Source organism: Lepeophtheirus salmonis, chromosome 11 (assembly GCF_016086655.4).
Source record: "Lepeophtheirus salmonis chromosome 11, UVic_Lsal_1.4, whole genome shotgun sequence".
In the NCBI taxonomy this organism is placed as follows: domain Eukaryota; kingdom Metazoa; phylum Arthropoda; class Copepoda; order Siphonostomatoida; family Caligidae; genus Lepeophtheirus; species Lepeophtheirus salmonis.
In genome coordinates, this window is record NC_052141.2 from 15,143,970 (window position 1) to 15,216,058 (window position 72,089).

At 30.5% G+C, this 72,089-nt stretch overlaps 2 non-coding genes across 2 annotated transcripts; one reads left to right on the forward strand and one right to left on the reverse strand.

The window, feature by feature from the left end:
• Positions 1-11,693: 11,693 nt before the first annotated feature.
• TRNAQ-UUG (transfer RNA glutamine (anticodon UUG)) lies at positions 11,694-11,765 on the reverse strand. Its single transcript has one exon. It is a non-coding gene; the product is annotated as a tRNA-Gln (tRNA).
• Positions 11,766-54,944: 43,179 nt separating this feature from the next.
• Positions 54,945-55,016, forward strand: TRNAQ-UUG (transfer RNA glutamine (anticodon UUG)). Its single transcript has one exon. It is a non-coding gene; the product is annotated as a tRNA-Gln (tRNA).
• Positions 55,017-72,089: the final 17,073 nt, after the last annotated feature.

Here is a 72,089-nt window from a genome sequence, read left to right on the forward strand (position 1 = left end):
TAATAGTAAATAAAATCGTCAACTATTGCATGGCAAAATGGGACCAACAAATAAAAGGACTTAAATCTTACTGCCTATAAATTCCTCTATTGCATAGTTTTAATATAAAGGATTTTTCGTTAGCCACGCTTCAATCTCTTTTTTTTCCGTTGAGGAAAAAACGACGTCATATTTATTTTCTTCCTTCAACGTTAAGAATCTTCATAAGTATACATTTCATCATGTAGAGATTAAAAATTATCCAAATTTATTATTAAATTATTATTTTCATTGCAAAATCATCTTCACTGATGAAGCTCATTTTCGGCTCAAAGGCTTTGTAAATAAGCAAAATATGCGTTACTGGTGAATCAGCAATCTACAAGTGTTACACGAAGCATCGTGCTATAACAAAACAAATTACTGTTTGATGTGGAATTCATAGTGGAGCCTTATTTATTCAGCAAGACCCTGCACGACCCTAAATTGTGTTTAAAGCATTATTACGATCTTATTTAACATGGCGTAGATAAAAATGAAATATTGTGGTGGAATGAAACAAATATTTTTCTCTTAATTAACCTAGTTTTTTGTCCGTAATCGATCAAAAATATAGTAATAATTGAACAAATCTACCCATTTTTAAGGATTTTAGGTACATATGGTGTCATTGATTTAATTCAAATATTAGTTTTGTTATTTGCATCAAATAGTATTTAATACTCTACAAGAAGAAAAAGTCATAGAATTTTAATTAGAAAGAACAATTTGTAGAAGGATATTTCGAAACAAAAAATATTATTGAACAAAAAATGAAAAAACAATTAAATTTGAGGACATAATGGAATTGCAATTTATTAATATATATTTATGTTCGAAAAATTCCATTAATAGCTTCACTTTAATAAAAAAAAATATAACAAGGCGTCCACAAAATTTAAAAAATCCAGAGCTATTCTCGAAAAATTAAATTTTTTAGACGAAAATTTCAAAATTTGTAGCTATTCAAAAAAGATTAAAATGGTTGGAAAAAAAATTCAAAAATTAGCTATTAATTTAAAAAATTTTAAAATATCATTTTTTTGGGGAAAAATTTCCAAATTATTTCATAATCATTTTAGAAAAATCATTTTTTTTTTAAATTTCAAAAATTCAAAGTTATTCTCAAAAAACTGAATTTTTAAACTCAGTGATATTCTCAAAAAATTTCAAAAATCTATAGCTTTTGAGAAAAAATTTGAAAAATTTAATTAAATTTTAAATATTAAATTTTTTGCAAAAAAAAATAAAAATCAAATTTTACATTTTCTAGTAAGAATACAAAATTACTTAATTTGGAGAGGTTTTAGCCCCTCCAGTCCTTCCCCTGCAGACGCCCCTGTATATAGTTAAACAAATTAGTTGATATTTTTAAACATTAAATGAACTAATTGTCGTTCTTATGCAAACCCTTGCTATTGTGCTCCTTGTCTATTCTAAGACAAAACCGATTAGGATTTTGTAGGATCTTGTGATCACACATAAGCTCATGTGTCCAAAATTGGAGCAAGATTAATTTGGCAGGATTCTGGATATGGGAAAAGTGGCCTTCTGTATCACCTGTGGTTTTCCTCTTGTCTATACTGTCTGAGGCAAAGTTGAGAGAAAGACTTGTGTGACACTTCAGAAAAAATGACAGATCTCAAAGCAACAGTTAAGAGGGAGTGTGCTAATATAATCGAAGACTTTCAATTTTGTCGTGCAAGACGTACAATGGCCCTCTTGGCTGCAGAGGGGGCATTTTGAGGGATACATTTTGTATCTTTAGTTAATTTCTTGGAAAATAATTATTTAAATCACTTCCCAAGTGTATTAAAATCCGCATGCCAAAGTTCATAGGGATAAATGGTTCGAATTTGGTTTCACACACTGGATATTTGTAGAGTCAGTACGAACAATACAAATTTCCCGTTAAAACTAAGAAGAGCTTTATTAATTATGTTGAAGTAGGGAAGATCAAGGGCAGTTGTAACACTTTTTACTATTGGTCGAATTGCTCAGAGTCATGTATGTCACACATAATCTTAACTCATAGATTCCCCCCTTAGAATCCTACGAAAATAATAATTGTTTAGAGAATATCAATACAATTTGACAATCCCCCTGCCTCAGTTAGAATATTTTATATACTTCTTCATCTTCAATAATATCTGCTGATAAGTGCTTAAAATCATTTTCTTTATGTGTTGTAACCTTATCTTTGTATTGTTGATGGGCAGCTAACGTGGGATTGTCCTTTTAAAAGTCGTTACTTCATTAATCACATCTGTGCTTTGGATATTAGTTACGAAACGTCTTAAATCTACGGTTCTAAGGGCATTAAATATTTTATAATATGTGCTGATTAAGGAGATGGTCTATAGTTTTTAACTTATGCTAGAATCTATTTTTCTTTAGCACCAAAGTGCCGTTTTTTATAAAATCGGTAACAAATCCTATTGAACATATTTCCAAAGACCTATTCAAGAATTGACGCCAGTTGAGTATCAAATGCCTTATAAATTGGAAATGTAAGATTTCGAGTTATTGTGCAAGGCTTTACATTAACACTTATCCAACTGTCTAGGATAGGCAAACTGTTCTGTTAGATAGGTTAATCCAATATATTTGTGGATGAAAATAATTGATGTGAAGCCCTGTTGTCGTTCTGTTGGATATAACTGAGTACTTCTTCTTTTCAAATCGGTAAGTCCAGATCCACTCAATCATTTTCTTCATTATTACAAATATTTGATCATCGGTTTATCGATAAAGTCCCCTTTATCAATCCCCAGGAGATGACCAATTACAAATATTAGTTGGTTGTAAGCTTTTGTATAGCAATACCGATATACCGATCTATTAGTATATTTAAATAATACTATATTCACGAGTCATAATTCGCTTTACAAAGTAATACTACTACTTATGACAATCTGAACCTTAACACACAAGACTAAATAGATAAGCTAGATATATAAAGTAACGGTTCCTTGAAATATCTATGCCCACGAATTTCATTCAATCTTTCTAAACACCTGTTTCAACATTCCTCAAAATAATTATGATATAATAAAAACTAAGACGATGTTACGTGTCTACATTCATAAGCTACCCACCTCTTCATCAACATATTAGATGTAGTAAAAACTAAATCCATTATTTTCCAATAGATTGCTTTATTTGCATAAGTGTGATCAGTTTACGCTATATCAGTGCTTCCCAACCTTTCATATATAGCTACTCATTTTAAAAACAATGAATAAAGAAAAGACCACAATCCTTAAAATGTCTAAAGTATAAATTATTATTTTTTGAACAAAAACTACTATATATTTCAATTACTGAAATTACAGACTATTTATTCGTTAAGCAACTTTATATTTCGTAAATTTGTCATCAGAAAAGATCATCCGCCCCCATGATATTTGTGGTCGTATAGGACACTCAGATTAAACTCCATAAACGGAATTGTTTATCCTTTTGAGTCATGAATGGGCTCTTCTCAACCATCTTTGACTTCCATACAGCAGCCGTGATCTTCATTGACAAAGTATTCTTACTATTTTTACAAAAGTCAAGCTACTAAGTGAAAAGAAAAATCACCTAGATGTTGCCAAGTTTGGCTAAATCTAGCTGGAAATCGTATAATTCAACATTACTAGTAGGAGGTACTGCAAAGCAAAACACTAAAAAAATATATACATCCTCAGTATTGGTCAGACCTTGAGTTGAGAGACTTTGGCAACTCTTACATTTAGTGGCATAGTAGGAATTTATTTATCTCTCTTAATAGGAGAGTTACCGTATTTTATAGGCTTAATGGATGGGAAACAATGTACCATGTAGATAGCCTCAGAAAGAAGAGATTTCGTACAAAAAAAAAATTGACTTTTTGACACTGTATTTTTTGAAAAATTGTCAAAGATAACCAACAGCAAAGAGAAAATAAGCCGTGGTTCACGACTTTTCTTCAGACCAGGTAACTCATGCCAGGCCACTGAAAATGTGAATAGCGTGAATAAAATAATGAAAATCGTCTAGTTCAGTCGTTATGCAAGAAATATTTTGATTGCTGAGGAGATTAAAAAAATAGATATTTTAAAAAAATCCATTAAATATAATGAATGTCTTTTTTCTACACTTATTATTATGTAGTAGTGGCTGATAAATTTTATAAAAATTTCTTATTTTTTTAACGCATGAATGTTATCAAATGAACTTATCAGCTACTGATGATAATTAATGAGCAGAAAAAAAGTTTTTAAGTACATCAGGGTGATTCAAAAACCATTTTAGGGTCATCTATCACATAGAAAAACAACACAATTCATCATAATTAAGTATAAACGACTTCTTGTAATTACTACCATGGTTGACTTTTATACGATCATACCATCGCCCTTTCTTGATTGTTTCCAATCATGGAATAATTTTGTGCATTGTCATGTTTTCTACAAACTTTATTTTTGTCACAAGGGTAAATATTTCAACTTCTAGTAATCCCGAATTTATTCAAAACAGTTCAATTAGCACTACAATAAAGTGTCACTCAGAAATAAGGTAATAAAAAGTGAAGATATATACTTTGTAGACTAGTGCAAATCAATAGACTCTCAAAAACATATGCATTCTAGGAAGTAGATCATTTCCGGCAAGGAAATGCAAAAATATTTTTAACAATTGCTCCATTTTGAAATTAATTAGTCACTTTTATATAAGGTGTTGTAATGAGAAATACATTTTTTTCAATGGATTTTATTTAAAACTATTTTTTATTTGGCAATCAAAACAATGCTTACATGATAACATATTGATACAATTTTCTGATTCATTTACCAATTTGTCTTGGATATAACGTTGAAAGACTAAACATTGAACAGAAAAAACAATATGACGAATGTAAAAATACAATTTTAATGAGGCTATATGGAAACATAAAAAAAAAAAAAAAAAGAATACAAAATCATTTCTCCTATTTCTTCGAGTTGACTCCCAGAAAGGCCTTGATCCCTTTGGAAGATTTTTTTTGTACTTTTTGGTTGTACTAATCGACATAGATCACCACTTTCCCCTATATTTAATGATGTTTAATTGTTCTCGAAACAAAAAAGACATGGTTTATTTCCAAATAATTAATTGATGTGTCGATTTCAGAATTTGTCTTTCCTTTCTGGTATAAATTTATGATAATGCCTTCCATTTTTCATTTAAATTTTTGACCATGAAATGACAACTTTTCAATTTTTTTTATAGATAGATATTTAAAAGGTCACATAAAAACCATACACATTTTAATTTCATATACAGCGCAATATTAGTTTTATACAGGACTTAAGTTATAAGCCTGTAGGTAGTACAAAAAAATAATATCATAAATGATTATAATCTATATTTTTTTCTCAATGATCATTATTGACATATCATCAAGTTAGCTTTATCTAAAAAGCATTCATACTCTGAAAAAACAGATGTGCTTTACATTACATATTTATGTATAGTAAAAGCCTTGATTTGTAACCTTGAAAAGTAGAGTCCCCACACAATGTACACAACAACATGTGGCCCTCAAAACCTTAATATAAACGACGATAATAAATCAACATTAACCACATAACAATTATCCTATAAACATCCTTTTGAATCCTTTAATGAGACAAGTTATCATGATTGTTATATACCTATTAGACCAAATGGAATTAAAGGAGCAAATATGCCTTGAAGCAAAATCATTTAGAAAATAATTTATGAACGTTTTTGTTTTATTATTAGTTTGGTCAAATAACTCTGCGTGGAAAATGTTTTTTCCACGTTTTATAGTATTAAAGTAAGCAGAAATCTCATAAAAAACAAAAAAAGATTTATGAGGGAATAGACCTTTATGAATTATTTATGGCTTTAGAAGGGATTGTTTGAGTTTCTTCAGTTGATATTTTGCATCATCATAAGCACTGCATCGTTTGTTTCAAATTAAAAGTATTTTACACTATTTGAGCGAATTTCTGAGCAACATAAAAATATTATTAACCAAAAACAAAGAAAAATCCCAATTAATTTTTTTATCTTCAGCTCTTTTTTTCAAAGACTTGTATGAGTCCATTATAGGCTTATGATTCAAATTCCTGGGTTGAATTAAAATACTATAGAACTTTATCTATATTTTAAAACTTTTATTTAATTAAAAAAACTTATATGGACACCATCAAATACAAGGTGGGGATTTTATATCCGGAAAAAATTTAAAGATGATGTACTAATATTTTCCCAAAATTAATTCAGCAAGGAACAAATTGTTTGCTCATACATATGATATATATCACTCAAATTAACCACCTTAGTCTCAACTGCAGATTCTGACCTGGCTCTGAATCTCACAAAGGCCTTGATGATACACTCCCAAAACATTTTGGTCTCATAAATATTGTTTTTTCCCGGAATAAATATGGTTCAAATTACCCTATTTGAACAAACCGCACCAATTTATACTTCTAATATCACACTGGATCTGTTAATATTAAATTGAGCTCAAACATAATTATCTATGGAGTTATTTGCATTCTTCAGGGTATTTCCCCCGTATGGAGACTGTTCGTATTCGGAAGACATCTCACGCATTTTGTATTTCTTATACAGTTTTATTGAGATTAAAACTTGTTTCTAGAGTTCTGTAGTTTGTAATAATTAAAAAAAGTGCGAGGAAAAGTTGGAAGCGAAAATTTGTTATACTTGAATTAAGACACTTTTTGATATCAGCTGCCTTTTAAATGATATGGGGGGGGGGGAAATGAATTACTGCTATAAAGAGGAGAAACTTCTACATTTAAAAGATCATTAGTGCAGAGAAAATATTATAATGATATGCATCTTTAAAACAATTTATATCAAAGATAGACGATCATTAAAGGTCAAAATCCAGTGGGGAATGGGCTAGTTTAAAAAAAAAAAAATCAACATGATAACCCTAACAATTAGAAGAAGAAAAGTTTGGAGGAGAGAACGAATAAGACTCATTGGATCAGATACAATCAGCTGTGACAAGTGAGGAAGGAAAAAAGGACATAACTCAAGTACATTTGCTAGAATTACTCCGATATCGATCCCCAATTCTACTTTGAGTCCAACAAGGACTTGTCATAATATCTCCACAACAAATCCTCAAGGATTTGATCCGTCTTTTATGAGCACATACGAACGTTCAAATAGGTCTTGAATATAACAGAATTTATTTAGGAAGGGATATTCACTACTCAGGAATTAAATAATAATAAAAACTGAAAAGTAAAAGAAAATTCCTTTTTTATGAGCTACCAATTAGATATTAACGGGCCCGCTAAAAAACACATTGGATTTACATGATTGGAAATAATGCATATTTCCTTCGGAGAGGTTAAGGGCCGATCAAATAATGAATAAAAAAGAAGAAGAGTATACGCAATAATCGGGTTTTTTTTCCTTTTCTAATTTTTAAAAGTAGTTTTTTCATTCCAACCCCCTCAAATCTACTGATTACGCTCTAACCAGTGGTCCTTTTTGGTAAGTAAAAACATAATAAGCTTTAAAACAGGATAAATATAGTTAGAAGTGTTAAAAATAATGTCTAAATCGGACGGGAATTTTTAGTAAAATTCGGCATGGATATTTTTTTGGAATGGTCATATCTGTATTAAACAAAATGACAAACTATTTTTATAACTAAAATATACTTTAAAATTTGTATAAATAATTTGATTCATAATACACTTTATTTACTTATTAAAACATTAGTTAAAATGGTTAAAACTTCTAGAGGGTGTTAGGTAAATAGAACCTTTTTGAAATCCGATATTAAGAACCAACAAAGCCCATAAAAAGTTATTTTACATGAATTTACATGGTATCTCCAGGTATTTGGTTTTGGGTGATAAGGGCTAGTTCAAAAATTTGAAGATATTTTTAGGTTTTTTTTTTTTAGCAAAACAGTTTTTAATGAATTACATTTCGTTTGTTTTAAGAAGGTTAATTAATTTGAAGGAAACGTCATCATCAGTTCCATATTTGGATAATGTAGTGAATTTGCAATCCCCAATTCCAAATAATAATTGAGTATAATACCGTTTTAAATGCATAAGTATCCAAATACAACTATTTGTAATAACACCTGTACCTAGGTAGATTTATCAAAAAGGTATTTGATCAAAGAATACAAAAAATAAATATATGGGGCTGCCACGTTCATGTAACTTTCGTCATACAATAATTAACATGTATTAGTGGGTTGAAAATATATTTAAGTTGGCGATAAAACGAGCAAGTTCACACATACCTATAGTCCACGAATGTTATAATAAAGGAACTTTAATGAATGAAGGAATTTGTAAAAAAGTATATATTTATATATGAACAAACATATTTACAGTGTGTTTAAACAATGGGGAATATTTACCTGTTCACAAAAATTGCACATATATTAAACCCTCTAATATATATAAGACCAGTTTATACTTCATTTAAAAAAACTTAAATAGCCATTCAAATGATGTCACAATACTATGAATTAGACTTCTGGCGGGGCCTTGTGATTAGGATTAATTTGATTTTGAATTATTAATAGATTTAAAATTCAATTGAATGCTACCAATTACTAAAATCTGTCCAGCTGAAAAATAATTTTATAGGAAAAGCTGTCCAATTCTTAGAATTGCATATTTTCTTGGTCCGTGGGGCTGGACCACAAAGATTATAGGATAAAATTATTTTTTTTCATTTTTGAAACAAATTTATAAAAGTTGACTGTTAGCCAGATCCAGGCTTGCGACTGAGTAATCTTCCTGACACAACAAGTTCCCTCACCTCTTACACATGGGCCGTACCCACGTCTTCAGCCTTGTCTTGACTGTATGACCATTGGTCAAGAGAGCTGTAACAGGCTTACTTTTTTTTCTACTTTTCCTCAAATTCATACTCGATTTAAAAGAACATATATAGATCTTTCAACTGAGATCAGATAACGTGGGATCAGACCCATGATTGGCCCTTGAAATCAGGATGAATTTGACTTGGTAATTGTTACAGATTCGAATTTCAATTGACCATATATAAAATATCTAACTGGCAGAAACTTTTGTCGAGAGGAAAGCTGTTCGATAATACTGCTTGCACCATTATTTGCCTTTGAGGTTTAACCTCGATGACACTAGGACCCGAAAAGTTAAGTATCCTTAATACGTTTAAACCACAATTTATGTCAGATGAACAGAGAGTTACGACTGAGTTCTTCTCCTAACTCCACAAATTTAATACCCTTGTACACAAAGGTCTTACCCACGTTTACACCCATACAAATATCCTTGACTTTGTGGCTATTGGCCAAGATAGCTCCAACACGTTCAATAAGTACCTTAATAGTTATATTTAACGCAACCTTTCATTGATTGTATTTGAAATGATTGAAAGAAAAAAGACCTTAGAATTGTGCACTTACTTTAGTAGTACCTGACAGCTTCTTAAGAAATGTCTAATTTTTTGTGAGCAAGTTTTTAAATTTATACTCAATGCAACCTTATCATAAATTGTCTATTATCCTGATCTCAAGGACCAACCAGAGGTATGATCCCAATTAATGTCACATCAATTGAAAGATCTATTTTATTTCTTGTAAATGAAATATGAGATGGCCTAATAGGTCTTACGGTTGTTTAGAACTCTCTGATTTTAGTAGTGAGGTACATTATACATTTTTTCTAAACACACTGTATATAAAAATATATTTAAATGATAACTTGCTGACAGGCAGTATAATATATCAAAAAGAAATCTTCATTTTCTTAATATTCAAAGGGTGAAATTATCTTATTCAATTTGGTATGTATGTACTTTCATAGTATCTAAATTCATCACGTAAACATATATCATTAAAATACCATTCTTTCAAAATTTCATATTTTACCGCCTAGTTCCCTCTTTTTTTTATTTGAAAAAGTAGGTATTTGATAGATAATTGAAGGATACTTATTTATATACGTTGTACAGTTAGATGAGGTTATTGTATAGAGTACCACTTATTATGTCAGTTTTTTTCTTCTTCCCTAATATAAAACTACCTGATTTCAATAGAAATATATATATATATTTTTTTTAAAGAATTTATACCAGTGATGACGTAAAGAAACGAAAAGAGTCTTTTGTTCCTCAAGAATAAAAAATTGAAAGGGGTGTTAACATCAAATTCGATTTTAGCTATGCTTTTCTAATGCAAGAGCATACTCATCACTCTCAAAAAGTATTTTTTAAATTTCCATACTCTGAAAAAGAACTTTTTCTTATAAATAGTCATATAATCAAATTTTACTATAATTTTGTTTCCGTTTTTACTAACATTTTATCAAGTATGAATACTGTCATTGATAAATTATTTATTTATTCCATTTATCAATATGTAATTAATAAGGAAGGGTCTACGCCCCTACTGGGGCCATTGGGAGTACCCCCTTACATCTTTGCAATTAATATAGTAACCACAATCTTTTTGGAAATAGCTTATAGTTATAAATAAATTTCATTTTAGCTTCTACATCAGCGGGCGAAAAACATAGATTTTTCACCTATATACAACAAAAAATCAAACTAACAGATCACTCTTGTAACACTCTGGGACACCCTAGTACAAACGCTAAAATAAAAATTAGGAAGAAGATGATGACCTATTTGTTACCTTTGGACATATTTATTTTTTTAAATTGACCTTCTAGAAGGTCAAATAAGTAAATCAAGAGCACTCCTTCACCGACATAGAATCTTTTTAATATTTCATACTTTTGAAAAATTAAACTCCGATTTTACAGAACTTCACTAACTTACATATGCTTGTAAATACTTATTACATTTTGAAAAGTTATTTCTTTGTTTCTACAAAATAAAAGCTTTCATTGATAGGGAGGATTAGTACTAAAAATTATCCACACCGTTTTATAATTACTCATGGAAATGAGTTTATTTTATATCTATACTAACAGAGCTGAATAGAAGGGAGTGGAAACAAAGAATGAAGGTAGAAGAAAGGATAAAGAGAGAGGGATGTGAAAAAAGACGGTGGTAGAAGAGAGAAGGGAAAAAGGAGTAAGATTTAAAAAGAAGGAGTATAAGGAAGTTTTAATTTATTGAAAAACAGGCGGTTTATGACCTTGGAGACACAAAAAACATCAAAAGAACATGCTTGGTTATTTTATTTGTCTACTTGTTACATTGATCTGTCTAACCGTTTTGAGCTTCATATGTTATAACACAGAAACAAATTTATTAAAAAAGATAAGAAGGGAGTTTCCAAAACTATTTGGGGGCTCACCCCCCCCCCTCCCCAAGGGACTAGCGACGCTACTGCTCAAAAACAATAAAATTTTCATAATATTCCTGCAAATAAAATCAGGAAAATAAAAATCATTGCTCATCAATGGCGTATGACGGAGCTCATTTGTTTCCTGTAAGGAAGGCCTTATTTTTCTAAGAAGAATATCAAATTCAACCACAAGGTGGGCAATAACAGTATGAAGAGTGCAAAAAAATATTATTATAACAGGAATATATAGTAGTTATTTGTTGATTTCCCTAAAAGATATATTTTTAAATTTTCTCAAGAGATGTAGTCTCCCTTCCATATTTTGAATGAACAAAATTTTATCAATTACAAAACCACGCCTAAACCAACATTAACCAAAAACTTTAGGTCCCACCGAGATTTGAACTCGGATCGCAGGATTCAAAGTCCTGAGTGCTAACCATTACACCATGGGGCCTTTGTTATTGTGAGTAATATATAAAGATAATATTATTTAAATAAGTTCTGAATAGAAGGTCAAATCAGAAATTTGAGCGCACACATTCATGTAAATATACAGATGTAAAAAAAAGGAAACTACGATTTGACAAAATCGGAGTAACTTTTATATATGTTTGTTTTTTAAATCTCTTTTTTAGTTTCTACAAAACGTCCTTCTACAGAACTAGAAACATTTCAAAAGTCTTTTCCAAAGGAATATAACTTTAGAAATAAATCTGGTAAAACATAAAATTAAGAACTTTTGTTCACAGATTATGATGGGTGTAGAACCAAATATTATAATTTTTTTATGCTAAAAAAAAAGAAACCAAAAAGAAACTTGGTCACCCTGACAATTTGAAGAATATTTGGCAAGGTAGCAGCTTAGCTGTCAAATAAAGTCTTGAGATTAGCTGCAAAAACCTATGAAATGACGGAAATGAGGACAAATCCAATTCTGTATACAGCAATTATATAGGAAATATACTGATCTTCAATTATTTTTCGAGTCCTACAAGGACCCACACTTAAACTCTCCAACAAATCATCATTGTTACTCTTCGTTTTTCAGGACCAAGTGGCTACTTAATATTTATTTGTTCTTTCTTCAAGAATAAAAATATAATGTTAACATCTTTGGGCATTAAAGAACACTGTTCAGGTTGCACTTACAAAAATAGTGCGATATTTTATTGTCATATTCTTTGAACTTATAAGAACGGAACTCATGCTTTCCAAAAAGAACTTTCTTTTTCAAAATACCAGAAAAAATAAACATAACCACAGTTCTCTAACTCAATCAGTGCCTCACAAATTAAAACAATACAAAGTAAGAACAAATAAAGCTTCAGTTACCAATTTTTAAATGAGTATAATGTTATAATTGACAAAGACTCATCAAAAATCAAAGGTTTCACTTAGATATGAGTTCGGATGGGGGACTCAAAGTCCTGAGTGCTAACCTTTATACCATGGAACCTGTTTCTCGATTGAAAGTCTCAATATAAATAAATATATTTTTTTCATTAATTACTTTTTAGAAGGTCAAATTAGAAATGGAGCAGATTCATTCCTTTAAATTTACAGGAACATGTCAAAAACTTGATTGAAATTAATATAAACTAATATAAATTATAGTAAACTTGATAATAAAGAAATGATAACGAAAATAGAAAATAATAATAAATAATGCAAATATGTGTAAAATTATAATTTTTTAAATCATGAACTAATTAATAATTGAAATGGTTGTACTAAATATAAAATTATCGATTAAAAACGTGACCTTTTAATTTTTTAATTACTCAGTAATTAATAATGACACTGGTAAGACTAAACAACCCTCCGAACAATACTGTAACTTTCTTTAAAAGTAAAATTGCAATGATTTTTTAGGCAATAAACATTTTACACCAATGCCCGTTTAGGGTGCCTAAGAAACCAATGTCCAGGTATCAACAACAAACTCAATTTGATATTTGCTAAACAAGCCAATAGTTTCTAAATTTTCACAAATAAAACTCCTAAATATCAAACTTTGTCCTATTTATATTCATTTTTTTGCTATATAAAAATAGTTTAATTTACTATGAAGAAGTATAAACTTTATATTGCAAAGAAAGTAATAGTATTGTCTGCACTGTTGTTTTGGCTTACCAGTGTCATTATTAATAACTGAGTACTTCGGAGAACATAGGGCATAAGTATAGATTCGGTAGAAGCTATACTTTTAGGCGGTGACTCGGACAAAAATACCAATAGGACAGCAGTCAATATATTCATGTAAGACAGGGAAAAAAGAACAACTGGATGAGTTAGGCAATATATTGGCCCAACTAATTACTTAAACTTCAATGCAAAAAGTTAATTGGAGTTAATTGATTTATCATCGATTCCAAATAGTTTTTTTTAACGGAACCTCCTTTAACTTTTGATATTAAAACAGAAGAATTTCAGAAGTGCATTGAAGGATAACTTTAACATTTACCAGACATTCCGTGCTATTCCCAAAATGTGGAAACAGGTGTCGCATCAACTACTAAAGAAGCGAAAATAACAACAGTTGAAAGAACAGGACATCATAGATTATTAACAATTTATAATTCAAGATCAAAAATATCTTAGAACTTTCAAAAGTCAGATTTTATAGCTTTAGATAGTGATATCTAATTATCAATATTACTCTTGCCATCCTTTTACGATATTTTTATACACATCAAAAATAATATTCTCTTATATTTTTTTGTTTATTATTTAAAGCTTAGAATAAGAATATAACTTATATTACAAAGGTTCTTATATGTGTATTGTACATAGTCTAGTTTACTTTTATTTTTTGAAAATAAGTAAACAAAGGACGAAGAATTGCAACCCGCTTTATATTACTCTAGACCTTATTTCTTTGATAAGGTCCACAAGTGTAGTGAAAAACTTCGTTTTTTAATTAACAAAGTGATTTTTTTATAAAATAAAAAATGTTTATTACACTTTTATTACCTCACAAAAAAAAATTATTGTGGATGTAACATCCTTTTTGGAGAAGTTTTAGAACTAACCGGAAGTAGCCCTTCGAATTTTTGCTGCAGGAAAAAAATATTGCTGGACATTTTTACCCATACTAAGCCTCAACTCATGGTGGAAACAGATTTTGGATTAGTATAAATTAGGTCTCGATTACTTGATATTGTAGGCAGTTCAAATGGTGGTTTTCTTGACACTCATACCTCACTGAGGATATCGCACACGTGTTGCCTTTATTCTTATTAGCTAAACATTTTTACACTTAGAGGCATGGGGTAAATACCTTTGTTTCAGGTGTTGTTTCAAACGCCCTGTAATTAAAAATAAAGTGTAATAAATTATAATTCTATCGAATTTTGAGTTTTGGTCCCCCACTATGTAGAATATTGTGTAACCTTATGGTTTGAACAAATATGTATACAAATTAGAGTGATGATGGTTCCAAGAAAAGAAAGGAAGACAGAAAAATACAACACAATACATCAACTATTTAATCAATCACCTTAACGATTGAAATAACGACAAGAAATATTTTCATCCTTCAAGTATTTGTTGTTTTTCTTCAAAGATTTTGATTTTTGTTTGGAACAAGTCAATCTTCCTTGAATGAACGTGAAATACATCAATGTCGAGGCTTTCAAGTATACATAAATGATATTATCTTTTAACAATATATACAATTGAAGGTACTTCAATCATTGTTGAAGCCACAAATTATGTTGGTAATAATATTATCTGCCAGTAGGCTAGACAAAATATGCCGAATGCCATAAAATACCATGGTAGCTCTGACAAAATGAATAATGTCGGGGAGAAGAACAGCTGAGCAGTCAAGATGTTATACTAAATAAGCTGCCAGTTTCAATATTAAATATATTATAAAATGTCTTATTTTTAAGAATTTAAAAGACAGTTTTTGTAGTCCAAAATGAGATATAGGCATAACAGTGTTTGTTTGTTTGTTCTTTGGTTTGAAATTAATTCTACAAGTGTATTTGATAATAATTTATTAGGTACTTGGTATGAGAAGCCGATATTTCAGTAGTAAAAATCATGAAACAAATCAAAATATATACGCGTCATACGCGGTAGCATACAAGTATATTTATTTACTTCTGACATCTTCAGAAGTAATTTGGTCAAACTGTGAGGAAAATGACTCCAAAATTATTGAAATATTAACTTCTAATCTCTAATAAATATTCGTATAAAAAGTTTTGTATCTCCATTCAAAGACCTTTACAAAGTTATGGGGAGGTTAGTAACTATTTATCAAATATTATGCAATACATACAAAGTGGGTGGAAACTTGAACCTTACAACCTTATATTATATTGATTGGAGAGGTTCTATCTGAGGAAATTAAAATTGCATATAATGGTATAGGTATCCTTGTATCTCAAGCGCCTGATGTTTTAAATCGGACGAGAAATGTCAGCAGCAAGATTCAAGACTCTGGGAATTAATTCGTGTGTGTCACACTTAAAAGAGGTGGCTTGGCCGACGTAAATGGCTCGTAAAACCATCTGCACTGTTTTAAAGAGGCCCAACGGCAACGGCACCATAGAAAAGAAGGAGGGCTCTGGAATAATGCCCATCATTAATGCTAATGTCCTCATGGACACTCCTGATGTAGTTCTCCAAGTGTTAAAGGCTGGAGGGAGCCATTTACATCGACGTTTTCAAGCCAACCTGCTGCCTTGGGTCAAGGCAAATTTCCTTGGCGGCAACCTCGTCATTCTACCAGACGCAGTGCCCTCTCTCATACTTCCAAAATTACTCATACCTGCTTAGATAACAACATCGCTTTCTGGGACAAGATAATGTGGTTATCATCCTGTCCGAATGTCCATCCCCTCGACTTTTCTTTCTGGCTGCATATCGAGAGGGGGATCTGTAGTATCTGTCACCCGAACGTTGAAGCCCTGAAGGCCTCTCTTGACGTTGTGTGCCATCAATTGCACTGTAAGTAGTCACATTCGCTCACAAATACTATGTCTCCTGATCACAAGTAATTTTGGGGAATGGATAAATGATTCTGACCAAAGTCAAAGCTATCATTATTACTCGTATCAGAAATAGGAGAGTTACTTGCTCTTTTCGAATAAATACTTTTGTCTAGCATTATGTTATGTATAACTATAATGCGGCCCTCCAGCTTAAGAATTTGACTTTTGCTGTCTTAAATAGTCGTTATCAAACTCTCAATTTACCAATGTTCAATTGGAAAAGACAAGGCATTGAACCCATTCCTCCAATATTTTTATGTTTACCAGTTTGCTCTGAATATGGCAACACTCGTAAATAAAGGCTAGTCATATCTGTCTAGTATCTGGTAACAGTTACTCAGCAAAGTTTCAGACATTTTGGACACGCTCTTGTTATGTAATAGTGGTTTGTGTGAGCTATCTTGAGTATTTTTACAAAAGTTGAGAAAATCGAGTAATCGAGTATTAGGCTGTCATTAAAATATTCTTTCTGAACGTAATCTTGTCAAAGATTCGTACCATACCAGACATATAAAGCCTTGTAGGATAAAATTTTACACGTCTAAGTCACACCAACTTGGAGCCAATAAAAAATGTCTTGTGAACAATTATTTTGCATAAAAAATGCCGGGTACGATTCGGACAGGTTACAGAGATGGGAGCATCACCGGGAGAAGTGTATAGTGTTACAAGGAGACTATGTTCAAAAATAAAAATTGATAGGTCGGAAACTTTTCATACTGCCCGTGTAATTTCGGTCATAATGTATGTATACTCTTTTTCTGGCAAAAAAAAAATTAGAAATATAGTATTTATATTTCTAATACATTTATATAGTACTCCTAAAAAAGTAATGTGCATAATCTCCTGTTATTTGCATGTAGAATATTCTATATGGGATTATTTACAATACTTTTATGCAGTAGGCTTACATATGGCTACATACTGCAATTACCTGCAATTATCATTGTCTCTATATACCACTAAAGGTATATATGTACTATTGTAATTATAATATATATATATATATATACAAGACATAAATCAATAAGTACATAATATGGAAAAAAAAATAGACTATTTATAGTAAGGAAATATAAATAATTTTTCGTCAATTTCGAATCAAATTAGTCATAATTGTTTGTTTTTTTCTTCAAATATATGTTAGAAGACTAAGTACCTTCATAAATTACCAACTGTCATTAGTACGCACATTGTATCAATAGTTGGGTATACGGAGTCAATAATAATTGTAAGTATATTTTTTGTGAAAATACAGAGTGACTAACGCAGATGGACATGGATTTTTATAATTGGTATATATATAATCCTTTTTGCTAAAAACGTATAGTATTTGTTTGATCTAAATCCATTCTTGTAATGGTTATGTATAAGTTGTAACCAAAAAATTAGATGAATATTTTAATAATAAAGTATTTATCCTTCAAGCTATACCATATCCTTACCTTAATTGTATCACGCAATCTTTCTTCGATAGAGAAACAAAATAAGGCCCAAATTGTTTGGTAATTACCCAAGCAACTCAATCATAACAAATGATATTTATAATTTAAGTACTCTTGGGCTATCATTGTAATATTTTTTCTCAACAATTCTGAGAATTTTTATAGTGTAAAGTCAAATCAGGACATAATAAAATACGCTTATAGTCTATGATTTTTTACTTCATAAAGTAAGACATTTAAGGATTACAAGATTTATTTTATTTGTTGGACTCTATTTTCTTGTATTGAATTAAGAGATTGAAGAAAGAATTCCTTAGCTCAATATACCAATGTATTTAACCGACTTTTTAGTTGTCAAAAATGGACGGTTTATAGGCACTTTTACTTAACCCAACCTGCTTGCAGACTACAATTTCGAACATTTACACATCTTTTTTTAATTATTACGTGTTATCTCGAGGATTTTCCATTCACTGGTTTGCCAAAAGGCTATTATAATACTGATGTACAACTCATTTAATGGATAATTCCATACCTTATTCTAAAAAATAGAAGGATGCTCTTATCATCATTTGGCAAAATTTACACAAAAGTAACACGCACTGGCAGGGGAATACCTAGCTTTTATCATTCGGGAGAAGAGGGGCTTAGTCCAAAAATAATCAATACTGTAGTATAATTACTTATATCAATAGGTCTATTTTAATAAGCTGGGGGTAAATTAATGTAATATTTCCTTTGCAAACTATTGTTGATATTAGATCATACGATATAGTGCTGTAATGATGCAAATTTATACTACAAGCAATTTTTTTACATTATTGCCCTTGCCTGCTTCAGTTCTGAGTTATCATGAGTCCAATATGAAGGTTGCAAACGAAAAAAAATCTCTATATTTGACATTATTTGTATCTGAAAAGGAAAAACGCATCAAAAAAGCTCCCAAAAAAGTTTACAATTTTTACAGGACCGATATTCTTTTTAGTTCAGGTTACACATTATTGGTCCGAATTATTTCGTTTTTGTATAGTCGAAGTGAATGATGCACCACGCACTTGTAGGCCTGTTGTCGAAAATCTTGATAAAATCTTGGAAAATATCGAGATAGATCGTAATTTTATCAGTCGTAGTATCGTCCAGGAGCTGAATATCAACGTACAACCGTTTCGAACAATTTACGGAAGGATGGATAGAAAAAGAAACTCGTATTTTATCGAGACACCACCAGACTGCACACATCTTTGATGACGTGCCAGACTCTCCGGGATCTATGATGGGAAGTTGTTTTCCATCCACCCTAAAGTTCAAATCTGTCACCGAGTGACTACCACCTGATGCTGTCTAAGGCAAAGACGCTTGGGGATACAAATTTAGCTAAAAAAATGCCTCTCCAAATTGGTGGTCCGAGTATTTTGCCATTAGGCGCAAGGGATTGAACAAAAAGGGGTTTAACCGATGTTGTATTTAAATAATACTTTTTAAGACGACGAAATTGCAACTTTTACAATGTCCTTATATAAGTCGCAACTCGTACAGACATTGCAACTTGTACACAGTATATACCATACAGTGTGATCAAATGCATAGAAACAACAAATTGTTAATGTATTCTTTTAAAAAAATCATAATCATAAATTGCACAGAATGTTAAAAACTTGCATACATACATTTTATATGACCAGTCTTCAAGTCTTAAACTAGGTTGGTGGTCCGATATCGAATATCAATTCTTCTCATAATCCGACAAGGACAACACACCTTAAGTATCTTTAAATTCATTGATCAATGCCACAACGCCTTTAAAATTCATATTTAAAATAAGAGATTTTAAAATAAATAATGGGTGGTCAGAATGTTTTGATTTTACAAATCATTATACTTGTCAATTTCTGAGAAGAAACTATTTTTAGAAGTTTATTATAAATGAATAATTATGTTTAAACAGCTCAGTTACTCTTTTTTAGATATTTACAAATATAAAAAATAAATGTATTTCATCATAAAAAGCCTCTAAATGTAGATTCAAATGAATACAAAGCCTTTTTATCAATCTCGGAATGTACAGTGTGCAGCAGCAAATTCTGCAGTAATTGATTCCCCTGTACAATTTCGCCCATATTTTCGAAAAAAAGAGAGGTGGAGAATTGAAATTTTTACTAGTTCATTGATATGTCATTAGCTATATCATTTCTCAAAATGGCTTTCCTTGGCCGACAGTGTGGCCGTGATCCTGGAGCCGAAGGCCAAGAACGTCTTCCTCACAAAGCTCTCGTTCCGTTCCTCGTATTCCTTGTCCACTGCAGCCTTCAGGGACTCCAAATTGGGTTGAGACGTTGTACAAGCCTTCCTTTCATCTTTATCATGCTCTTCATCGGGTTCATGTCTATCTTCTCCTTCGCCGAGTCTATAAATGCTCGAAACCAAATTTTGTAGAGACTACCGCTGCCAGGACACCGTGCAAGGCTCAGGTCATCCGCTTTCAGCTTCTTCACCTTGAATACAAGCCTCTCCCAGCAGCCGACGATCTTGACAATTTCTGCCACCTTGAGATAGGCGTCAAACAAGTCGGATATCCTTTTTTTTTAACTTCTTTCTACGCTCTCGATGGTAATACGATTTTTTTTTTTTTCCAATTGCATTATGGAGTTAGCTCATGTCACTTAAAATAGTTTAAAATAAAGGGTATGAGGTCTAAACAATATCCCAATGAATTAACGTAGGGTTAAAAAAGAAGAAAATACTTTCGAAGATCTAAATTATTCTTTGATTTATTAAATCATATTGAAAAAATTATTCAGGTCTTATTTTTACAAAAAATAATTTTGGAAGCACATTCTCTTAATTTTTATAAATGAAGATTTGTTTAGGATTAAAGATTATAACATGAAATGCCCTTAAAAATACATAGTCTATTTATTATATATATATAAAAGCAGGGATCAAATTGTCACCAAAATATTTTTCTACAAAAAATAACACAAAATATACATTTTTAAACTTTTTTATTGAAAATCAAAACTATGACGAGCATATAGGTATAGAGTAGCCCTTTATTCGATATAATCAACGTTGGCATCAATAACGGCCTCTGAACCGGCCGCAGGCTCTTCTGACCATCTCATTGTCCATGTTGCCGAATACCTCCTTGATGGATTCCATCAGGCTAGCCTTGGTGCTATGGGGATGTCTGTTAGCCCCAGACAAAATAGTCCAAAGGATTAAGGTCGGGAGAGTTACGAGGCCACAAATCCTTGGTTATGACGTCATAACAGTTCTCGGTTAACCACTGCATGGAGATTTTGGACACATGGCAGGGTGCTGAGTACTGTTGCCACACCCAGGCCCTGTCTCCAGCCTTCATGGACCTGGTGGGTCATCCTCAACCATCTTCTTTACCTTGTCGACAAAGTCGGTGTCCCTGACCTTTCTGTCGGCGCCCTACTCCTTGGGTGCCCTCTTTATGGTGGCATTAACATCCCAGGTGTCCTCTAGTTTCTTATGGATACGCTGAAAAGTCCGTAAATTCACTCTTAAGGTTAAAGCAATCGTTGAATTGGAGATTTCACCACCATTATTAACCAATGCCATGACTACAGCGGACCTCGAAAGCTCCTCGTTCCACTTATAGCTCTTTATCTCCTCATATGATGACGGCATGAGGCTAACTGAACTACGTATCTCAGCTGACGAGAATAGCTTTCCTATTTCATAACCGGTTTTTTATTTGATAATGTCGTCGTCATGTTATCAAGGTTTAAAGTAGGCGACAATTTGATCCCCGCCCCCTGTATATATATTCTACCATTTTTATTGACGTATACCCTGAATGTTATTATAAAGGAACAATAAAAAGTATTTGAAGACCCTTTGGATCTTCACAACTTAAATAAGGGGGAGCGAAGGAAGGGGATATCATTTGGAATGGGGGATGATCGAGGGGGGAGTTTTAATTTTTTTTTAAGGTCAAAAATAGTATATTATTGAATGGAATGTTACAATAACAAAATAAATAATTTAAAAGCACTTTCTGTGTACTATGGAAGGACCAGATTCGTCATATTCCTGTTTGGAAATCCACATCTGTTGGAAGGTAGAGAGTGAAGCCATGATGGATCCTCCGATCCATACAGAGTATTTTCTTTCGGGATTTTCAGGGTAGATGGACATGGTCTATTTGTCCATTACGAACTTATATATGTATATCTACAAAATATGGATAAATGTGGTAACTCACAATTAGTATTAAGTGAGTATGAGATACGTGTGAGTGTGTTCATGAAAAACGGTCAGGAATACCAAAAATTTGTTGGCGAATTATCTTTTATATTACTAAAGAAAAATTTGTATGTTCGCTATGCCTAATAACTCTTAGCAAACCCAGGTACTACTCCCAGTTTACGAGTATAACGAGTATTTTATAATAATAATAATATTTTCTATTCCTCAGCAAAGTAACATAAAATTTTGTTTGATTATAATCGGATTAATATTTCGTTAGAGTGACAGCTAATCTCCTAATACACTAGATATGGGCACATGGTAATACATAAAATCCCCGCCTAAAATCAAATTGTAACTCTTTTTATTCTAAAGTTATGATACATTATATCTTTTCTGCGTTTTGATTACCATAACCTTTCAAAAGTTCATTGCCTCTTATTATGACCATATACTAGAATTATCTTCGTACCAAGTTTGACCATGTAATTTTTGTCGTAATCCTAGTGACTAACAAACAGGGGGGAGGGGGGCACATAATCTCCGTCAGGAGCGTCCGCAGGATTATACATAATATATAAATATACTGATTTTTGTAATACAAAAAAAAAAAGATTTTTTTTTAAAACAAATCAAAAATCCATATCCATTCACACAAAATTATATTTTTGGAAAAAAAAAATGCAAAACTTAAATTTCAAATATTAATTTATTGGAAAAAAAAAATTCAAAAAATTTACAGCAGACAAAAAATTTCAAATATAAATTTTTTTCAAAATTCATACGTATTTCTATAACATACGTTTAAAAAAAAAAAAAATTGAAAAATTTAATTTTTTTGAATTTTTTTTGAAAAATTACTTTTTCTGGATAAGTGGGGTGCTGCAGTCTCACGAGCCAACCCCTGCGGATACCCCCTTCCTGTTTAATTTTGTGGGTGGAGATAATTAAAAATACTCTTCTTGTGGTGTTATTTTTCATTAATTAAATTCAAAGGGAAGAGAAAACCCCTCGTAAAGTGGGGTACCCCTGATTGCTAGAAACATTTTTATCTTTTATGAAGATGAAGTACCTTTGTGCAAATAAGATTTTTTTTAATGTCTTCCCCTTCTTATCGTTGTGGTCATTAGATAATTGATGGTTGCTCTCCTTTGCCAAAAAAAAATAACAATTTCCATGATTTTTATTGATAGCAATAACCTAATAATTGAAACTTATTTGTACAGATACATCATGGATACAATAATTAATTAAATAGATTCAGGATCTCACAGCTACATCGTGTTTTTTTTAATTGTCATTCACTGTACAGTGTACAGTTAGAAATCATAGAATGAATATGTAAAAGTAACAGAAATAATATTGGTTCCAGTTAAATCTAAATTTATTATTCCTGGACCGATATTTTGGTCGAAACCGGGAATTCAGACTGTAGACCAAAATTTAATATTTTAAAATTGTTGACCAATTTTTTTTTGGTCTCAACTATTGACCAATTCCCTCCTTACTCCTGATTTATAAACTATACAAATATAATTTATAAAACTCATTTAATTTAATAAAACGTTATTGTAGGTCGATTTTCACAATTTTAAAACACGACTGACGTTATCAACAATTCAGTGTAGAGGGAAATTTTCGATCCAAATCGAACTTTACTTTGGGTCCTATCTAGATCAAATTTTTTTAAACATATCGATGCTTAAATACAAAGCATCAGTGAGCGGCGCCCAAAATTCTTGATCGAGAGCACGCTCATTATTTTACATAACGAGCTAGAGTGCGCTCATGATTTTCAAAAAACAATAAAATTGCTCACTTATTTAAGCTAGCACTTTTTGTTTCTATTTACACAAAAATTTGAGAGATAAAAAATAATTTGAAAGATTGAAGAATAGACTGATGAAGTTGTGTCTCAAGATACGCTGGAATCTTATTTCCCATGATGCTAGATTCGTTGACGACTTTGACCCTTATGTAGCTGGTCACTCTAGGAATACGCAAATATTGGTTCCCTCAGAAACACAACCAGTTCCTTCCTGTTTGGAGATAACTAAATCTTTATTTTTTATAAACGCATTTGCTCAACTGAAATACGATTTTTTTTTACATTTTAATGTAGTAAATTGACAAAAGATCTCAAAATCTCATTCAAGCATAAGTTCCAAAACCAGATAAATCTTTGTTCAAGCTCAAGCTAATTGTGATGCTTAACTGGGCCATAGTGTATAGAAACTTGTAAATACATGTCCTCTACGACAGTGCTTCCCAAACTTTGTGTGCCAAAGGCACACTAACAGATAATAAATAATTTTCTTGACACATATTTTAATTAAACAAATCATTTTGATTCTTATAAGCTATTGCAAATAATGTATGGTTTTTCACAAATCGTACGGCATACTTTAACTTGCAATATTTTGAATTAAATTGCAATCATACAGATTTGTCAATTTCAAATACAACTATATGATCGAAAAAAGGATCATTCCTCATTTTTAATTGAGCGGGATCGAGCTCATAAAATGAGTGACTGAGAGGAAGTGCACTCAGGATTTCTAGAACGGACTTAAGCTCTGCCTAAAAGTATTGTTTGATGGAACCTTTTCTTCGAAAAGAGACCTAAAATAAGGCCGGAAATCAGTTGATAGTAAGCCAATTTTCTCAACTATGGAATTATTGATCAATAGCTATTGGGAATTGATCACAGCTTAAAAAAGATAGTTTTAACTCAACCAATCAATATTCAAAATACAAATTTGTTGAAAAATGGCTGAAACATTAACACCTGATAACAAAATAGAATATAAATTTGTGTGTTAGCGTGGTAATGCTGTGTATTGTAGTGTACAGATAAGTTTGGTCTTGGATCCGGACCTGAAGTACTTGGTACTCTATATGTAAAATTGCATTATCCAAAAAGATTCCAAGTCCAAATTGTCTTTTGGTCTTAGGAACTTTTATGGATCTTGAAAAAGATACAAGGGTTTTTTCGGATTTCAAAAAGCTCATAGTCTTCCTTTATAAAATACGGCTGGAAATTAGATCTAGATCTGAATTACTTGGGTTTAGCATAGGTCAATTGGTTATATCCGAGATATGAACAGGCATTGTATACTCAAACTTTTAAGGATCTTAAAAAAGATTCAAGGGATTTATCGGATCTTAAAAAGCTTATAGTTTTGGTAAATACTTAATCCTAGTAATAAAAAAAAAGAAGAAGATATTATCTATGTATATAGAACGTAGCATTTCTTTTTATCATGATTGTTGCTTGGAGTAACATCTACATGTTGTATATTGACGTATGTCATACGTATAAATAAACATGTTGAATATACATACATTTAAAGTCCCACTCAAGATAATCTTTTGTATTTCAAGTTACTTGTATTATAAATATATCGAATGCAGAGTTTAATATAGACCGTGATAAAAGGATGTATATGCATATTCTTGTAATATTATTCATCTACATAAACAGTTCCATCTATGGAGTATTTCAATATTATTACAACAATAATTATAATGACACTTAATAAATATGTTCTAATCGTAATATCAACGGTTTATACATTCTTTAGGCATCAGATATCTGTCAAAATGTAACCTTAATCCAGATGCTATTTTATATAGGTGCAAACTTCTTTTAAAATACTTAAAGGCAAGTGTCCATATTTTTTGAGACCTATCTAGAACCATTTTTACTTGGGACCGAACCTCCCAATTTTTAGACCATTTATGTGTTAAAATAGACCTATCCACAACGAATTTTTCTTTGGGACCCATCCAGACCGAATTTGAAGAGCATTCAATGGTTGAATGAAATCTATTTAGAACGTGTTAATTGAGACCTATACCGAAATTATTTTTCCTTTGGACCAATATAGACCGAATTTTTCTTTGAACAGAACTTCTTTAAAGGATCAAATAAGTTCCGTCCATTAAGAATCATAACATTTTCAGACTGGGTTAGGGGTTTCAGACCGAAACTTAACACTTTCATGTACTCAATAAAAAGTTATGGGACATACGCACCTTTAATATGATGATATCACACCCGGTTCTTCTTCGACTGAAAGACAAAGTCTTTAAATGTATAATCCAATATAACAAATAACTCAAGATACGATCTATCAACCTACTCATAAAGAGAAAGAGAAACGAAAATATTTCACCTTTTCCGTTTTCTTTATAATGTACAAGATCGACTTTTATACCTATTGAATTTATATATTTAAAATTATGAGGTAATTACGGATCATTGGAGTGGATCTTTTAACGATTTTTTATGTTGTATGAACATATATGTATGATATGTACATTAGTGCAGTTTGATTTTTAACTTATTTTGAATTTTGATTACGGTTAGAGTGAAAAAAATCTCATATGGTATCAAAATTACCTATGCAAAATTGCTTATTCCTAAGAGGTCATCTTTAGGTCAGACATCTCCATCAAATTATAAAATAAAGATACACACTGAACATTAAACATTGAATAACTTTAATAGACATTTTTTTAATCTATCAAAAATGTTTTACAAGTCTCATTTTAAAATTGTAATTAGAGCAGAAAAGTTAGGAAATTTTGATGAACTGAGTATAGCCCGCATCTTTTTTTACATTTTCAGGAAGACAAATAGAATTTTTCTAATGGTATTCTCTCCTTTTGTCTTTTATATGGGCTAGTGTAATATCTATCATAGTTAATTAATGCAAAAAAAATGATGTATTTTTTATTTATTGACGGAGTAAATCAGTTTAGTCTCCTTTAAAACTTTGAAAATAATGGGTTACCTTATTAATGACATCGTAGGAATGTGAAATTTGGAATAGGGTATTTTCTTACCTCATGATAACTTTTCCAATGTAGCCATGATGGAAATTCATACAAAGTTGAAAGACAAACCACCCTAATGTACATAGATATAATATTTAAAGATAGTTTCTCCTGGGGAGGCAGTCTTCTATGTCTTGCTACCTTTCTGTCTATCTTCATTACTTTCCAAAGAATTTGTTGCCAAAAGGAAGAATCATTAAATGTATTTTTTCTATGTTAATGGTTTTCAATATTTCTATTTTATTATTGTTGTATTTATTTTTCTTTTGTTTGGTATGTTCAGGGGTGGGTAAGTTTACATGTTATAGCTTATGCATACGTTCGTTTACAAATATCCAGGGAGCATTTACCAAGTTATGTCATTACTTGTTATTATTTCTTCTTAAGGTATCAGAGGCGTCCATAGGGCTACGGCCCCACAGCCTACCCCAAATAAAGGAGTTTTTGCTTTTTACTAAATTATTTTTTGGTCATATTGAAATTTTTTTACAAGAAAATAAGAGCAAAATGTTTATTTCAATAATTCATTTTCTTAAAAAAGCTGTACTTGAGGCAAATTATACAGCAGAGCAAAAATTTTAAAATATGAAACTTCGACAAAAAAAAAAAGTTTTCTAAAATTTTTTCCAGATTTTTTTTTTTTTTTGCAAATACCTGTCAATATTTGAAATTTTCCTTGTGAAAAAATTTAATATTTGGAATTTTTTTGTGAAAATATTTAATCTTTGAAATTTTCCTTCTGAAAAAGTTTGATATATGAAATTTTTCTTCAGAAAAAATTTAATATGTATAATTTTTCTTTAGAAAAAATTTAATATTTGAAATTTCATTTATCAGATTTCTTTTTAGAAAATGTAATTTTGTAAATAGCTATGGATTTTTGAAATTTTTTCTAGAAAATTACGTTATAAATTTAATTTTTGAAATTTTTTAACAAAAAATTAGCCTTTCTATTTTTTTCCCAGCGACCTAATTTTCAGTGAATAACTGTACATTTGAGGAAAAAAATTCTTCAGAAGTTAATATTAAAGAAAATTATAATTGAATTTTTTTTCCATAAAAATTAATCTTTTTCTGTATAGCTATAGATATCTTATTGTATTTAAAATTTCATTTTTGAAATTTTTTTTTGAGCATTTATGTGTTTTTGAATTTTTTTATAAAAAATCTAATATTTGCCATTTCTAATATTAAATGTTTTTCTAAAAAATTAAGTTTTTGTGTATAGATCTAGAATTTTTTTTCAAAAAATATTCCAAACCCCTCCTCCCCCGAAAAAAAAAAATATTCTATATTTATTTATTTCTACTGACGCCCATGGGTATAGGGTGTTTTTCCGTGACGACAGTATTGTTGATCTTAGTAATTTTGGGAGGGGCATAAACAAGCAAGTTTTAAAGCAATTAAAGCTCTGTTTTCATTCATATAAACGAAAATAATAAACTCCTTTTGAATGTCAAAATCGGACCAACAAATAAAGAGACTTGAATCTTTAAAAAATATATCCCTATTTATCTTAGCATTATTAATTATTAACTCCTAAATTGCATTACAAATATGTTATTTCATCGTTATAAAATCTTATTTCCATATTGTAGAAAATAATTAACTCTTACACTAGACAGTATAACATATTTCATCTAATTATCCAACTTTTTTCGTACCTCATCGATCAAAAAGAATCACATAAATAGTACAAATTTATATATTTCATAGGGGTGCTCACTATAATTTTCTTTTCAATTGTTAAAGCCATTTGACGAAGACATGAATACTTTTTGCAAATTTATCTACTATATGTAGTAAAAATATTAACTTTGAGCTATCGAAGATGGTGTCTCTTTCAATTGTAAATTGTGATCCAATTTATGACACAAGTGGAAACGTTTTATGAGCCAACTGGCGAAAAAGAAGACGACAGTTCACAACATTTTTATAAAGTAGTCATCTTAGTGACCACTTATTTTGTCCGCTTGAGTGTATTTGAATACGATTCCATAACTATCAGTACAGTCTTTACAAATTCACCCTTTTAATTATAAAGAAAATGGACTTGACTCAACCAATAAAATAAAATACCATCAATTATTTTATCAAAAAAGCAAGATTTTACGTAAGAAAGAAAGATATCAGTAAGACAGGTAATTTCAACGTTGGCATGTTAATGTAATTTAACTTAACTTGTATCAGTTAATTAATTTTTGACTTAACTAGTTGATTATTTAAAAAAACATTATTTGAACTACAAATTAACTATCTAATTTTATATTTATCAAAATTAACTTTTAAATGAACTAGTTAATTTTTTAAATTGCATTATCTTAACCTTAACTTAATTTATGTGAAATCTGCAGAACGTCGTTGACCGTGTTTCATTTCACATTAGCCACCTACAGTAGTTATCATACGAAACAAACTTCTTTGCATTGATTTTCTGTTTCTAAACATAATTTATTTGAAGTTTGAATCTGTAGTTTTTTCTTGATTGTTCAATTGGAACTGGAGAAAATCCTAGCCAGACAGACCGACATAATACTTTTTATTATGTAGCCTTGAAAAATCTCTCACTTTAATTGAATTTAAATAGTTATTTCTTACCATCAAAATTAATAATAACTGAACAAACGTTCGGTATGTTAATTTAACTTAAATTATTCTAAAGTTAAATTAAAAAAACCTTCAAATTAACTTTAACTTAACTAGTTATTATAAGATGAAGTAATAATTAACTTTAACTAAACTAGTTAAAAAAATAAGTTAAATTGCCCATCACTGGGTAATTTACTCAAGTGAACCGGCGGGGTTTCCTACTGTGTTCTAGAGTTTTATTTATTTATATTTCAATTAAACACAAGATAAGATTTGAGTAGTTGTATGCCTTCAATATTTTGAATGATTTTTTACTAGTCATTAGAGCATATTAAATTACTACCCCAACAATTATGTAGGTTTGTATTCAGAATTCTCAAACTGAAGGGGGAGGGGTAATTAATATTGGACGCAACTAAAAAGGAAGGCAATAAACTTGTTTACACATACTCTGACTAATAGCTAGAATTATATTAGTATAGATATGTAGGAAAATATCCATATTGTTTGTGATATTCTATGAGGAAGTATGATTTATCATATTTGACTGATCATAACTAATTTCCATTTGTAGGAATAAAAAAGAAAGAAAGAGATTTACATAGATATATTTATTGATGAAGATCGTGGGTATTTTGAGAATGTTAAAAATAAAAGAAACTGAAAATCAACATGTTAGCCCTGACAATTTGTAGAATGAGCGCCTTGGCATTCATGTTGTTCTATTAGACTAACTACAATCAGCCATGACGAGGGAGAAATATATAAAAAAGGAGCAAAGAGTTACTTCGATGTCAATTCGGACCAACAAGGACCTACCCAATAACTCCTCAACATTACTATCCGTCATTTATACCCACTTACAACCAAAATAATACTTTATACTTGGGTGTTATGTCCTTAAAAATAAAAGTATGATAATATCAGCATTATTAGAGTTGTAAAATATATCACATCTCGTAATGTAAAAATATAAATTATGAAAATAAGGCTGTAATTCTGACAACTTGAAAATTTTTTGAGATTGTTTCTATGTTGATGCATCACATATGTACTCACCTTTTATTTTATTTTTTAGTACAACACAATGAACTTTAGCTATAAATGTTCCTTCCTACGTTTATATTTCTTCCATTCAGAAGCTAACGAAGTGTACACTCGAAAAATGAGGCGTCAACAGACATAGACAAACTTTACTATTTTTATGTATACTGCTCGATAAGTAAGCGACGTTACTCTACCCATTAATATTAGTAGTGATCAAAATTGATTGTATTTTGGGCATGTTAAAAGTAAGAAACCAAAAATCAACTTGACAATTTGAAAAATGTTTTTGAGGAGAACAGCTCAACTGTCATGGCGTTTAATTAGATCAACTGGGACAAGGGAGGATGAAGAGAGGGGGGGGGGAGGGGGTTGTGAGAGGAAATAAACAAAGGACATTGACAAGAATTACTCGGATATTGATCCTAAATTCTACTCTGAGTCCAACAAATACTTACTATTACAACTCCATCATCAAAGTCACCGATTATGAGGACACACGAATGTTCAGTCAGGTTTTTGGATATATAATTGAAAGTTCATGGGACCATTAAAGGTAAAAAAGATTGGAAAGACTGATTAGGTAAGATGTCCTAGGACCGATCGAACACTACGTACAGGTCTATAATTCATAGTCATATTAGGGACAATTATAGAGCATTGTATTCAAATTTGTGAGATGAGATAAGATGCTCCGGATTTTTGCTCTAGTTTAGAGTCTTTATTCGATTTACTAGACTTAGATTGTCTCTGATGTGAAACGTTTAAAAAATATGAATGTGAATTTTAGCTACTGTAAGAAAAGAATTTGCATCACACCCAAAAGCCTAATATGAACCCTTTGTTGATAGAAATTGAGGATACCTCGTGTTAAATAGTACAAATTTATTCCACACTCAATTTTGATAAAAGTTATTCTAACTTGCTTTCTTGTTGACGGGTCACATATATATAATGCAAGAACCTTACCATTAAAAGTAATTTTCAATCCATGCAAAATACACTTATACAAATAAAAGAGACGAACAAAAAATAAAATTATAATTCTCTAAAAGAAAAGTTGGTTTAATTTATAAACTCACATTATATTTATTCCTCTAGTGAATTAAATAATTAGCTTAGTATCTGTGGATCAATATCCATCCCACAGCCAATCAAATCATTTAGTTGATTAACTATTGAATGTGATAATTCTCTTAGGTATTTCCTTTATAGATAATTGTCTTTTTGTATATATTCCTTGATAGTTCTTCCATCAATATCAATTAGTGGTAGTAACCTAGGAAATGTGTTACGTTTCTGTTTGAGTGAGTCAAAACTAAGAAATCTTCTTTGTTCAGGGAAAGAGAGAAATCTTTCTCATGGGAGTAATTCTAATTATAATATACTTTGAGTATATATATAGCCTTTCCATGTGACGTTAGATTTGTAGATGTCGGCCATCTTTGAAGAGGTATACACGCCCATGTTTTAAAAAATTGAAAACACTTTTTTCTTTAGTACTAAAGAAAAAATAAAAATTTGGATGTCCAAACTTAAACCTATATCTTTTTTTATGTACCAGAGGTTGTATGCTGTATTGCCCAGAGTGATTAGTTGTTAACAAATAGAAAAATTTACTTTAATAACAAAGAAAGTAACTTTAAAATGTATTAAAAATATCTTATGATATGTTTTAACATTTACAATGGAAATGATAAGATATTTATCTCTAATTAAACAAATTTTCTCGACCATATTTGATAAAATAAATTGCAAAATTGAGTCATTTTTAGAACAATATTCCTTTGATTTAATTAAAATTTCACCTTTTATCGTAGGTATAAAGTATTGCTCAATGGAATTTTGAAGTATTTTTTAAACTTAAAGCCATTTAATCAAGATATATTAGAAATTTGTGAATTTTATGATGTTAAAATATCAACTTTGAACCTCCAAGGTATCTAAATCTTACTGTCTATCAAAAATGTATCCCTCCATGGTAATATGAAGCCTGTTTTTTAAATTTGAGAAATGTTGAGTCTTTTTACTGACGTTTTGCTCAAAAAGAGCAAAAGTGACCATCTCATGCAGTTTTTGCACTATGTTCATTTGTCTGCTCGTAATATAAATGATATCCATGCTTACAACTTATGTGTTCCAAATCGATTATTATTTTATTACTCGAAATATAATTAACAAGTTATGTTAGGTTTATATTTGACCGTTTGCCGACCTTTTATTTACTCTTTTTGGAGTAAAAACACTTTATAAGCTAAATCCATATAATAAATCGTAATTGTGTATTAAGAAATATTCATTGTAAAGACATTAACCTTTTTTTTTATCCATTACTCAATCCAAAAAATATTCATAGCTAAATTTTAATCAATAACAAAAGTAATTCATCTTTATTTTCTTTTAAACTGATATAACATTCATAAGCACTAGTATTTAGTAATAATTATACAACTACAGACATTTATAGGAATTTTACATAAAATAATTTAATTCAAATAGAACAGTGTATTATTGATATCAATTAGTATTAAATGTAAGTGTTAAAGAGTTTTTTATTAAAGCCATTTGATCAATTTTATCTTGTAAAAATATCAACAAAAATGGCGTCTCCTTCAATGGTGATGCAATTTATCAGGTTTGTGAAAATGTTCTATAAGCCAGATGATCACGTGATCAATATTTGTACAAAATGTAGTGGTCTTAAGGACCACTTGTATGTCCGCCAGGGGTGTTGAGTATACGTGGATATCACTCTGTAAGTAACTACGCAGTTTCTATGAATTCACTCTTTTAATTGATTTATAAATTCTGCAAAGGGAAGAAGAAGTTGCATACGCCATTTTGAAAAATGTCAGACAATGATAAAATAGCGCCGTTTGTTGGTAGTGAAGCTACTCAGGGTTTATTTTATGATAAATAATAAAAAATTTAATTGAATTAAATAATATTAAGATATGAATTATGTTATAAAGCTACGTTATTATTTCAAAGCTCTGCCATTTCCTCATTAGGGACTTCAAGGCCATCAATATATTATTATCCACACATTAGTAGTAGTTGTTCTTTGTACAAAATGTTTCTTATTGTGTTTTTCGACTCTATTTCACATTTTGGACTAATGACTTTTGCCTTAATGATTCCATTTTAATATACATATATCTTCTGAAGGAAATAAATTTACATTTTAAATCATTTATAATTTATTCTTACAAAATGGTTTGATTTTTTTAAGGCACGCAAGTCAATAATTCAAATATTCAAAAAAGATAAAAAAAAGATGTCAATCTTTTTTTTTTTTTTTTCGAAGCCATGTCCCAATTTATGAATAGACATAACTTATATTTCATATGTTGTGATGGGATTTTTGTCCATAAAAAATACAGTTTAATGATTAATAAAGGAAAAAGAGTTGGACTTATTCTTCTAAAAACAGAATTTGCATGTAATTTTGCAATTATAGATGTCAAAAATGAATATTTCAAATATATTATATGTATATAACTGTAACATTTTCCCTACTCCAATGATATGTCAAATGTACTGCATTAACATAAAAACAATCTTGAAAAAAAATCGAGAAAATGAGATAGTCCCAATTTATGTTTTACTTCATAAATATTTATACAAGCCAATATTTCATGGACATGTTTGAGTCAATTATAGGCTTTGCATTCAAATTTCAGGGATTTATTGATATATACAAACGTTTTAACTATAATTTAAAACCCTATGTCGATTTAAGAGACTTCTATGGGCTCCGATATGGTCCATTCAATTACAATCTGTCTATTTCTTTTATTGTGAAGATCAATTTTGCTTACTTTAAATAAAATATGCAACACACGCATAGGCGTCCACTAGATTTATTTAATTTGTTGTTATAAATTAATAATAATATGTCAAAAAACACAAACGCAATGCAGAATTAACTTTCATGGAAATAAATATAGTTTGTTTTTGTGTTGACAAACCACAAATGTCGAATATTCTTCTCCCTAGTAATTAATACATTTTCTCCAATAAAAATGCAAATAATATCCACCTTATCTTAAAAAGGTCATAAAATAAATAGTATCATAAGTCTCCACTCTTTGCGAGCTCTAAAATGCCCCATTCCTACTCGTAGGTAGAAACGTAAATCGTAAGCATTCCTTTAAGATACAAGTTTTGTTGTTATAGTTTGGAACCGGATGTCGATTTTTTTATTTTGAGCCCTGCCCAATATATAAATATATTTTATTTTTATTTTTTGAGGGGGGTTATTTTTTTGAATATTTTTGAAAAAAATTTGGACAAAAATTTGAAAAATTATATTTTTCTGAAAAAAGAAAGTTGAGACATTAAATTTTTTTGAAAAAAAAATTCCAAATTTCATAACTATCAACAAAAAAATGATTTTTTTGGAAAAATAATTTCAAAAATCCAGAGCAATTCTCAATAAACTATATTATTTGTAAAAAAATTTCAAAAATCTAGAGCTCTTTTAAAATTAAAATTTAATTTCTTGGAAAATAGTTTAAAAATAAAATTGGAAATATTAAATTTTTGAATTTTTTTTCCAAAAATCCAAAGCTATTCTAGGACAAGTAAATTGTGTGGGACAAAAATTTAAAAATTTACTCAAATTTCCAATATTTTTAATTTTTTTGTCAAATATTACATTTTCTATCAAGAATTGAAAAAATCCTTAAGGTGGAGGAGGGGGGAGGAAGCTCCACCTTTCCCCCTTTAGACCCCTCTGTTGAGATGTTGAGATTAATATTTAATTTCTGAGTTTTTTTACTATATCCAAGATCTAATTAAATATTCGTGTATTCTCATAAAAGAGGAAGAGTTGATGATTTATTGCAGATTTCTAATTATAAGTCCCTGTTGGACTCAGAATAGAATTGGGGATCCACATCAGAGTAATTTTTAGCCATGCCCTTATTTATTTCATTATCACCCTTGTCACGGGTACTTGTAGTTAATGAAACGTAATGAAAGCTAAACTGCTCTCGATTGAAACATTCTCCAAATTGATTATTGATTGTCTGTTAATGTTTTTAACTTGCTAAAAAATACAGCCGATTTTCATCACTAGTTGTCCATGCGGGACTCAGAGTTGAATGAGGATCCAAAATAAATAATTTACTGTATATGCCCTTACACAAACGGTGTGAGACTTTTATTTATTTATTTCATCTCACAGGTAATTTTATGAAAAGTCATGAAAGCTAAACTGTCCAAATTGTCCGAGTTACCATATAAATTATCGCTTTTTTTTACATTAAGAAAATCTTTACAATTTACGATCCAACTTTTAATTCAGTGCTTATAAATACTTAACAACTTAGTTTGTCCTTTCTGGGTTGAGTATTTTACCCCTAGTAAAATACTTTATTGTTTTATAATTTACAAGGACGTACGCTATATCATATTTTTTATTAATACTTTAAATGCCTCCAGAATTTAGTAATACTTGTCGATAGACAACATTTGAGGTGGTTATTCCATCCCTATAGCAATTATAATTAGAGTAATTAGTAATATGTTCCTCCTAACTCGCAGTCCTCTTTTTTAATTCATATTCAATATACATTCTCCCTTTTTCCGTTCCAACAATAATTAAAAAAAAAAAACTGTGAGATTTAAAAAAAAAAAATCAACTTATAAACCAAAAACAAACTTCCCTCCGAAGCCCAGGAATCTGGTCTGATCAAAATGAAAAATAGCATACATTACTCAAAATTCTGAAAAACTTTTATGCGTATCCGTTTTTAAAATAAATCCACTATGCGCATTTAACAGGGGACTTACAATCTCACGTACATCAAGTATAATATTATAATAAAGTAGATTTTTTAGCAGTTGAACAAATATGGGATAGAAGACTCAAGGTTACATTGATAGTTTTGTAATTGACACCATTTTAAGTAAATATACATGACTCTATAGCATTCACGCGGTCTTGTGAACAACAATATAGTCATATTCTACATCACTGGTTCCTAACCTTTCAAATATAGAGACTTATTTTAAATCAAGCAGTCAAGAAACGACCCCAATTCTTAAAGCATATATATTATAAATACATTCATTTTTATGTACAAGAAACTGCTACATATTACTATTATGAATTATAGATTACTTATTCGTGAATTAACATTATATTCCGTATAGTGTTCATCGAAGTAGAAAATCTCCCCGCTCGTCATGATGCTTTAAACAATTAAAAATACTGATGAAACTCTATATACAGAATAAGTATGCTTTTTAAGTAAAGAATTGTCTCTCTTCAAGACTCTTTGACTTCCGCTCAGCCGTCTTGACCACCATTGACACGGTATTCTCACTATTTAAAAAAAAAAATATAGGCACGAATGGGAAAAAAACTTGTCTAAATGTTGCCAAACTTGGCTAAATCTACGTGGAACTCGGCTAATTTGGCAATAATGGTAGAAAGAGCAACAGCATTGATGCAAAAAAAAAAAAAAAAAAAAAAATAGAACCCTCACGTGTTTAACCCTCCGTTAGTGAATATCCATTTTTTAAAATAGTTGTCATTTTGACATTTTTTAACTTGGGTTAAAGGTTAAATAAAATATTAAGAGGATTTCATTTCTTGATATACAATTGACAAAGACTCAAAATTACGTTTATTAATCGTAACAACATTAGATTCGGTTAGTAACAAAACATAAATCCTGACAATTATAATTTAATTATTTATAAAAATTTCTATAAAATATGAGTTATTTATAACAAACTTTTGGTTACTAAAATTAACTTTGATAAGATTGAGTGTGATATATGAGATACCCGCGGATGTTATATTTGTAACAATGCGTATACCTTCAATTGAAAAAAAAAAGAAAGGAAATAAACAAACTAAAAGAACAACGTAAAAGTGACAAAATTAATCAAATTAACCAAACCTTGCAAAATTGGCGAATAGGAGGGAGAAAAAATAAATACATTTTATTGGAATTAACATTAAGCTAATTCCAGTATTAAATTCTTTTTTAAAGCAGATTAAAGTAATTTTTCATCTGAAATTAGGATGTAGAAAATCCCAGTTGAGTAAAGAAGGGTTAACACTGGCTCAGATATTATTTAGAGTCACTTAAGGAACTGTTAAATTTAGTTTATAGTGAAATAAATATTATGACACATATATAAATTTGTACTATGACGATATAATATTCACATTCATCTTAATATATAAACTAACGACTCCATGCCATTGGTATTGCGACTCCGTTTAGGATCAAGGCCCACAGATTGGGAAACACTGTTCTACATAGAGTTCATTTAACGACTTTGTTTGTTTATTTCCCCACTAGAATATTTGTTTTGACACCATCCAAACTGTCCAAAAATATATATAAGTATATGTTAATAATGAATAGGCAATGAAAGGAACAAGTGATGATTACGGATATTTGTTTTCTCTTCTTCGAATGCTGAGTGAGTGAGTGATCTGTTTACATAAACTATGGAGTATGAGTGTAACAGTCGAAGGCAACAACTATTCTGCTCAAGTTATTTGAAGTGAGAAATAATCCAAGGTTTTATGGGTTACATTTAGTTTATTAGATTTTTTTTAAGTACCTATTAACAGAGGAAACATAATGTACCTAATCAAAAGCTTCCTCATAATACATATTTTTCTGTTTGCCTTTGTGACTAATTTCCTGTTCATTTTTTCACAAATACATATAAGTATAAAGGAACTTTGAGGTGTAGAATCAGGACTAATTAATTTATTTACCAATAAATTCTCATCATATGATAAAAGTACTTATATTTATGTAAGCGTAGAACTCAAAAATAATGGGGAGAAAAATAACTCGACAACATGGGGCTCACATCATTATTGGGTAGCATTCATGTTTTGTGAATAAGAATATTATGATTATGTTGAAGAATTTTTCTTCTTTTATATAAACTAAAAGTTGATAAAGATCATATAAAATATGGAGTATGCTCCTCACCAAATACTGGGCATTTGTCATATCCACAAATTTATACTCATTCGCCATCAATTTGCATTTTACAAAAATTATACTTCTTATACATTCAAAGGTGAAGTTTATTAATCATTGTTGTAAATACAACGTTTTCCTAGGAATTGTGAACGATGTTTCCACGTCTCAACTTGATCAAGACTATCAAAAAGTACACGTAGTAAGACAATGAGTCTCAATATAAAAAGTTAAGTGTCAAAGGGGCCACACTTGGCCACCACTGTGGTCTCGATCCTAGTTCTGAGGACCTTGTAGTTCTTTTTTGCGTATTACTCCGACATGTAAATAAAACGATTCCAAAGTTTCATTCATGATTCCCTGGGACACACAAGGGTTTGAATCTTTTGTAAGGAGATTACAATTATCAGAGTTCTTCCCTTAGACTACTGGTATCCGTGAATAATGTATGAAAAAATAATGAGCAGAGAGTATTTCATATTTTTATCTGGAGTGGTATCAAATCTATATAATTAGCTTTTAGGAAATACATTTAATTATAATAGTATTTTTGTTCAATAGCTAGAAATATTAAATTCCGTCTCACCTTATAGAACAATAAAATAGTTATAGCTGGTGAATGCGATATTTGTAACATCCATAAATTATTAAAGAAACTCTTTTAATCTAGTAATAAAAATATGCTAATGATGACAGGAAAATTTGAATCTTCTAGCTTCAATAATGGCGAAGATATAGTCATCCAAATATTGTAAGTTAAATATCTTAGTTCAAGCTATCGTTCAGATAGCATACTTTTGCACTGGGTCAATGATTTGTAAAATAACTAAAGTTGTTAACAAGGAGAAATTCCTGGCATGCACTGATCACTTCAAAATCTGTCTGTTATTAACTTGTAATATATTTTTATTCACTAAACACACTATGTAATCTCCTGTTTTTAGGTTCAAGCGACATTGGAGGACAATTGACATAATATTATTTCCTGTTTCGCCGTATCATTTTGGATATCAGGAGGACAACTTCTTTACGCGTTGGAAATCCCTCGCTTTCAAAAACTGAGTGCAGTAAAAAATTTAAAAAAAAAATGGAATGTATGTATGAAATATATATATAACTTACAATATTTGGATGACTCTATCTTTGCCAATATTGAAGCTAAAAGATTCATGAACATATTTTAGTCACTAGATTGAACCGCCCTTAATTATGAATAAATATTTTTCATAATCAAATTCAGAACTGTTGTACACATGTACAGGGTAAGAATGTTTCCTCCTTTTTATTGACTTAAATGAATCAAAAACTAGACTTAAATACAATTTGATAGCGAATAGCAACGAATATAATTTAGTTTGTTCTTAGGACAAGACTGTCCACTATTTGCAATTACTTCTCTAGGGGGGGGGTAAATCTTCACCGGTTACATGAAGTTTTTAAAACTGAATCCGAATTATTTTTAACGTTTTTGAGTGTGTTTCACTTTGATTTATAATTTTTTAACATATTTTATGTTTGTTTTTTTGGTTTCCCATTGTTGATTCTTATTTACTTCATTATTTTTTTAATATGTTATAAAAAGTTGGCAATATTGAGCACCCTTAGACTCAAGTCCATTGATCAATAAATTAACATATATAACCAACATATGAGTCAAATAAACTACTATTTTTTCCATCGTTTTGTTGACGTGATGTCAGCATTGTTGATGTTTGTCATTTGTGGGCCAAAATAATCAAGTTTTACAACAATTAAAAACCTTTTTTCATTTTGAAAAATATGTACCTATTAGATGTCAAAATGAGACCAACCACTAAAAAGAAATATACTTTGCTCTCTTTCAAAACTATATCCTTCTATTGTTTAGTTTTATTATATATCAGACTCTAATATATATTACAATCTTATTTCCATATTGTAGATAAGAATTAACTATTACAATAGAACGAATGAAATATTTTTCTATGAGTTTCTTACTATTCTAATCCATAATCCATCAAAAAAATTATACTTATTTATACATTTCATAGGGATATTTAGTACATAGGTATTACTTTGATTATAATCAAATACCAATGTTTTTTAAATAGTATTAAATGCAAGTTCTTTTATTTCTAAAACCATTTGATAAAGTTTCATCCAGATTTAAATAGAAAATCGTCCATTTTATGCGGTAAAAATATTAATTTTTAAGGCCCCAGGATGGGTTCTCCTTTAATTATGAGTCGATTTATGACGTTACTGAAAACGTTTCAGAGTGAGGGGCATAAACTTTCATTAGCATGAATATATTACAAAAAACTTGATTTTAATGTAATCAAGGAAAAACAACTCAAAACCAATTTGTGCTATGTTTAGATATTTTATTTAGCAATACTTTTTACCCAGCAATAACAGCCTATACACGCTGACAAACAGACTGAAAGCTCTTAAAGTTTGTGTTCATGGGGTACCAACGTGTCCAGATAGCAGGTCGGTGCAAATCTAAATTTGGATGAGAGGTGTGACAAACATTATTTCCCAAGATACCCTAAGCTGCAAAGTCCAGGTGGTTGAGGTCAATGCTAGAGGAGGGCCACGCGGAGCCAGCCCGGAAGTCAGCCATATTTTTGGTGCAAAAGTTTATTTTTTCTTGCTTGTATGACCTATAGTAGAGTTTTTGATTTTGTAGACAGTTCGGATTGTTGACTTTTTTGTTTTTCCTACAACATTTTTACACTTAGAGGCATGGTATAAATTTATGTTTATTTCCACTGTCGTTTAATTGCGTATGAAAATCCCATACTTCAAAATAACAGGAATCGCTGTAGCTCATGGACAATGCGCTTGGGAGAAGTTATTCTCTTTAATTAAATGTGTGTTTGCGCCCAAGTGATTCCTAGAGAAAGGAATACACTTTTTGTATATGGGTTTCATCAAAATATTCCTAGGTCAGATGGAGTAGATGTAATACTATGATGCTTACTTATCCTTAATCAATGCAACTCCATTTAACTAATTAAAGGAACATTATTTATAAAAAAAAGGGCTATAATAGTAGTGAAATACTACTGCAAGTTGTGGGTACCTACTCTCTACATATACAGGCAGCGGGGATCAAATTGTCGCTTACTTTAAACCTTGATAACTTGAAGACGACATTTTCAAATACAAAACTGGTTACCAAATAGGAAAGCTATTCTCGTCAGCTGACGATACGTAGTTCAGTTAGCATCATGCCGTCATCATATGAGGAGATAAAGAGCTATAAGTGGAACGAGGAGCTTTCAAGGTCCGCCATAGTCATGGCATTGGTTAATAATGGAGGTGAAATCTCCAACTCAACGATTGCTTCAACCTTAGGAGTGAATTTACGAACTGTTCAGCGTATCTGTAAGAAGCTAGAGGACACCTGGGATGTTGATACCACCATAAAGAGGGCACCCAACGAGGAGGGCGACGACAGGAAGGTCAGGGAGACCGACTTTGTCGACAAGGAGAAGAAGATGGTTGAGGATGACCCTACCAGGTCCATGAAGGCTGGAGACAGGCCCTGGGTGTGACAACAGGACTCAGCACCCTGCCATGTGTCCAAAATCTCCATGAAGGGGTTAACCGAGAACTGTTATGACGTCGTAACCAGGGATTTGTGGCCTCCTAACTCTCCCGACCTTAATCCTTTGGACTATTTTGTTTGGGGCTAAGTCGAGGGACATACCAACAGACATCCTCATAGCACCAAGGCCAGCCTGATGGACTCTATCAAGGAGGTATTCGGCAACATGGACAATGAGCCTGCAGCTGGTTCAGAGGCCGTATTGAGGCCGTTATTGATGCCAACGGTGATTATATCAAATGAATGACTATTGTATAGCTATATGCTCGTCATAGTTTTGATTTTCAATAAAAAAGTAAAAAATGTATATTTTGTGTTGTTTTTTGTAGAAAAATATTTTGGCGACAATTTGATCCCCGCTCCCTTTATAATGACGATTATTTGTCTATATTTTACACTTGTTGGTATTTTATACCAACTTTAAGGGATGTTATTTATTTCACTGCCACATTACACCATAACTAATCCGTTGCATAATTATACTTATTATCCATTGGATATTTTCTCTTCACATGGGTCATGAATGAGATGTATCATTTACCTACAACTTAAAATTTTCCCACACAGGTAGGGGGGACAAATAAACAAACCCTTCTCCTAATGATGGGAAAAAAATATAAGTACAACGCTCAAATTTTTATTACCCGAGAATGTATCTTCATCTAATAGATTAAATTACATCATATTTTTTTTTATTTTAAATAAAATGTCAGAGGGTTGATAGTTTTATTTTTTTGAAATTGTCATCTCTTTAAAAGAAAAGAAAAAAACATCTCAATGACAAATAAGTGGCTATTTGAAACACAATAGTCACTTATTTATAAAATTGTGTGATTGTCAAAAATGTTATATACCACATTCGTAAATGTCACCCTCCTCTGGTCCAAGGACGTTTTGGATATTTTAAATCAGTCATGTATGGAGGTTTTCATTTGATGTGAGCATTGTTTATGTTGGCCATTTTGGGAGAAGCATAAAGAACCAAGTTTTTGGACAATCATAACCCGTATTTCATTCCTAATGTACAAAAAGTGGATCAGATCAGTCTAAAATTTAGCAAGTAGATGTAGAAATTAATTTTGTATGTTCCTTTGATATTTTTTGTGATCTCTGATGTAATTAAGAGGCCGTTTTTACCAAATCAAATTCTAATTTTCCTTCTCTATCTGTCTTTCTCTTTCTACTTCCCTCTCTCTCTCTGTCTATTTTTTATTTTTTTACCTTTATTGTTTGTTTCTATTCCCCTCTATTCGGCCCTGCAATGCAGGGACCCTGTGGCAGTTGTAGATAAAAATTAACTATTGCAATGGTAAAAATTAGATATTATTATCTAATATTCCTACTTTTATCTTCCTTAATCTATCAAAAAAAAGAAGTTGTACAAATCTAGGCTTTTGTAAGGATGTTTAGTACATATGACCATGATTTAGTTCAAATATCAGTGTTTATCAGTTGCTTCAATTTGTATTTAATACAGTTTTTTTTAAATTTTATATAATTGTAAAGCCATTTTATAAAGTTTCATTATGATTTATAGGACATTGGTCTATTTAATTTAAATATCAAAAATACCAACTATGAGCCCATCAGATAGCGTCTCCTTCAATTATGATGTAATAGATCAAAAACACTCGATACCCTATGACGCAGTATTTATTGTTACTTGTTCCCAACTGAAAAAAATAATCAAATCAGTCTGACATCATATTTTTGGACTTTCGATTTTTGTCACTCTAAAATAGATACACTTTTAATAAACGACCTAACTATCCTATTTCCATTTTGTGTTTTGTACACTATTTTTCATGCCTCTTTTTTGTTTTTCTTTTTGTAAACACCGAATTCGTAATGAGCCTATGGTTTAGTCTTTATGTGTATTAAAAAAATCACGGGGATTGAATGCTTTTTAAAAACTCCTTTGTACTTGAATTTATCCCTCATCTCTTCCTGAATTTTTCGATAAGTATCAAACCAGATTTGGTAGGTGGAATGATTTACTACTTATTCTTTTCTTCGATACACTGTTTACCGTATTGAAAAATCTATTCACAGTTTTTTCAGGACAAATCAAATACGACTTTTAAAAAAAAATGTATATATCCCCATCAATATGAAACCATCATTTTAGAACTCTTCAAATTTTATATAATTCACCACACTCCATCTTGTTTGGATAAGTTTCTTTTCACCATGCTATAAAAAGACCCGTTAGAGACATATATATATATTTTTTTTTTTTTGCTAAATAAACGAATAAATCCTAAAGTAGGCATTATGAATATATTCTGATTTAATGCTGCAGGAGTTTTCTGAAAAATATGGGCTATAAAATGAAGATATCAAGAAAGAGCATGTTTATAAATCTTGGGGTCTAAAATATCCCAGTTCATTAACGGAAAGTTAATACTCTTAGATTTAGAGCAATCAAGAAGTTCTGCTTCTTTTACACTCAGTAAAACGTTATCAAGTCATTTTAAACATGCAACACCTTTAACATTAAAAAAGCCATTAATAATATACCTTCATAGGAATATTTTTGAGCAATATCCAATTACTCTTTTTTGGCAACTTTAACTAAAATAAATTTGCAAAATAAACTAAACCCATTAACACTCACAATACAAACTTTATTTCTATTTCTGTTCCATTTGTATTTTCACTTCTCAAACCTAAATGTATGTCAATCCAACAATTAATTTATCCTTCTCCCCATAAATAATAGATAATAAAAAACCTTTTATGATACAAAATGGGTATGAACGATCATAAAACAAAAGTAAATTACAAGACAATCATTATTCAGCCGATAATGGTCTTTAGAAATGATTAATTAATATAATTTATAATTATTGCAGTACTAAAAAGTATTGAAGGAGCTTTCAAAAATTAAGAATGAAAATCCATTAATGGAAATATATGAAAAAGGTCATAATGAGATACAATAAAGGTCATTAATTATTTAATTCCTTTTTTTAATGAGCCAAAGGATTATTTACTAGTTAGATTGAAGTTCTTTAGGTATATACATATTATTGATATGATATCTAAGCCCCACATGTAAGTCCCGATGAACCAACGTGCTGTGAGCGTTTTCTCCAGATTCATTTTATTTAAATTATGACTATTAAAAAGTTATTGAAAAAGTATATCACGACAGGAGATAATACTTACTGATCTTTCTCCTGATTTTTTTAGACCCCTGGATGAGCAAAAAGCCTACTCCAGAATACATTCATAAACTTTCTTAGTTCATTTCTTTTCCCCGTATTTCAGCTTAGTTCGTGCACGTTTTTAATAACAAATATTTAAGTATTGATGTGATTTCTTAATGTTCTTCTCCCATAGAGACTGTACAAGAAAGACCATTAGGGCACCCTCTATTCAATTAAACCTTCACAGGATCTCTAATTGTAAACACTAGGAGGATTTCGAAATTTATGTGGAAAACTTAAATTACTTCGTTGCATCATTTTCATTTTTATAAACTTTGCTTCATATTTAATATTCTTATTTATAATTTTCATATTTAATAAGGTTTTCAGTTAGGATAATTATCGTTGACGAACCTATGAGATTCTTCCGCGATACTTGCGCCTTGCACCAAGTGACAAAACGTGTTTGACATTACCACCGCCGTGATTTTTATGGATTCAAGAAAAGTTCCGTCAAAACCAATTTTTGAGATTTTCTAATACTATATTAAGCTATATTTTTCATTGAATATGTTTTGATTCACGAGCAATAACAGCCCCGACATGTGACAAACAGATTGGCAGCTCTTGACAATGAAGGACATGTCCATGTAGTATCACACCTTTATGATGGCAGCTTGAGCAAATCCAAATTTGAATGAATTGTGTCACGAACATTCTTCTTAAAGACGATGACAGAGAACATGATTTGGCCCTGAAAGCCCTTTAAATAAGCAAAATATATTTACTTCAAACTCCCAAAAATATACCTGGTATAAAGATGGATTACTACCTCATTTACTATGGACCGGCAACATAATTTCCTCTATTCCTTGAGTCCCTTTGACAATAGGAATATATATGTTAGAAAAAACATATAATGATGCCATTTGAAAGGAAATAATTTATATGATATTTTTTTATAGGATATATTTAATCCTTTCGGACTTCTTCGTATCTATACTATTTATTCTTAGTCTCTATGATTGTATATACAGAGGGATGAGGCCACAAAAGAATCCACACAAAAGATAATGGTGTTTTAAAGTAGTGTTAAGTCATTACATGAGGGATGAAAGGATCCTTGACAGAAATATTCATTTGTGCATACGTTGAATTAAATTTATTCAAATTGACATAATATATATTATGCCTTGAAGGGAGTAAAAAAGTACATATTTACATACACTGTAAATAATTTCACAAAATCATTTTCTATTTTATACGAGGGGGGTCTGAATTGTTTCCAACCTATCAAGGATACAAGCAATTCTACCTCAAGTTTTATTTCCCAACTTAGTTTCTATGTAACCCTAAACACTTTTCTCAGCGAGCCGGCTCCTATCTCTGTAGCCCGTCCTAATAGTACTCGGCGTTTTCCTCAGTAAAATAATTATTCACAATATTTAATTTAATTTATGTTGTAGTGGGTTATTGGGTTTAAATAACTCGCAGTTTCCAAGGCTTCTAATAACAAAGTTAATGCAGAGTTAAGGATTTGTATCTACTTTGTTTAGAAAGTGAGCACGTTAGCGCCTATGAGTACTTCTAAATAGGTTGAACCTCTAGTTCGGGAAAATAATTTATCTTCACACGACTAAATCGATTTTTTTACTCTATATAAAATCAATTTATGTTGCATAGATGGGTGAATTTTGTTCTGTTGGTTGAGTAAAGTATTATTATAATAATGCTTTACTTTAGCATATAGTTGTGAGCATGTTTGCATGTAGTTCATTTCATTTACTTTCTTGGGTTAATATAGACTGGTTTTGATTTAAGGAGAAAGTCTAAGATAATTCTTGCGTTACTTGTCATGTTTTTATGTTTAACACAATGTTTATATATTCGGCTCAATTACTCTGAGTTGGAGTCAAATTTTAACACACCAAGGATTGGTGTGTCTGCTAGCGTCTGAATCTATTTAAAGGTAGAACTTTCAAAATCAAATATTTAATGACAGCTCGGAACTCGATTTTGTCCCTTTTCACAAAAAAACTCACATCGACTAGCTCAAACGACTGTTAAATAACAACTGTACCTTCAAAATGACCGAGACTTTGTTGAGCAACTATTAAGAAATTACAACCATTACATAATTTAAGTTCAAAAGGCAATTTGTCAACCATTAATCATATGTCTATGAAATAAACCTCCATTAATTAGATTTAAATTGTCGAATGTATAACTTTGTCTAAAAAAATGGACTGTCATAGGCTGGAAATTGGAATGACATAATTTCATAAAAACTTTGAGAAATGAATTTCGCAGGGTTGATTTTTTTAATATAGGTATATATTTGACTATTTACATCTAATATCTACTCTTTTTCTTTATGAATATATGACAAATGACATTTTGAACATATGTTATAACATTGTAGTAATTTTTCATTTCTTCCACATCATTTGTAGTGGGAGTGCTTGAGCCTCTGTTACCAGGTTTCCAGCATTATCTGGTTAGACTTAGTATTGTTTGAGAGGACGTCAAAAATTGACACCAGCCAAGAGAAAATAAATATTATATGGTGGAACATTACGAAACTGTCTAATAAAGTTCTTTAGTACAAAATCTTATCTTTCTATACAACATATGCATCACAAGATACGTGTTACTAAAGTCATCTATAAGAAAAATAATGAATTTTTACAAGACCTACTATGATTAGTTAGAAAAAAGCAATTTCGTATTTCCCTCCCCCTTTTTTTAACTACGTATATCTTGTTCATAATTGGTCACATTGGATCCTACGATCAAACAAAGAAATTCACGATATTTTACATTTATACTACCTGAAAGGGAAAAACATTTCGAAAGCGCTCAAGAAAAATTTGCAATGTTACAGGGCCGATACCCTTTCGCTTCATTTTGGACAATAGTGGTTCGAGCAATGTCATCCTGGTGTAGTGAAGATGAATTATCTACCATGCACTGGTAAGCCTGTCCCCGAAAAGGTCGATAAAATTACGGAAAATATCTATATGGGCCGGTATAAGTGTCATTGCATCGCGCAGGAGCTTGACAGCGATCATAAAACCGTTTTGAACCATTTGCAGAAAGCTGGATAAACAACGAAACTTGTATAGGAGTAGAATCGTGTCTCATCTATACAATAACATGCTGCAAACAACATTGATGATGCACCAGAAGATCCGAGAGCTAAGATGGGAAGTTCATATAAATTCCTCCTACATTTTGGATCTGGCACCATGTGACCACAACCTTTCCTATTTATGGCCAACACGCTCGGAAGAACACATTCGGCCTCAATAAAAACCATCGGAAAATTGGGTCTACAAGTTTTTTTTATCAATAGACACAAAAGGTTCAACGAAAAGGGCATTAGGAAGTTGGATTCTCTTCGGCAAAATGTTTACTTGGGCATACTTGGCTTAAATCGGATGATTGTGACACATTTTTAAGAACCATTGAAATAAAGCAAAAATACGAAATTACTTTTTCCCCAATCTACTTTTTTTGGTACAGCGTTCATTCAACAAAGTTTCCACGAACCATATAAAATAAATTGTCAGCCAATTATTTAATAAATATTGATATGTTATCATTTTGTTATCCAAAATAACATATATACAGTGTACAGAATATATAAGTAAGTGTTTTAAAGGAGTAAAAAAAAAACCTTTTTTTTTTTTCTTGTAAGTATTCATCACCTCTCATTGAATAATCAAATCATTTACACATTCATGCAACAAAAAAAAAAAAGAAGTTTTATTCATATGTTTGTATGATTTGTAGGAATTCCTTAGTGAACAAGGTTTTATTTTTTTACATTAATCTGATTGTATTTGCATTTAAATAAAAAAAAATTAAAATGATTTATTCTATCGTCAAAATGTATTCTATATAGAAAATAATTAAATATGTATTTATTCACCTCTGTTCTGATTTTGTAAAACTTACTCTAGAGGGTTACCACTGACGTCATACAAAGTATTCTAATTAGACTTGGATCAGTCCCATGACTGATTGTCTTAGCAGTCTTTTCCACCACCCGTACAATCTTCTTTTTTTTTTTTATCCGTACGATTTTTTTTACCAATCAACGGTCCTAAGAACTCTTATATCTAGGATTGGAGAATATAAGAACTAAAAAAATAATGAGCGACAGCTAGAATGCATTATAATACGTTCTGGTCACACATCATCTATTCAATTAATTTTTATTCACATTATGGAAATAATATTGTATAACGATGTAATACATATTTTTAAGACATTTTTGGATCAGGTATCTTGTAAGGTGACTATATATAGTCACCTTAAGTATCTTGTCTCCTTGAAAGAGGTAATGAATTATGATGTAACTTCAGTCCCTATAATGACGTAATAAGTAGTAGCCACGTCATTTCAGCTATTGTAGTTTCTACAAAAGACCGATAAGGATCAGTCCTAAGACTGATAAATTTTTATAAGACTGATAGATTTGCAGTCCTTTTAGTTTTTTAAACCGATCCAACACTACTAATCAGTCATTTTTTATCGGTTCAATCTTTATTAACATTCAAGAGTGCTAAGAAGCATCACCTCGGGCCTTCAGTCCTACGTTCCTAGCTATATTTATAGAAATTTTTCACTCTTATCTAGAATTCAAGAATAAAATATAAATGAATATTAAAACCAGGAAAATAATAAATGATAACTTGAACGTAAAATGGACTAACTTGCAATAACCCTTGATAATATTTCATCAAAATACTTTATGAATAATAATTACTTAATGTTTACATTAATTAATACTTAATGATTTGAATTCTCGCCTCATTTTCAAAAAGAAATATATATATATATATGTTTGGGACTGTAAATCCTAAGCATTATTTAGCGTGTTGTGTTGTAGGTCAATGACCTTTTGCATAAGTATTTTTTTTTACCAAGCAACAACTTTTCTGAACTAACACCAATCAAACTTTGGGAAAAAAAATAACGATCTCGTGTCGAATACAAAAGTTAAACACATCAAAATTAAATTGAAGAAAATAAAAATTTGGGAACTTATTAAGTCTTTTATTTGACTCATAAATAAAACAGAAGGTTTTGAATATTTTAAATGTTTTTTTTTAGATATGTAAGTTTGCTATCTGTCTCGTGTCATGTTACTTATTGATGCTTTTTATTATTATTATCAAAGTGTATTCGTTAAAGTGCCTACATATGTGTACTCCTTTGTGAAGCTATCTTCAGAGCCAAATGATACAAGAGAAGAAAATCTCTCAAAAATCTTATTTCTAAGAAATGTTTTCAAGACGTTATACGTGACTTCGTAAGTGTGTATTTAAAAAAGTTTTTATGAGTATACGTTTTCATTTAAAATTTTATGTATAGAGATATTCAAATATATAGTTTCGGGATTTTTTCAGACGTTTCTTTCAAATTTCTTAATTTATTCTGAATAGTAAAGAACTCACTGTAGGCTATTTCTTTGAATATATATATTTTTTCTTTTCTTTCAATGGTTCAACTCTATGCAGTCCCAATTTCTTTAATTAATTCGTATTTTTTATTATTCAAGCAATGACCTCAAATGCCTATATTTTTATTATGATCATTACTGGGGCTATTTTATATCTAAGATATGTACATGCAAGATGAAGGCCTATTTTTTTTTAACGATTATTTCTTCATTTTTCTTTAAAGTAGAGCGTTTTAATGATGTCTTGAGGCTTATTCATGGAAAGAAGAGCCAATCAGTGTCTAATGAGCCATGTATTGTATATTATATATATACTAAGTGGACGATCCAATTTGAAGGCTCCTTATTTGTTTAAATAGGTACATTTTAAATATAAAAACGAGGTTGAAACAATAAATAAGTTGTACAGAAAATTAAATTTTTGTATAATAAATGACAAAACTAGAGGGAAAACAGTGACATCAACACTCTTTTCGTCCAAGATGAAGCAAAAAGAACTCTTAGTCTTTATTGGTGTCGGTTTCAGTCGAACTTGTGGCTTAGCGTAAAAGGTACTGAGTAAGCCCTTTGAAGAACTTAGAATCAAGAACAACTTCTTCTGTTCCAAAAGGCAGAGGTCCACTTCAGACCCAACAAAGTAACTCAGAGTCCGTGTATCTGAGATTAAAATCAACAATGATACCATCAAGAGCGCCTTTACTGAAATGGGTAATTATATATTCCATCAGGATGGTCCGATGGTACACACAACAAGTGCCCCACAACGGCACAAAAGAGTCTCCTGATTAACTATTTATCAAATTTTTGGATGCTGGGCTATTGGTATCAATCGTTCCCTGATTCTAATCTGTTGGACTATTTTTAATACAGAATTATGGAAAGTAAGGTCAAGGCCACTTCTCACACTCATTTAGAATTCTCTGAAGGCAACCATCGAAAAAAGTGGATTGCGTAACCAGAAGACAAGATAGTCGATGCTTGTAGAAGTTTTCGCCGCCTTGTCCGTTATTGTTGCCGCGAACGGATCATATATGAATTATTAAAAAAAAGAGAATAGTGATGCAGTTCAATCTAGAACTTTTTTTTTTTTTTTTTTTTTTTTTTGTAATTAGTAAAAAATATGGAATAGTCTACAAATTGTTAGCAATGTTATATATAATGTCAGAATTGTATGTGTAATTGGAAATTTTACAAAAATCAGGATGGAATTTTTTTTTTTAGAATTGTCCCATCACTAATTAGAATATAATAGATAAATATCATAGCATCCTAGCAATTTATGCATATTTAGTATTCCAATATTCTTTATTCGATTAACGACAATACTAGAGATTTTTCATTAACTCAAAATAGTGAATTTAATTCTTGTAAGCGAGCCAAATGAATCAGTTATTTTTGTTAATAATCTGACATACCAAGTTGGTTGGCGTCCCAGATATTATTTTATATACATCATTACAGTTAATTCTCTTGCTAACGAGAACTTTTGATTTTATAAATAGTAGATGGATATCCAATAGAAATAAAAAAAAAACGTTTTACAAAAGACTACGTTAAATATATTTATGAATTGATAAATTATATTTGAAATAATTAAAGATTTTTCTCTTTTTTCTTTAATAACATATATTATTCAAATAATTGTCATTATTGTTAGTCTGCTAGCAAAAAATAATTCATTCGTTTAATATTTGTAGATTAATGAATTTAAAAATAAAATGATCACCACAATATAATTAATGGATCATTAAATTTTATTTATAATTTTTGAAATAACTTAGAATGTAAAAGATTTAATTACAAATTCATGTGTGTGAATATTTTAAAGTCTTTTTTTGTAAAATATCATTAATAGCAAGTTGCTTAATGATCTTGTATAAATGTGGTGCTATTAATTAAGCATGAGCAAACTACAAAAATTCAATTATCCCCAAGGTTGTGTGAGAGAAGGTAGATTCGGTGCCCAAACTAAATAATTTAAAATGATATTTTCTCCTAATTTATTTTCCTATCGTCCAAAATACGACTTAAATATACAAATTAATAACAAAGTTTTTTTTCATTCGGTCTGATTGTCTACGAAGGACTCATTTTTAACAAGAAGCGTGTGTAGGTGTAGCTCTGCCCGCCTTATTAAAAAGAAAAGATAAGGGAAGTACATATATTGATAAAATATGAATTTTAATTTTGATGAGGTTTGCAAGGAGCGTGTATCGGTAGAGATCAGCATCATATATGCATAAATCCTAGGCATTTTGTAGTAAATGATTTTTGTTCTCAATTGCAATTGAGACAATATTCTAGTAAGTTCTATCAAACTGTAGTTTTTTTTTTCTGGAAAAGAGGACCTTTAAGAAAAACGACGATCTCGGGAGAAGTTTTTCTCTTGAATTCAATGTGCATTCGCGCCCAAGCAATTCCTAGAGGATGAAATATACTTTCTGTATATGAATTTCACCAAAAGATTCCTAGATCGATAAAGAAAATGCTTTACTTATACTTAATCAGTGTAATTCCATCTAAACAATTAAAGGAACATTAAAAAATATATATCTTAAATAACCAGTGGTAGTACCCTGCATAGCCCAAAGTTATAAGGTATTGACTAACAGACAAACTTTGTCAAAGGATATAGAAAATGGCTTCCAGAGATACTCTTGGTTTATGTATGGTGTTCATCAATACACAAATGGTTTCTCCTCTAGAATGAAAAAATAATATAAATAGCTGAACAGAAAAAAGTTAATACTACGTTATGACCCATCAGTGATGAGCCAGGTGGACATTAGTCTAAAGAGTGGAACTGGATGAGCCTTAGGTACAGATGCCCTATAGTACATTATACGAAATTTCATTAATTAATTATATAGATATTTCTTAAATAAAAAAATATATATGCATAAATATGATATACATCAGGGAGCGCTATATACAGTGCACTTTGTCTACACGCTTGAAGCAACATGTAAAACGCCTGCAATATTTCACTAATATGAATAGCTTGTTATTTCTTTGATAAAAAATGACGGCATATATTAATGCAGACAAACTTTGCTTTATTAATATGGATGCTAGAATTCAATGGTTGCATTATTTTGCTCCAAGATGCCACCAACCTTGATCGTGTTCCAAACAAACAAATATAAATAAACAACGTTCACGGCCCATTGCTATTACATTTATCATATTCTGATGTATATAAATCTGGAATAAGAAATAAAGATGAAAAAGGTTTTTGACAATTTTTTAAAAATTGGACTTGTCTTTTTTTTTTTTTTTTGTGAGGAGTATTACTTAAATTAATTTCCCGAAAATTAATATGAAATTTCTCGCGGTTCTACAGAAAGGAAAAGGAAATTACTTGAGCTCTTCCACTAAAGATAATGTGGACATATAATCCTTGAAATCTAATCCTTGGAGGTTTCATATCCGGATATTACTTTTCATAATCATTATTTTTTACCCTTTCCTCTCTGTTTCTTCTCTTCGTTATTCTCTTGCATGATAATTAAGAGTTATTGCGACTTCTATATAAAGACTACAACTGAAATTGGATATCTTCTGCTCAAAAAGTCATTTCGATCATCTAGTAGATATAATTATGTAGGCTGATTTTGATCTTAACTAACTTTGACTACAATGTGTATATGTACATGTATTTGGGGCTAAGATCACCGTCTAGAATTAAATTTTGGGCCAAATCTGACCAGATAAAATCACTTAAGAACCATTCATGACGTCAGTTATGTTTCAAAACTGAATAAGTCTTATATGAGGTTAAATGTATTGAATAAATGTTAAACGTACAACTTATAAATAAGAAATTTGGGGGAAAATTGCGTAGATGATTTAAAAACGATTGACTTTCGATCTAAGGTAAAGATCCTAGTTTGGAACAACGAAATATTACTAAAAAAACTCCCTAAGATCGAATCGAAATAAAAAAAAATTGATCACGGACCAAGTCTCAACACTAGTGAAATGTATACTGGTCATGTGACCTAATTAAACATACTTTGACAAGTTTTTTTTTTTTTTTTAAATTAAAAATGGATTGTTAAAGAAGGAACATGCATGTGTTATCTTATTTTTTTGAGGTAAGTATAGGAATAATTATTTGAAAATATGTATATAAAAATCACGTATAACTCGTTTATTATATATATTTCTCGGAGAATGATAAGTATCGGAGATAAGAAATGATTGTTCTGTGACTAACGATGAGCTCACGCAATGGTCTAACTTTCTTATTAAAAAGTGAAGTAAAAATTATATATATCTACATTTTCCTCAAGTTTATATATTGGCCCCATGGTGTAATGGTTAGCACTTTGGACTTTGAATCCAGCGATCCGAGTTCAAATCTCGGTGGGACCTTGGTTTTTTTCTTGCATTTATGATTATTGAACCTCTACGTCACTTAAATATACAACTAATATTATTCATAATATATACACATCCAAACGTATGTTTGTATCTAGAAAAAAAATACCTCATTCAAAAAACTAATACGTTAACTCTACTTCATATGTTTAAGACATATTTTAATTACATTTTTTGAATTGGTCCCAGATGGTAAAGATATAATGTTAAATTTGATCCATGCATAAATATATGAGGAAATTTCATATCTGCATGATTAAGAAATGATTGATGATGTTTAAATGTAGGAAAACAATTTTGTTTATGTCAATAGTTTTTGAGTCGTATGAAGTAAGGGTAGATATAATGTGTTGCAGAGTTTCACATCCTATTAGAAAATAATAATTATACACATTTCAAAATTTAAAAAGAAATCACGAAACCTCAATTATAAGAAATATATATCTAAGTGTCTAAAGGTCGATTTACGGACGAGAACAAATTACTTTGTGCCTCTCCGGTTTTGGTTGTGTACTCACACTTCTTCTGAGCGATGCACCGTCATTTTTACTTTGTTGTGTTTCTGATATTGTTCCATTAATTAGTAGAGATGAAAAAACTACGTTTATAAATAAAGAAAGGAAAAACAATTGTTGCGTGTGCTCTTACTTAATTTTTGTTCATTATTTAATGAGTTGTCGTTGTGTTAACATCTCCCTCTGAAGTAAGTATTATTGTCTATCTTTGGTTTCAATTTATTTAAAAATCAATAATAAAATAAATATATTTTTCTTCACTATTGCTCTTCTTTTAAATCTAGAGGGTTCTAAATTTATTCCCCCCAAAATCATATAACGGGTAGCTGATATTAACAAGGGTCGTAACTCATGTGTAACAAACCCCTCACTCTCATTTTTTTCCTTACAAAAATGTCAATTTTATTAATAAGTGAAGAATAAATTATAATCTATTCTCATAAAAATCCTACCATTGAATGGTGTCATTGAAATAACAACTTGGAATCAATAACTCAAATATTGCCCAACTTGAGTCATTCTTCTCACTTTTAAGAATGGAAAATCATCATATTTTTACCCCAACAAGGATGTTAGCTCAGAGGGATCTTCCTTCCCTGGCATATTTTGGAGTTATTTGTACCATGTGTAGGTCTTCAATATATTGTGTTTGCTTTAAAAATACCGTTCTGTTTGTGCCTCTCTTTTTTAGATCGTTTTAACCTTTAGGAAATGAATAAACCTAGATAGTGTTCATTACATGACAGACTAATGATTGAGAACAGCTCAAAGCTCCGAGAAAAGTGACAAATAGGCATACACAGACCATGAAGATTATTCAGAATAATTTCTAACTCCTAATTGTCTATTAAATATACACAAAAATAGGTCAGAGAAAAACCGTACACAAAAGAGGAGAGGCACAAACTTCTTTGTGTCTATCGGTTAGTCGACCTTTAGTAGTATCAAATAGTTTTTTAAAGAGTATTTTTTATTTGAAAATCTGTCTATGATTAGAATGTTCTTCTTTAACAAGCAACTATCAATCAATTAATCAATAACACTCTTGATACACAGGCTTTAAAATTTCAGAATTTTTATGCTATCTTTTAGATATCATATTATTGCTTTGAATATATTTTGTTAAAACCTGTTGATGCGCAGTTTTTAAAATATATACGTTTTTTGAACTCCTTGAAATATTTTTTATTCATACTTTCAAGATATTCTGTCAGATAACATAGTAACAACCTTGTTCTACTTTTCCGCATATTTTTTTTTTTGATAACCCTCTCAAAAAAACACCCACTGTGATTGTGTATAAACATGCAAAGTTATCTGTACACCAAAAAAAAAAAAAAAAAAAAGAAGAAATGTAACGCTACTTATCATTTTCAACTCACATAACAAGATAAAAAATATTTTGAAAGGGGCTGGGTTGAAATTCAACAACACATTTTGAAGAAAACAGATCCAATTATCCAAGAAATAAAAGATTGGATAATAATTTTTCTGCGTCTATGTTTTTCTAAAGATGTTTTGCAACGTTTTAAATGAAAAAAAAAAAAAACTCAGGGGTGAAATGTAATAAAAATAAACATAATGGAATGTCTTGTAGTTATTTATGAAACATGCATTAGGTAGTAGTTGGCCAAAAACTAATTTAATTTCTTTATACTTTTTCAAAGATATCTGTCGTACTTTTGTTTAACAAATAAAGACATTCAATGTAGGCAAGACTTGGAAGAGTTGTACCATCATAATTGTTAATATAATAAAGATTATTAGGACAACACCGTGAAAAACAATTTCACGAGTCACATTTAAATACAGTTTGAGGAAGCCTTATTTATTTTCATTCATTTATCTTTTGAACTGTGGCGATAATCAAAGCCTATAACGGGCGTACTATAGTTAATATTTATAAATTTAAAAGCCATCATTGTTAGTAAAAGTAATACCTTTAAGATAAGAATTTTAAATTTAAAAAATAACATAAAAAGGAAAATAAAAAAATAAACAAAATAAAATAATCCCAAAATGAAATGTCACACAAAAAAATAATTAATTGAAATTCATTTGAGGTCAGCCTCACTTCTCTGACGAGAGCATAGAGGTATGGATTTTCAAATACTAACCAATCTATAATAAAACACATTCTTGAAAATATATATACTTGATTTTGGGAGGTAGATGGTGTCGTGATGAGAGAGAATCGTTGCGTGGAACAGGTAGCCTATGTTAGTATCCGGGGTGGGGAAAATAGATTATCTTTTTGTTTAAAATTTCGTGAAGTGTAATGGAATCCTTAATAACCAATATATGACACAGAGTGATGCGGCCAAGTCTTATGACTTTGCATGGACAGTTATCGTTATCTCCCAATAAAGGAAAAAAACAACATAAACTTAGCTTGCACCTTTTTAGGGACTTAATCAGATAGTTTCGCGAAGATTAAGAAGGCAATTAAGATCAGGAGGAAAATAGGTTCTAGGACACTTTACTGAACAAAAAGATACATTGCCGAAAAAAATTAGTAAGATATTTGAGGATAATTCATTTTGCAATACCATGTAATTATGAATCCCATTCATGATAATCAAATTTGAAAGGATAAAAGGTTTCATAATTCCCCTGCGCACTACAATGATTGATTGTTGATGAATTACCTCTACAAAATAAGCTGAGTGGAGGTTAGATTTTTGTCTCTGTTTGTTTATTTGGAAGTTGGGGTTTTCTGCAGTTCACCACTATTAAAGTACAAATTACTCATCGATTTTGATCTAACTTGGTAGGAAGATTATGTATAGTTCCAGTAAGAGACAATTAATTTTTGAGAGATCAAAATCAAGGTAGTACACAACGTTAAAAATACATAGATTATAGATCTCGTTCTTGGAAGAAATTATTCTTTTGAACTCAATGTGCCTGAGGTTTGCACCCCGGTCATTCCCAGAGAAAGAAATATACTCTATGGATTTTTATATGGATTTCACACAAGGTTCCTAGGTTAGACGTAGTAAATGTAATACTAGAATGTTTACTAATTCTTAATCAGTTCACCTCCATCTGACGAATTAAAGAAATTAAAAAAGCAGGAACAATAATTTTGGAACATATTAAGGTAGATAGCTCTGATCTGGCTCATTATGTTGCTAGATTAAACATGCTTTATATAACAAAAAAAAAAAAGGTTAAGAACGAAGGTCAAGGTCACACAAAAGTTCCAAAACACATCATTTTTGAACAAATTGATAAAATAAGCAGAAATATTCTCCTTGTGCCACAGGTATACATATATAATACATAATTAAGTATAATTGCATTAGATATTAAATTTAGTTCCATTCAACATTGCAAATTTTTAAATTTAGCATTGCGTATAAATGATATTTCATTTATGAAAAATGTTTAGAGGTGGAGGTTAGCGCTCTACAAAGCGCCCATTCGAAATTATATTTTTAATTATTGATTAATTTTTATATTTCCGATCACATATGTTATCTCAGGACCAAACATAAAACAAAGGATCAGAATAACAATCACGTGATCTATTATAATCCGAATTTATTTGGGGAGAAGATGACTTTTGTGCCGGATATTGGTGCTCAAGGTATAATAAACTACTATACGACTTACTATGGAACATCCATAAACTGACAAAGTTTAATTATGAAAAAAAAAGAGAAGTGGTAAAGTCAAAAACGGAAAAACTCGTGTGGAAAAAAGCAATTTCGTCAACCAACTAAATTTGAATAAAAATGAACTTCATGGGGATGATTGCCGTTTCATTTTTTTAAAATATGAATCAACAATTAACATAGAGGAAAAAATGATCGGACACATAGAAGAAATTAAAGTCACTTTGCTTAAAGACATATCGGTTTATGCACTTTTTCTGAAAGGAAACTTTACCAAACGGACACATTACCGAATGTACACTTTGCCCAAAAAATGATAATTATATTATATTATGATTAATGTTGCAGTAATATGTAATTATGATTCCCATTCCTGTTCATCCAATTTTAAAAATAAAAATATTAATTATTCGCCACATATTCCAATGAGCAGGCGTTGATTATTTCATAATTGCATTAAGAAGATGCTTCAAGAGTTGGCTAGAACCACGACTAGAAAAGTTGAAATAACAATTATGACCATTGCACCAATTAATCAACTTGTTAAATTACTCACAATAAAATATAGGGTTTATTTTGTTGTCAACTGCCGATTAGTGGATAAACTTTTTTCCGTCGTGTTTTTTTCCAAGGAATTGTGTACCTTTAGTATAAGTTTCTCTTCCAACGACAAACATATCTTGAGAGTTATAGAGTCAGACTATATAATTGCAGCATGAATCATCATCAAAAATACTTATCTTTTTTGGCAAAATGGTATTAAAAAAGTTTTTCAAAATAGTATAAATTTGAACAATATTAGACTTATTATGTCAAACTAACTCTGAGTAATTCAACCAATAAGGAAAAGCATTGTAATCACATTATTCACTCCATTCCAGTTCTTAAGACCAGTCCTACTAGTCATTGGGACCGGACCTCAAGACTTGTCGGTCCTTTGGACTATCAGTACTAAAAGTTATTTAAAAAAAAGTTGAGTGACGACATCAAATATCGAACTGTATAAGTTTTTATGAAAGACTTGTACCGGACCGAGAGTAAACTGTAGGTCTTGAGTCTTAAATAAGGACTGATAGAACGCTAGTCGTATCTATCTCCGGTTCCACCTACAATTTCTTTTCACCTAGCATATAATATTCCAAAAGGGAAATAAATTAAATATAGTTGTACTTAATAAAATATGCAAAAAGCCATCATCTCCTCATTTGTTATTGTATGAAGGTTCCATGACGTAATAACATTAAAAAAAATTGGCAACATTTTAGCTTTTTAATGGAATCTCAAATATATTAAAACGCACAAGTAGGTATTTATAATTTAATCCTCTGTTAAAATAGAGTATTCTGCATAGTGTAGATCCGAAACATGCTGTAGCATTTACTTACAATTTTATCATTGTTTTCTTGAATTACCAGGTTTCATTTCGCAACTAAACGACAGCTGCAGCAAAATATAACAAGTTTTTTATACCATGTCTTTAAGTGTAGAAATATCGTAGGAACAACAAAAAGGTCAAGCGTATGCGATCTCCTCCACGCCGTTTTAAATGTCGAGAAAGATGCATAGACAGTTGGCATTGCCATTCGGATTGCCTAAAACATCAAGAAGTCCATCACAGCCCAATACAACCAAGAAGAACCAATACTTCTGAAGCAACAAGCTGACTTTTGGCCTGCTTCATTTGGCCATCGTGACCTCAAACACCTGGACTTTACAAGTTAGGGTGTATGAAAGAAATTATCTGAACACTTTTCATAAAAATGTGAATTCGCTCTGATTTTCTATTATGGCAGGTTGGTACACAAAGGACACAGTCTTCATCGTCAAGAGCTGCCAATCTGTTTGCTGGCCTGTTGAAGCTGTTCTTGTTTTTGAAAGATTCCATTTTGAATAAAAATATAACTAAATATTGTATTTAAACATATGAAAAATTGATTTTGAGTTATCTTTTATTGATTATATATAAATATCGTTTCTTGTAATTTAGTTATGCGTCTGCAAGTTTTTGGTAAGCACTCTAAGAAAATTATTTTCAATACATATTTTTTAAATTGATTAATTTTTAGACTACATATTTTTTGAAGTTTTGAGTACTAAATTAAAATTTGCTTGTAGGGTCTATATACAATGTACTAGTAAATAGGCAGGTTGGATAGATTTTGGGATGGCAAATACAAGGTATAACGTACATAATTTATAAGGAGAAGGGTTAAAGAAATTTGTACCAAATGCCAACAAAAAAAATCGAAAATAAGTGTAGGTACTATGTAAATGACCCTTATACCAAGATTTTTTTCTTCTTTTGACTACATAACATTCATTTATTCTGGCATTCAAATAGTAAAAATAGAAAAAATACATTAAATATTATATATCAAATAAATTATTCCCAAACAATAAAATGACTTAAAAACATTAAAATTTCTTGGAGTGTTTAAATAGATACACTAAGTTCCATTTCTTGTCTTTGATTGCAAATAAACAATACTTTAGTTTTACAAGCACTACATACTAATTGAATTCCTTTTTTGATGGGAAGACAAAGAAATCCTACTTTGCCAATGACCTTCCAAAAAATTATCCCTGTGCTCTTAATATTTTACATTCATATAACAAGTGTGAAGTTTTTTCCTTTCTTCCCTACAAAAGTACCAAAGTTCATCAATACTTTTAAAAAAACCTAGGTACACTAGAAGGGTCATTCTAGTGTACCAATAATCCAACAGTAAGGAAAACATTTCCCGGAAGGAGTTTTTAATGGATTATGAAGACTCTTACATGCTTGTCCGTCATTTGATCCTATGTTTCTCCTCTTTAAAACACTTAATCAGTGATGATTTGCACCACATACTTGTAATAGATACGACTTTCATCTCAGCGACCAGTTCTCTTAACACATGCTCCGAAGTAAAGCGTAAGATTGTCTATGTGTTATGTTTGCGTTTTAGATATTTTTGATAAGGGACATCCGAAATATTTATATTAAGCCTCCATTAATGAATTGGGATATTATACAGCTCGATATCCATAAAAATGCTTCTTAATTCTTTAAATCTACATTTTATTCCCAATACTTTTAAATATGAGTTTGAAACATTGAATCTGATTCTATACAAGCATAATGTATATGTATATGTAGCTATTTTTAATTGGTATTTAGTTAATTTATTTAACTTGTTGGCTTTAAAGTCGTTCCTTTGTTTTTCCTTCTGAATTCTTAAAATGTAACCTTATCAAAAAAGATGAGTAAATTTGATTACCAAAATTCGCTTAAAGTAATAATTCATTTATAGACATTTTTTTCAACAATAAATATTGAATGTTTTGTCTATAAGAAAATAACTTATTAAATCTTGTTAAACTCTATAATTCTTCTTGTTAATCATATTCTAAATTAAGGATCTTACTTTTTAATGTTGTTGAATTCAATAAAATGGTTAAGAAGTAAGTGTATGTTATTCGAATTTTACTTTTATCTTGATTAGATTCATAGTAAATTACCTGCATATTAAAAGGTAAATTTAGCATCTGCGTTGTTATTAGAAGGGATTTCTCTTCCGCAATTGTTTATTTTATTGTATCATTAACCTTTTACTCTAAACAAATGATACTATTTTGTTATTTGATTAATCAATCGTTTACCTGAGGTGTGTATATTTATGTAGGTAGATGTAAGCATGTGATAATGAAGTTAAATAAGGTAAATCGTTATCCCCTATGAAGTAATCAACTCTACTTCGTAATTAGATCAATATAATTTTGTTTGTTAAAACATACAATGATTTGTTGGATCCTTCTAAAAAAAATTTAAAAAAACTGCGGTCCTGATTAATTTTTTGCAGTCCTAAGACCGGTCTAATAGGTCTTTTATGGTAATTAGGTAAATATATATATCACATTCTCTTTCAAAGAGATGAAATACCGTAGTTTATAGTAGAGAGTGCGTGACTACCAAGGGTTTCCTAGCTGTAATAACTCCATGGTGAAACTCATCACTGATATCGGTAAAGAAAAAAAATCCAACACCGAAACGAAAAAAAACAGTATCAATCTCATTTTCTGTCTTATCAGTCCGCTCCTGACGAATGGTTTTACTCATCGAACCGGTCCTTATAAGTCTTTTATGGTAACTAAGTATTTTCAGTTGTTGAATTTCTATCATAAATTATTTCAAAGTGACGAAATATCTTAATTTTAAAGTTGGAAATATGTGAATAGCAATGGCAGTCTTATGATGCCCTGGGTTAACCTTACCTCCGTTATTGGTTTGGCAGAAAAAACACATGGAGACCGAATGGATAAAAACGGTCTCAGACCAAGTATAGGTGCTATCAGTTCTGTCTTGACTATTTTTTGGTCTACCTTATGGGTCTTGTATGTTAGCTATGTCATTTTTTTCGTTTAACTTCTTTTAAGAAGTCGAGATTACGGAAGTTTAAAGTAGTAGATGTTTAGCTAGGAGTAACTGGTCCTTATGGCTCCTTTATGGCCACTTAATAATTTAATTTGATTAATTTTGATCATAACTTCATGTAAAGAGACAAAATATATAAAGTTTAACGTAGGAGGTGTGTGCAAAAAAAATCCAAAAAACTTATTTTTCATGACCCACATACTAACGTCTATAATATTTTATTTAATATCAATAAACATGGAAATTTTCCACAGGAGTTTATGAGAATGAAAATAAATTTTCGACTAGGAACAGTGTTAAAGTGGTAATTTTAGATGTCGATGTCTATAAAATGAATCATTAGATCTGAAAAGTATATTTCTTAGCATATTAGCGCATAAAACATTCAAATTAATCTACAGAATTAAAAAAATATGATATAAAGATTGCAGCATTGAATACATAAAAATATGTTCAGGTTGAAACAATTGAAAGTTTGTCAGATCGAGATTAAATAGAAATCGTTATTGATACGTTTACAACATTGGTTTTTAGGTTGTTCAAGAAAGAGTAGACGGATTTAGTTTCTTCTTGTGCAAAAAAAAAAAAAAAAAAAAAAATAGTTGAAACTGACAGTTTTTTAAGCTTGAATTATTATGTTAAAATGACTTATAAATGAACAATACAAAAACCAGAGGAAATGAAAGGAAATAAATACTTTAGTATGCTGCCGCTTATATTGTCTCTCAAAGAATGCCACCCTAGGCGGTTTCTTGAATTGTTCATATCAGGCACGGCCCCTCGTGGCTAGAACGTGGGATAATTAAGTATATCATTCATTATTTTCCCGACTTTTATGTCCTTCAATCCTAGCCAGGGGTAAAGAAAATAAAAATGATAGCCAGGTCTGAAGTTCTGGCTAATAATCGGTCCTGAGGACTCTTAAATAGTGAAAAAAAATCGTAACAATACGAGAAAAGACTGAAAGGAGGGTGGATGATGGATTAGGAATGCATTCCTAGGACCGAATAATACTAAATTTTTATGTACATATATCCCAATCACTCTTCACACCTGACAGCCTTGAGAAATAAACGATTTTGTTCATTGTGCAAGTTCATCAAATGAGAAAATAAAATATAGACTGTAGTATTTTGTCATTGAGAAATCAACTATGACGTAGCCTTCATTAGATCTCTCAACCTCAACCTCCCCCTTGAGAAAAATACAAAAAATAAATATATGTTATGTGAAAGGGATGGTTTGAGGGCTTTTTTTGTGATCCAAGTAAACACCGGGTATATGAACTTCGGATTTGGGTAGAACCGTATAATTACCCGGTTATTTTAATACGAGTAAGTAATTTGTAACTACATAACCTATGGTATTACGATTGATCTACTAACACAACCAAGTAGTCTGCCTAATTTATTATTGAGTGATAGGTAGATATGGGATTTTTGTAAGACAATAGAGAATGGGGGAGTGTGATAATGATGGTGTTACTGAATTATAGACCCTTGTTAATATCAGTTGCATGTTGTATGATTTCGGAGGGAGGAAATGAATCACTGAACCTTGTTCATTTAGAAAAGAATTAGTACAGGAAAAAGATTATAATTATATATACTCGTATACTCATATATATTTATTTTATTAAGCATTTTTAAGTCTATATACACCAAAGATAAGCAATAATTTTTCCTTGTTTAAGGTTTCTTAGTTTTTTCCTTACACAAATCCCTTCCTTAGTGATAGGATCCCAGAAAAGAATGGCAATGGGATCTTTGATCAACTCAATTTTTAGAAGATTATAAGAATGAAAAATTGCGTGATAATGTGACTTCAATGTATGACGTCATTTTCATAAAACTCCATACTGCTCCTACGTTTTGAATTGTTTTCTAGGGTTCTAGTATTGAGTGAGGACGCAGAAAACAAAAATAGATTTTGCGATCCATGTATGATATCAAGTAATGGCCCATCACTTCTGTCCAAAAGCATTCCCACATAAGGGAAAATAATCGAAATTAACAGTAATTGGGATGAACATATAGCAGCACAGGTACTCGGCAATAAATAAGTATACCCGTGAAGCAAATAATTTTAGCACTGTAGGTACTAAGAACGGACTAATTGGTATGTAGGACTGTTGAATGATGAAAAAGATCCTAACAATTAAAAAAAACAAAAAACAGATTAAGAATTCCGTCCAAAGATTGATACAACACTACTTTTCAGTCATTGTTTCTTGGAAATAGTCTAAACTATTAGTGTTAGGTATTATTTGAAAATCCTAAGCTGATCTATGACCAAAAAATAAATCTGTCCACGATTTGCAAACGATTAAATTTCTGTTTGAGAATCCAAATCGGTCTAAAAAAATAATTTAAGACTGAACCGAAACAAAATTTGACTTAGAGCAAGTTTGAACATACAACTATGTAAATCTTTCTTAACAGCAAATACTCATTCAAACATTTTTAGATTTAGTAATTAAATATAATAAAACTTGAGTTTTGGTTTTGACATCTTATAAACAAATATAAATAATTTTATTTCTATTTCTTTGGGAAAAAATTTAAATTGCATGAAAATATTCAGGAAACTCACTTTAAAATAATCTCATCTCTTGTAAAATGTAATCTAAAGTTTAAATAAGATATTATATTCTGAGAAAAAATCAATGTGAATCGTATCAAATCCTTCTTAATTTAATACTATCAAGATTAAAGCTTATTATAAATATAAATAGCTACTTAGTCTTTTATTTTCAAAAGATACGCACATGTGTTCTTGAACAAGGTTTCTCAAACTACATATTGAACTAAGTAAGTAGGATTTTTCCCCCTTTGAGCCCTGGAGTAAAAAGATTCAGAAACTTTATTTCCATAAGAAATCCTCCTATTAATAAATAATTTACTTTTATAAAATAATAAGTCCTCAAGTTTCTGAGCTAAAAAAATTGTAAATTAATTTATTTTGGTTTTGAAATTGAGTAATAGAGATAAAATGATTATAAACATACTCTTTTAAAGTGTATTAGTTCAGAAAAAACATACAATAATTGAATTGTAATCTTTCTAAGAAAAATAAGGACTTTATAAATAAATAGAGAATAAAATTAGTAATTTGACAGAATATTTTATCAAATTAAACTAATTGATATTGGGATCCTGAGTTTCTATTAGTGAAATTTATAAAGATTTGTTCTTTCAAATAAAATAATTTTGAGGCACGCCTAATTCGTGGAAGAAATCAAATGTAGACCCGATTCAATTTTAAAGAAAATAACTCTAGCTTGATTTTATGTTGACGAGTTACCCCTGTATCTTTGTATAATGAATACATCCATTCATTTTAAAATTTAACTTTGCCCATTTATGTGTTACGTCAACCTAAAAACCATCTTTTAAAACAATCAAGAAAATCTTAATTACTTTTTTTACTTTATTAAGAGAATGTTTCATAGACATACTTGAGTCAACAATCAGCATATTATTCAAATTTCTGGGAAACTATAGTTTATAAGGTATATTTGTTATGAGAGACATATATTAGCCCCGAGATGCCCCTCTCAATATATTATCCATTAATTTATCACTCTTTTATTGTGATAATCAATTTGGACTATTTAAATTTTATAATGCGGTAATCAGGATTTAGACATTATAGCGGCATAGATGTGGTTACATTCTAGAAGTCAGATTCTAAAATTTCAATCTGGAATGGTAGCCTGTCGTTATCATACATTGGAGTAGTGAGAAACAAAGTTCGCCGTCCCCAATAAATATTGCCAAAACTCTTCCTGCACCCTCCACGGCCCCACTTATAAAATCATTGTTTTAAGCTACCTTAATTTCTGGCACCCCTCCTAAAACTTGGGGCACTACGCACTCTGATAAAGCTGAACCAAGACCGAAACCTTTGAAATAAAAAACCTAGGCTGGGACTGAATGAACCTCAACAGGGAACAGCCTTCGTCAATTGCTTCATTATATGATATACAAAAAAAACACACCATATTTTAACTCTAACGAAGCATATCAGTGTATAATTCTACTCATGCTGTGAACCAAACTATATATCACGATAATTTAAAGCCAACATTCATTAATTATTTTTATGCATTAATGCCTTGTTCGCTATGAATGTATGATAAGAACATATATATTTATATATATCTAAATCTTAGAAGGATTTATGTAGACTCATCAAGGAAACTTTATGATTGATGTGTCTTCAAATCCCTATTCAAAGGATTATCAAGTCTTAGTGTTGAATACTTATGTGAATGCATTGCCTTTAATGCACCATATCACATAGTGGTCCGTAATTGTTCTCAGTCCCGTGCTGAAAATGAAATATATCATAGAATGTGAGTCAAGATTTTTTCGACTACAATCAAATGGTGAGTCGATTTTCACATACGAAAATGCTCCTGTAGACTTTACATTTGTTTATTTAGGATTGATTTGTATAACTTAACCTCGTGAAATGTTTTGAATTTTCTTGCATTGTCCCAAAGATATTTTCTAATGCCTCACAATTTTTAATGAGGTTCTTGGTTTAATCCAATTTCTGTAGAGTTACTAAAAATTATATAGTTGTTTTTGCTAGGAAAGCAAAACAAAATTAAAAATTCGCCGAATGAAAAATAAGTTCGTAACCTCTACTAAGTATATAATATACTCATATCTAACTCATGCGAATAAAAGTCCCAGAGCTATCAAAGAAAGCAAGTTCCAAATTAGCTTTTTTTATTAAAGTTATAATTATTTATTTATTGAAGGGTTGTACCAATGCATCAGAATCTGCCAAAAATCGGCATTTTTTGAAGTATTGGAATTGGCTCACTAATGTCGAATCAACCGAAACCGGGCTTATTTAATCATATAGATTATTAAGCATAATAATATTTCTAATTTTACTATTTCAAATAGTTAACGAATAAAATGAAGTGAGGATCATACTTTAGACTACTTTTGGATTAAGACTCCTACCGGTAGGAGCTTGAATAATTTTTTTTTTTTTTAATTTTATCATATAATAAAAGACCTTCATACAAAAATCCAGGCCCATCCATTGAAAATGAAAGTCTATCCAGTAGTGCAGACAATATCTATGAGGCAACTAGCAATAAATTTACTTTTGGGTAAAAAGAGGAACTAAATCTTTAAAATGATTTACAAGAAACTATAATCATAATTATGATTGATATATTTATGTCGTTTCTCGTTAACCTTTAATTAATTAAAAGTTAAACAAAATAAAAAGTAAATCATTTGTTTATGAAATTCCTGTATACATAATAAGGAATCGGTATCAGAATCGTTCATAAAGACGGTACGGGAATAGCCTAAAATTTCGGTATCGGTAATTAATTAATTTATACACTTTATAGAAGAGAGTCACCATAACCCTTTTTAAGCCATTAATTAGCTTGAACGGCATTTTTTAACATCAAGAAGCAGTGTAAAATTAAAACACGAAATTGTTTTTGATCCATTGTTTTGAATAAAAACAAAAGTAGGGTTACATTTATAACTTTAACTCACAAACTATAGAACAGATTATCATGAAATCTCGACGGAATGTTTATTTAAAAGTTGCTACTAATTGAAAGTAACGTAAATTAAGAACAATAATAATAGCACTGTCTTTGTGTTAAGCCCAGGACTTTTCTACCCATGTTTTAAGATAAGCTTTCCCCCTAGACACATGATGTCGCTTATTATGATACCAGAGATGACGAGACTATATCATTCTATGTATTTTCCCTTATGCCGTATTCAACTTTCTCTTCCCTTTACAGAATTATCCTTGTTAATTCAGTTCATATGATGAATTAATAAAAGTTTTATAATTAGTTATGCAGCAATATTAGAAAATTCTCCAAGGCCTTAGCGAACAAAGAAAGGTCTTCACTACCTTGTTTTAAATCTTTAGTCGTACTTGCTACTTAATGACGGATGAACCGGCATTGGTATGTATTTGCAAGTTACGGAGGGGAAAATTATATAACGATTTTATTCGAAAATAAATGAAACATTTTATTGTAGAAATTTTGGGGAAGAAACTCTAATTTCAACGAATAACCCTTTTATGATATTTAAAACTTTTTATGGAAAATAATATTTTTGTATTGTGATAACTACGGAAATTATCCAAAATGGAGCAAAGGAGGTCAAGCACCCGGACTTTATGATGATGTTAGGGATTACAGATTCAATGGTCGACAAAACATGTGTCTTAACGTCAAGGATTAAAATCCCAAAGTAAGTTTTTTTTTATTTTGTTCGATACAGGGTGAGTACTAAAAATTATAAAACTTAAAAGCAGTTTTCTTTTCCACATAATTTATTTTGAGCCATGTTTATGACAAACTTTTGAAGTAAAAGTGAGTTATTGAACAATTTACTATTCTTTTTATTCAATATTTCCCCCTCCATTCTGAATGATGGCTTCAATATGGTGACAAACAGAAGCATAGCTGGGCTTCATAAAGTCCGAGGACAAGTTGTTCCAATCATCCGTTGTCATGGCCTTTAGGGCATCGACATTTGTGTGAGAAGTATTGTTCATCTTGCATTCCCAGATGCACTAAACAGCGCAGTCCACGTCGGTTGAGGACAAAGGCCAGAATGCAGTTATGTTCTCCCTATATAAATGCTACACCATCTTGGACATTTGTGCCGGGCCTCCGTCTTGGGTAAACACACAGTTGTCCCTAGGGAACGTGCTCATCAACCATTGTTGCCGTCGGACCCCACGACGCCAATGTCCATGACCTGAGCTTGATCCTTGGTTCTGAAGGTTCCCTTGACCTGAGCTCTTGATTCAGTCTAGAAATGATCATTTCTCCTGTTCAGAACAGCGTCCACTGTGAAGATCTTCTTTTCAGAGATCAACTTATGTGCAGAGGAGATCGTACACCCTCTTCCGTGTTGCCTGTCGCTCGGACGTTTTTAATCGCTCAAAAACAAAACTAACATCAAATTGTAGCTTTTGCCAGTTCTTTTGAATGGCTCCAAGTGCTAAACTGTTTGACTTTTAGAACTGAGGATAGAGAGCCTTGACGAAGATTCTAATTTTCGAGATCTCACCATGTATATAAACTGAAGCCTAACAACATAGGATTATATTTAAGTGACTGAAATGTTGAATTACACAAATTGTAAAAAAATGAGATTGAAAGCGGGCTCAAACCTCACAGCAATGTAGGAAAACGTATCTTTAAGCTTTTTGAAATATATATGTAGTATAGGGGAGTTATCTTTTCCCCAACGCCAGGTTTAACTTTTTATGATACCACAGATGACGTAATTGTATCATTTTCCACCAATTTTCCCTCCTTTGCCGAATTAAACTAGATCATTTAGTTAAACCGATGAATTCATCGAGGCTTTATAGTTAAATAAATATAGAGTAATATTCAAGAATTCTCGACGTACCTACTAGACAAAAAAAAGTGTTGCATGAAGCACTACTTTGTACAAATATAGATCACGTGGTTTTTGTTTCACACTTTTGTTTTAGAGCTTTAGGAATAAATTGTACTTAATACTTGATGATTTCCTTTGATAATAGCAGCAGCAACCAAGTTGAAACCAAAGGAAGTAAAGCAGGTCTTTGATAAGAATCTGGTTAAGAAGCTCGCCGAGCAGGCCCAAAATATGAGAATAGACTGGTCTACAGTTGGTATGGCTGTAAAAAAAGCTTTGGGGGAAGTTACTCAAGGCGATTTAGAGTCCATTCCTTTCACAACAACAGCAAAAACTCTGTTAGGAGCGTCTTCTGTCTGACTTAAAAATAAATTGAAATCAGCCATCTTTTTGCTAATGAAGACTTAGTGGACTAAGTTTCCAACAAATAAATTTACATGTGTTTTTCCTTGGTAATAAACGCATTGGCTGTGGGACTGTCACCAAGAGCAAGCACCATGCCTTTGTGATTATTTTAAATATTAAAGCCTGAATGGGAGACAAAATTTTGTTCTATATATTTTTTCCCAGCTTTTGAATCCGCGCAATAGGTTATTTATTGCAAATTTCTAGCTCTGTCTTTGTGAACCTCCTGTGTCCTTATCATTATATATCTTTATTTTGTAAGTATGTTTTCTCAAAATTATTTTGAATAAATCCTAATTTCCGTACAACAAGGCGGTGTCATGTTATGTTCATCGTTCGATTGTCTTAATTCTTAGATCATTTATCCACATTGAAAAATGAAATATAGCATACATACAATTATATATTCAAACAGACAAACTTTGCTTTATTATTATAGGTAATTATGATATTTTCCGTACACAATTGCTATTCTAAATTTTGAAAGTTCTTCATCTTATAGCAGATATTTATTTGATCCCTCAAAATCATACAACGTGGATCTGATTTTCACAAGGATAATACCATAAGTCTTGCCGTTTACTGGCGCTCTCCAAAAAAATCATCGCTACTCATAACTATTTACAGATAATATAATGAAGCATCTTAACATCTGAGATACTTTTTTTCCAATGGGCTGGCTGGAGGGG